At 38.4% G+C, this 68,400-nt stretch overlaps 9 protein-coding genes across 14 annotated transcripts in view; 4 read left to right on the forward strand and 5 right to left on the reverse strand.

Annotated features, from left to right (window-relative positions):
* The first annotated feature begins 2,604 nt into the window (after positions 1 to 2,604).
* LOC137953655 (pyruvate kinase isozyme A, chloroplastic-like) lies at positions 2,605 to 6,853 on the forward strand. The gene is made up of 7 exons (XM_068801111.1): positions 2,605 to 3,432; positions 3,893 to 3,980; positions 4,081 to 4,271; positions 4,510 to 4,628; positions 4,906 to 5,149; positions 5,578 to 5,812; positions 6,244 to 6,853. Exons 1-7 carry the CDS (start codon positions 2,911 to 2,913, stop codon positions 6,573 to 6,575), a joined length of 1,731 nt encoding a protein of 576 aa, XP_068657212.1. The 5' UTR covers positions 2,605 to 2,910; the 3' UTR covers positions 6,576 to 6,853.
* Positions 6,854 to 7,689: 836 nt separating this feature from the next.
* On the forward strand, positions 7,690 to 14,262 carry LOC137953953 (uncharacterized). The gene is made up of 4 exons (XM_068801522.1): positions 7,690 to 8,064; positions 12,745 to 12,977; positions 13,752 to 13,859; positions 13,981 to 14,262. The coding sequence occupies exons 1-4, from the start codon at positions 7,869 to 7,871 to the stop codon at positions 14,101 to 14,103; spliced, it is 660 nt and encodes a 219-aa protein (XP_068657623.1). The 5' UTR covers positions 7,690 to 7,868; the 3' UTR covers positions 14,104 to 14,262.
* A 1,046-nt stretch (positions 14,263 to 15,308) lies between these two features.
* LOC137953134 (RNA-binding KH domain-containing protein RCF3-like) lies at positions 15,309 to 29,266 on the forward strand. Of its 5 annotated transcripts, none has more exons than XR_011112344.1 (10): positions 15,309 to 15,610; positions 16,035 to 16,905; positions 17,030 to 17,494; positions 17,690 to 17,947; positions 18,078 to 18,404; positions 19,007 to 19,086; positions 19,358 to 19,469; positions 19,544 to 19,703; positions 23,249 to 23,364; positions 28,860 to 29,266. XR_011112344.1 is itself a non-coding variant. In XM_068800367.1 (9 exons), the coding sequence occupies exons 2-8, from the start codon at positions 16,078 to 16,080 to the stop codon at positions 19,685 to 19,687; spliced, it is 2,214 nt and encodes a 737-aa protein (XP_068656468.1). In that variant the 5' UTR covers positions 15,309 to 15,610; positions 16,035 to 16,077; the 3' UTR covers positions 19,688 to 19,703; positions 28,860 to 29,266. The 5 variants fall into 5 exon arrangements, 3 of the variants coding, with proteins under 3 accessions (XP_068656468.1, XP_068656469.1, XP_068656471.1); XR_011112343.1 differs by lacking the exon at positions 23,249 to 23,364 and adding an exon at positions 25,776 to 25,861; XM_068800367.1 differs by lacking the exon at positions 23,249 to 23,364.
* A 4,499-nt stretch (positions 29,267 to 33,765) lies between these two features.
* Positions 33,766 to 37,159, reverse strand: LOC137953666 (eukaryotic translation initiation factor 5-like). Its single transcript, XM_068801124.1, has 2 exons — positions 37,054 to 37,159; positions 33,766 to 35,658 (listed from the first exon to the last, which is right to left on the reverse strand). The coding sequence occupies exon 2, from the start codon at positions 35,300 to 35,302 to the stop codon at positions 33,974 to 33,976; it is 1,329 nt and encodes a 442-aa protein (XP_068657225.1). The 5' UTR covers positions 35,303 to 35,658; positions 37,054 to 37,159; the 3' UTR covers positions 33,766 to 33,973.
* A 7,488-nt stretch (positions 37,160 to 44,647) lies between these two features.
* Positions 44,648 to 47,433, reverse strand: LOC137952845 (amino acid permease 6). 2 transcript variants are annotated; one of them, XM_068799922.1, is made up of 8 exons: positions 47,284 to 47,433; positions 46,933 to 47,166; positions 46,348 to 46,441; positions 46,054 to 46,268; positions 45,809 to 45,951; positions 45,446 to 45,673; positions 44,947 to 45,375; positions 44,648 to 44,842 (listed from the first exon to the last, which is right to left on the reverse strand). In XM_068799922.1, exons 1-7 carry the CDS (start codon positions 47,366 to 47,368, stop codon positions 44,950 to 44,952), a joined length of 1,425 nt encoding a protein of 474 aa, XP_068656023.1. In that variant the 5' UTR covers positions 47,369 to 47,433; the 3' UTR covers positions 44,648 to 44,842; positions 44,947 to 44,949. The 2 variants fall into 2 exon arrangements, with proteins under 2 accessions (XP_068656023.1, XP_068656022.1); XM_068799921.1 differs by lacking the exon at positions 44,648 to 44,842 and having other exon boundaries at positions 44,943 to 45,375.
* Positions 47,434 to 51,259: 3,826 nt separating this feature from the next.
* LOC137953117 (xylulose kinase 2) lies at positions 51,260 to 55,903 on the forward strand. The gene is made up of 11 exons (XM_068800347.1): positions 51,260 to 51,598; positions 52,263 to 52,917; positions 52,990 to 53,078; positions 53,535 to 53,599; positions 54,241 to 54,296; positions 54,418 to 54,538; positions 54,673 to 54,747; positions 54,843 to 54,896; positions 54,982 to 55,076; positions 55,178 to 55,349; positions 55,437 to 55,903. The coding sequence occupies exons 1-11, from the start codon at positions 51,543 to 51,545 to the stop codon at positions 55,667 to 55,669; spliced, it is 1,671 nt and encodes a 556-aa protein (XP_068656448.1). The 5' UTR covers positions 51,260 to 51,542; the 3' UTR covers positions 55,670 to 55,903.
* Positions 55,904 to 56,370: 467 nt separating this feature from the next.
* LOC137952540 (tubulin alpha chain-like) lies at positions 56,371 to 59,069 on the reverse strand. Its single transcript, XM_068799623.1, has 3 exons — positions 58,871 to 59,069; positions 57,682 to 57,916; positions 56,371 to 57,592 (listed from the first exon to the last, which is right to left on the reverse strand). The coding sequence occupies exons 1-3, from the start codon at positions 58,961 to 58,963 to the stop codon at positions 56,565 to 56,567; spliced, it is 1,356 nt and encodes a 451-aa protein (XP_068655724.1). The 5' UTR covers positions 58,964 to 59,069; the 3' UTR covers positions 56,371 to 56,564.
* Positions 59,070 to 63,983: 4,914 nt separating this feature from the next.
* LOC137953283 (LRR receptor-like serine/threonine-protein kinase HSL2) lies at positions 63,984 to 67,712 on the reverse strand. The gene is made up of 2 exons (XM_068800607.1): positions 64,880 to 67,712; positions 63,984 to 64,666 (listed from the first exon to the last, which is right to left on the reverse strand). The coding sequence occupies exons 1-2, from the start codon at positions 67,677 to 67,679 to the stop codon at positions 64,293 to 64,295; spliced, it is 3,174 nt and encodes a 1,057-aa protein (XP_068656708.1). The 5' UTR covers positions 67,680 to 67,712; the 3' UTR covers positions 63,984 to 64,292.
* A 684-nt stretch (positions 67,713 to 68,396) lies between these two features.
* Positions 68,397 to 68,400, reverse strand: part of LOC137953286 (asparagine--tRNA ligase, cytoplasmic 3-like) — a 3,701-nt gene continuing 3,697 nt past the window's right edge. The window contains exon 6 of the mRNA XM_068800610.1: positions 68,397 to 68,400. This exon is cut by the window's right edge and continues 360 nt beyond it. The gene's annotated coding sequence lies outside the window, so the exon portion shown is untranslated.

Genomic DNA, 68,400 nt, shown 5'->3' on the forward strand with positions numbered 1-68,400 from the left:
GTAAAAGGGTTGGTGCCAACAAGACTCTGGAAATCTTCATTATTTGTTTTACGGCGTGGCAGTTTCCAGTGAAGAATGATGGAAGAAGTTGATGCTTAATAACTTGAACAGGGTCCTCTCCTAATTTGAAGCATATCATCATAGGTTTTAGTCATGAGAAATGAAAGGAAGAAAACAAAACTCTTATGCCAATTCAACGTCTGAACTAATCCTTGCCTTTGTGATACCAAGCATCCAATGCAAAAAAAACAACTATTTTCTTTTTGGACTCCTGCATCTGTTGTTGTACGAAGTAATCTTTTAAACATATTCTTCTTTGTCACCCACAAAACTTGTCCTTGTTAGTGCTTATCTAAAGACGGCCATAATCCAACTGAAGCATAGAACTATATAGAAGCTTACATGTCACTGAAAAAAAAAAAAACAACGAATTCTTTTGTGGAAAAATTAATTTCACCTATTGAAGGTAGGCTTGAAACAAAAATCTCGCAAGATCCAACAAAAATCAGTTGAAGATAAACATCATCAACAATATGAGAATCTCTTTGTTGGTTCAATTTGATTTAGATATGTGTGTATAAATATGTAATCTTTGTACATAATAAGATTATTGGAATATACAAAAATTTATAATGGTATCAGAGCTTACCTAGCGATCCTAAAATCGTCGTTCTAGAAAAATCTTTTGTCGTTCTCTTGTTGTTGCCTTCGGCCCTGGCGATGACACCGTTGAGGTTCAAAAGCGCTCGATAAATAGACGCACGAGGTTGCAACAATGAACTCAGCTTCAGTAGTGGACAAGGCAACTATAAGTTGTTTCTTCGAGGACCATATTAAATTCCCAAGATCAGTCATATTAAATTCAAGCATCATGTTTTTTTTTAAACCAGCAAACATAAATTCATCATTCCTAATAAATATAAGATCATCCACATAGAGACACACAATTAAGATCTTACCTTCATTTCCAATCTTGATGAATAAAGCATATTCACGGTGGCATTTCTCAAATCCTTATTTCATAAAATAGGACTCTATATGACTGTACCAAGTTCGTGGAGTTTGTTTAAGTCCATACAAAACTTTTTTCAGTATTAACATCTTCTGCTCATTGCCCTTCTATTCATAGCCAGGAGGTTGTTCGACAAATACTTTTTCACTTAGCTCACCATACAAGAAGGTTGATTTTACGTCTAATTGGTAGATTATCCATTCCTTTAGAGCTGCAAGATAAATCACCAGTCGAATTATATCTAACCGAGCTACAAGTGGAAAAACCTCAGTATAATTTATTTCATACTTTTAAGTATATCATTTTGCTACCAACTGGGCCTTGTACTTATCCACTTCTCCATTCTCATTGAGTTTTGCCTTATAAACCCATTTTACCCTAATCTTTTTTGCTTCAGCAGGTAAGTCTATCAACTCCCACATATCATTTCTCTCTATGACTTCTATTCCTGCATCCATTGTGTTTTTTCCACTTCATACTTTTCACAGCATCGCCAATTGAGACTGGATCATTGCCTGCAAACAAAGCTTGGTATGCAGTATTTTCTTCCTTAGAGAGTCCTTCTCCACTTTTGTAATCTTTCATCCAAGCTGGTGCCCTTTTGAGTCTTTCTTCATTGCCATTACTCCTATTTTTTTCATTTAACTCATCTGAATGATCACCCTCTATATCTTTTGTTGAATTGTCACGGTGATCAGCTTCAATGTTTCCTCTATTGTTATTTATTGTGAGAGATTCTTTGTCACTTCTCCCCAATCTAGATCAGCTATAATGGCTTCTTCATGACTCTTGCTCCAATCCCAATTGTTTTCTTCTTCAAACTTCACATCTATGTTTACTATTATCTTTTATGAACTGGAACATACGATCTGTATGCCTTCAATTCCTTACTAACTCCGAGTATAATACATCTTGCACTCTTGTCATCAAGTTTAGTCCTCTTATTATCAGGAACATGAACATGTGATCTGAAGCCAAACACCTTGAAATAATCAAGTGATGGTTTAGTTCCACTCCAAACTTGTTCTGGAGTTATGTTTTTAATTACCAAAATTGGACTTCTATTTAGAACATAGACAATCCAATTGATTGCTTCTGTTATAGAGTATAGCCACTGTCAGTTATCTACGTATGTTATTTTCTTTACAAATTTTTGTGAACTCATGTGATATAAATTCTCCTTCACGATCAGTGCGAAGACATATTATATATGAACTAGTTTATTTCTCAACATGACTCTTATAATTCTTGAAAGTAACTCATCTCAAAACCGACCCATTAGCGTAATGGGTCGGATTTGAATTTATGTACCTGACTCAATTAATAAATGACTCGAGTTTGGGTTTAGCACTAGCCAATGGTAATGGGTTTTTATATGTTTAGCCTGTTTAATAATCAGATTTAATTCGAATGAACCGTTTCAAACGGGTTTAGGTGTCACCACACGAATCCGACCCAAACCCGGTCCTCTGTCGCCTTCGCCTTTGAACAAGCAGTTGGCCGTTAATTCCAACGACTACCTTCTGTACATCTATTTCAAAAATATTTAAATTCCGCTTCCAGGCCCTCAACGCTCAAGGCCAAGGGTCGTTGGCATGTAGGTATCTTGGAAAGACCTTTAATTCTTTATTTTTTAGGGTTTCCTTGCCCTCCTTTCCGTACCTCCCGCGCGTTGTATGGGATCTCTGCCGTGTTCCTTGGTACCATCTCGTGATTGTCGAAGCCTTGCTCCGTAAAGCACCGCAAGAATGGCGGAGATCCCTACCTATAGGGTGCCAAAGTCAGTCGATTCGATCGAGACCTGACTATAAGCTCCAAATAGAACCTCTGCTCTTCACTTTCTGAAAAACTGTGGCAGTCCTGTTGCAACTCCTTTAGATCCGCTCATTCACGGGGAAATGGCTGCCACGGGAACCGGAATCTCGACTTTATTCAGGCCAAATCACACCAAAAACCGTTTTTTTCCATTGACGAACGGATCTTCCAGTGTTACGTTGTGTCGCAGTGTACTTTTTTGCCCAAATTGGAGAAGATCTAAATTTATTGTTAGGGCTGCAGTCAGTTTGGACGATGTCGCCACCTCTCAGCCTTCGCCCATTCCAAAGCCTCTTGAATTTGACGTGGTGTCCGAAGCGGAACTGAAGGAGAAGGGTTTCTTGGGTCTGAGAAAGACTAAGCTGGTGTGCACGGTGGGCCCAGCCTGTAGTTCTCTGGAAGAACTGGAGCGCCTCGCGAGAGCTGGGATGAATGTTGCTAGGCTCAACATGTGTCATAACACAAGGGAATGGCATCGAGATGTGATTAGGAATGTGAAGAAACTGAACGATGACAAGGGATTTTGTATTTCCTTGATGATGGATACTGAAGGAAGTCAGATGAATATGGTGGATATCGGGGGTGCTTCTTCTGTTAAAGCCGAGGTAGCTGTTCCTCTGCCTTGCTGTTTCTACCATTATGTGAATAATAATGCGAGAGTTTGTTAGTCTAGAAGTGATGGGATTTTGTACCTTCTATATTGACGCTCTCCATTTAAGAATTTTGCTGCAAACGATCCTCTGGCGCCAAAAGAGCTTGCCCTGCATCTAAGATCGTCCGGGTTGTCCATTTTGCTGACTTTCCAGTAACTGGGAGGATCATTTTATCTAATAATTTACCTATGCTTTAAGTTAGGCGCTTACAACTTCATACTGGTAAAAGGATATTCGGTTTTTCAGAATAGTGCAAATATTTGTTCCCGTATATCAGAGAAGAACTCCTCTTCATAATTGAAATTCAGCTTGATAATATATTTATGTTTGAATCTAAATAGAAGAACTTCTTGTTTCTACTTGTGCTGTCTTCATCGGAAATGCATCATATTTCTCTCTTATGATATTTCAGGATGGGTCGATTTGGTTGTTTACTACCCAAAAGTCTGACAGGCCTCGTCCATTTACAGTTCAAGCAAATTATGAAGGATTTTCAGAAGGTAAATAATCGACGGGAGTATAAAAATCTCTTTTTGAACGCATGGAAAATGAGAGAAATCCCCTCATGTCAATGCTTTTCATCTAATGTCTTATAAGCAGGAGTTGCAGTCGGCGATGAGCTTGTCATAGACGCTGGAATGGCAACTTTTGAAGTGGTTGAAAAGGCTGGCAGTGATTTAACCTGCAGGTGTACAGATCCTGGTCTGCTTCTCCCAAGAGCGAAATTGACCTTCTGGAGGGACGGGAAACTTGTTGGGAGGAATGTCGGTCTCCCAACTCTATCAACCAAGGTTTTGTTTATATGATTAATTTTTTTTGCATTTTTTTTATCTGTTTATTTCTTTATTTTTAACTGTGGCAGTGCATTCATGAGGCCGAGATAAATGTAAGGTCGATCAAGAATCTAGGACAGACTTTTATTTTACTGAAAGTGGGCGTTGTCTTTATGGATCTACTTAGGTCAACAATTTGTCCTGTATACTGTATTTGTTTTGAGCATTTTTAAATTTTATCTTGGTTGAGATGTAGGACTGGGCTGATATCGATCTTGGAATCTCTGAAGGAGTTGATTTTATAGCTGTGTCACTTGTAAAAGATGCCAATGATATTCAGCATTTAAAGCAGTATCTGTTAGCAAATTCGTTCAAGTAAGTGAAAAACATTGCCCAATGCCAAATTTTCCTTCTTCGATCTTCTGGGGTTTGTCCATCTAATCATTAGTAAAATGCCTGTACCAGGCTGTGTTAGTTCTTCTTTTCAAAAAAAGATCTGGGTGAATTCTATGCGACTATTTTCCCATTCCAAGAGCTAGTTGATAAGTTTTGAGAGTGCATTTATCATTTAAATACACTAGATTCCCTACTATTTCATACTAAATTCTTAGAACTTGAGACATTCAAATTAAAGGAGTTTCTCATCTCTCAGGTCCATCAGAGTTTTGGCAAAAATTGAGAGTTTGGAGTCCCTGCAGAATCTAAAAGACATCGTTGAGGCTTCTGATGGAATCATGGTCGCACGAGGTGATCTTGGAGTGGAAGTGCCTCTTGAACAGATACCAACTGTGCAAGAGGAAGTTACCCGCATCTGTAGGCAACTAAACAAGCCTGTCATTGTGGCCTCTCAGCTCCTTGAGTCGATGGTGGAGTATCCAACGCCTACTCGTGCTGAGGTATTTCATGAATTCATATGAATGAAGAACGAAGAAGATGGATCTTTAAAATAAAAAGGTCATCCTAGGTTGCGTGAGCTTCCCTAAAAGTTTGAGTGTCTACAGGAAATAACTACTGCCGTTCTGCCTTGAAAAATGTTTTTGGATGTGGACCTACACATAAACCTACTGGTTCAAAATGCATGCTGAAACCTTATTTTTCTATCTTGTTACTATTAGCTACCTGATATATTGTTCATGTTTCACAAGAACTATTTCATTTCTTCTTTCTTCTTTTTTTTGAATGTTAAAAAAAAAGTTAAACCCATACTCTGATAAAACTTGAACTCGAGACTTCACAATAGAAACCCCCAATGTGCCGATTGAGCGAAGTGTCAAATTCGTGACCACATTTTCATTTATATAGGAACTTGGTTTTGAAATGGTAGGTTGCAGATGTTTCTGAAGCTGTTCGACAATATGCTGATGCTCTGATGTTATCTGGTGAGTCTGCAATTGGTGCATATGGTGAAAAAGCTCTTTCTGTTTTGCGAGTGGCTGGTGAAAGAATGGAACTTTGGAGTCGTGAGGAAAACCAGCAAAGCCTTCTGTCTGAATGCCAACTTGGAGTCTCCTTATCTGACCGGATTGCAGAACAGATTTGCAACTCTGCTGTGGATATGGGTATGACTTTTTCCCCCCCTTATCAGTCAGCGGTTCCTCTTCAGTCACAGCAGAGAAGTAGAAAACTGAATGTTGCTAATGTCAGGTTAGAAGTAAAAAACTAAATGTCTAATCGCACTACTTTGTTTCTCCCTGAGGATTATGTAATGTGCTTCATTAATTAAGAATTGCCAAAGGTGTGAAACCACCTAACTGACTATACCTTCCTATGATCCAAGTCAGGCAGGCACTCACAGGCATTATTGAATCTGTTAGGGGTTTTCTGATCTCTACTTGGGCTCGTTTCCGTTCGAGGCTGCACTTTGTAATGAAAGTTAATACCTAGCTTGAGTAATTCTGGAAGAAAATAAAACATCGAAATTTCAGAATGCTAATATTACTACTCTCTCTCTCTCTCTCTTTTACTCTCTCTTACAGCTTTTCATGTGCAGCTAACAACCTTGGAGTGGACGCTATCTTTGTTTATACAAGAAATGGAGACATGGCTTCTCTTCTTTCACGTAATCGTCCAAATCCACCGATATTTGCATTTACTGACAAAAATAGCACAAGAAAGGGTTTGAATTTGCACTGGGGTGTGATTCCACTTGGAGTTGAAAAACTATCAGACAACATGGACGATAACATTAGGAGAAGTTTTGATCTCGTAAAGAGTAGAGGACTGGTGAAAGATGGCGATGTGGTTTTGGTGGTTTCAGATGTAGTACCCACGATGGCAAACCCTTCAACTTTTCAGACAATTCTAGTGAGAACCATCGGTTAGTCTAATTTAACTGTGAGGTGTGATAAAGGGAGGAACCTTTCATGATTCAGTTTTAGTGGCAGAGCCATGCTCAGAATTTGAGGAACTGCTTGAGTTACAGTATTTTCAATTTAACTGCTATCTGATATTGGTAGTGAAACGAAGTTCTCTGGATGGGGTAGTTTGATTCTGTGATCTGTTATTTATTTTTCTGCTTTTATAAAATTGCTTCTTGTTTTGTTCATTGCTTAACTACAGACTCTTGGCTACATTGAGAATAAAGCTGGCAATTTACATGATTACCTGTTTTACTCCCTTACCATTCAATAAATTGATATAGGAAGTGGTTTGGGAAGGGTGGAGCTATGCCCTCGTTTCTAAATGTTCTAGTGTTGCAGCCCCAAGGTTGTTGCAGTTAGTATATCTTAGAGAGAAGTTGGGCTATAAATGTCCATGTTTTTTTATATTATATTTGAATGTGAATTTAAATCCACCTTGAGTATAGGACTTATCTTATTTTATCATTTTTCATGAGAAAAATGAAGTAGATTGGGAGATGGAAGTGAAGAATTCTATGTGAAAAATGGAATATAAAATGGATTTTTAAAAAAATAAAAAAATAAAAAATAAAATTAAATTACCTAAGCATTTCAAAGTGTTGTTGAAGTAACTAGGTTTGAGCTTCTATAATTAGAGAAAATTGGCTAAATTCATGGAAAATTCAGTGTGAGAAAGATGATCATGCCATATTTATTTAGTTATTATAAGTTTAAATTAAATATATACTGAATATAAAAATTTAATAAGGATAATCATTTTTTGAGTGTAGAGGTTGGTCAAGAGATAAATCCAAAGAATTCCTTCAAATATGAAAATTGAATATCTAAAGAGGAATATAATAAAAATATATAAACAAATAATTTTAATTTTTTTTGATTGGCTTACAAAAAAAATTATATTTATTTATTTTTTTGAAAATTGTTGGAAATGCCATAACTAATCAATTATTGGTCGTTAAGAGGGTGTGAGTATAATTTCGTAAACTTTTAGGGGGTCAATGAAATTAACCCACAAGGAGAGAGAAAAACTGTCTTCAGCTCTTACTGGAGAGAGGGACGACGAAGGGGGTGAGAGAAAAAACTCTCCCTTGCACGCCAATTTGTGGCTACGATCGAACAAGCAACAGTAGGATACGAACAGAAGCAAGAAAAGGCTGTGACACTCGAATTATATCTGCTTCTCTTATATTTCCTTTAAAGCAATGAACTTCTCATTAGATTGACCCTCGGACTTCCTTTCTCTGGTTGAAAAGAAATGGCGTCTTTGCAGATTCCGAAATCCAGTCTCTTGCCGTTTCCAGGCGGCAACAAGAATCTTAGACGAAAATCGAGTTTCTTCTGCTCCGAGTTTAATCTCAAGAGGTTGCAAAGGCGCTGGGGCTCTGGATACTCGGTCAAGAGATGGCGTGGGGTTTGTTGTCGGAGTCAGGAGAACGAAAACGAATCAAATGGTACTTTGTACTTGGATTTTTTCCTCTCGTTTTCTATATCTGGTTAAATCGTAATAGCTTATCAGTTCCTGGCATTCCGTTATATTACAGGCTTTTTGCTTGTTTTGCTTTGAACTACACACTTGTCTTTACCGATTAATATGATTGACACGTAAAATATCACCAAGTTTATTGCGTCCACCAGTGTGAGATGGATCGATTTTCCAATTCACTGTTACTCCGCGCCACTGTTTCCACCAAACGTTTGTACTTCGTTGAACTGTTGCTGTGCTGGTATCTGTGTGTCAGCTAATTGCAAGTAAGAAATAAGGCCAATACTAAATATCAATCAAGAAACTATTTAGTACCCAAAACATAAACACAGCCATAAAGGTATAACCAATCAACCACATAGAAAACCCAGTAATGTGATGGGAAAAGCACGGGGCAAATCCAAGAACAATGCCTTATACCAATAAGGGAATAAGAAAGTGTTTGCTTTCGGGAATTCACATATAGCTTGAGGTTTAAAACTTCTTTGAGACAAAATTATGAACTTGAAGAAAACACAAGTTACCTCACACTTCTCAATGCAAAAATATCTTTTGTCCCAATAACCTCTTCCAATTGCTTGGGAAATACAAAATGGATAAGAAAGTGTTTATAACTAGTTCCATAATGCAAACATATTATGTAGTTTAGAGAATCTACCTTAAAAATGGTATTAGATTGTGCAAAACAATAAAAAAGGAAGCCTCCTTTTCTTCTTTCTTTCATTTTCTCCCTTTTCCTGTTCTTATTTCTTCCTTTACATTCTCTCTCATGTTGTGACCTCTCTCTTGCTAAAAAGAGTGGCCAGTTTTACCCTTCCTCACCTTTTATCTATTTCCAAGTTTGCCCCCCTCAAATTAAGGGTCATGGATTTTGGAGGTCCCACGTGGGGATGGAACCCACTGTAACTCAAACACTTCTACCATGTAAGTATATTTTTCCTTGAATTTGTTTATTCCATTTCCAGCATTTGGCTGTTGCCTATACCAGCATCTCTGAGTCAGTGCCATTGTGATGATGCATCTTCCCTATCTCTACTAATAGCTGTCAATCATAAAGATGTGCTATCAACAGTTTATCATTCATCTGAAAACTAATCCCATCTGAAGGATGACGGTTGAAAGTTGGGGCCAAGTGTTTTATTTTGCTTCATATACTAACAAGCTTTAGATGATCACGGGGTGCCTTGAAGATCATGCTACGGCTAGAGGGTGGAGTTGTTTAATCTGCAAAAAAATTCTATGCCCATTCAATTGAGGAACACAATCTATTATGTTTTTTTTGTGACTTTCCAAGTTAGATCTATCTTCTCTTATTTGTTGCCTTTTGATTCTATGCTAAATTTGGACTCAAATCACTTTTTTTCCATCCTCTTAGTGCCCCAAACTGTGCAAGAGTTGTATGAAACCCATTTAGCCTATGAACTGAACGTGTTAGTGTATGTGGAAAGTAGGAGTGGTCCTCACTTCATGCAGGAAAACATAATTTACTCAAGCCTAAAGTCAGAGAAAGCTGATTACCCTATGAGACTTTACCACAAGAGGTTGAAATTCACTTATAGTAGGAGGTCTTATGCTCCAGTCTCACCAGGGGATAAAGGGGACGAGTGCACGTGTATGGTGTACTTATAAGTTTGATTTTATAACATAATCATCAATTAAATATAAAATAAATATATAGGTATTAATAAATTAAAAAACATTAAAATACTGAAGTTATTGATTATATATATTATATATATTTAAGCAATTAATTAAAAATTATTTCGTGATTTAAATAATAAATAAAATTTATCAATAAATATTTTTAAGAGGCAGTAATAAAAATAATATTACATTTAATTCAACTTAATTTTTAAAAAATATGCAGGGAAAACCTCCTACCACAAGAAACAGGAGGGCTTTCTCCCTCTAGTCAGAGGGAGACGAGAGGGGAGGTTCTTTTCTTCATGTCACCACCTTCCCATTTTGGCAACAGGAAGGCAGCTAGAGAAGTAAGGCAGGGGGCAGGGGGCAGGGGCAGGTGTTTCCCCTGTCCCTAGCTCATTCTCATCCAAAAATGAAGAAGAATGAAGAAGGAAGAAAAAGGAAGAAGAAAGAATTAGGAAGAGGGTTGGAACAAATAAGAACCAATGATGGAATGTGGCAATTCACTTGCCATCATTTAATGAAGGAACTAAGTGATTCACTTTCACTTTCCTTGGGTGAAGTGAATTCTTTTCTGCCTCCCCCCCTTCCCAAATATTCCTCATGCACTAACATGTTTTTGATTTCTTACTCAAGAGAACTTGCATTCCCCTCCACTTTTGGTTGCTGATTTGTGGTAGTTGCATGGTGCAGTGATGATAAATAGTAAATTGTTTTTTTTAAATGATAAATAGTAAATTGTGGAAGAAGAGGATTTGGTGGTTATGATGTAATGAATAACCTTTTCTAGAATGATGTCTGCCTTTTCTGATGTTTCTAGTTTCTTGTTTCATAACTAGTGAGCTTCAATTCTTGAATTAATAAAATTAGACAAATTTTGCATTCAGCCCTGTCATGAAATCAAATCTAGAGGACAATTTGGACTAAACGTAGTCATTATAATCAATATTCCATCAAGTTCCGCTAAATAATTGATCAGTAGGAACCTAAGGCTGCTCCTCTGCAGTCTTTACCCTGTTTTATCCCCTTCGACGTTGGTCACCAATCTTTTCTCACAATTTGTCTACAGAGATTTTACATTATTTGATTTAATTATCCATAAAACAACAGGATTAACATAAAACTTTTCCAATCCATTCCCCTTGTAGGTAAAGTAATATATCAGTAGTGTTGTATGTTTTATCAACATAGGTGGAAAACTAAAGAAAAGATGGTAGGAAGAGGAAGAAATAAAAGAGTGGGAGTTTTTTGTTGTAAATTTTTTTGGAGAACATTATAAAGGGGGAGATTTAAAAAGTTCATATATATATGAACTATCTTGTAATAGGTCATACATTCTTACAAAATCGTAAGTTGAAAACCATTAGCTACAAGAATATTGAATGAACTTGAAAGAAATCACCAGTTGTTGCAACTATTATTAACATTAGGCAGTGAAGAATCAGAAGAACTTATAGGGTTGATACAGCAGGTTAAAAAGATTTACATGAAAGGACCAGGGGCAGACTTAGCAATATGGGGAGCTGAAAATGCTGAGCAATGCACCACAGCATCTTTTTAGCCTCGTATTCAATTAACATGCACTAAAAAAAGCTTGCGTGGTAGCAAGTGATGGAAATTTGTCTATCCAACGAAAGCCTAGTATTTCCTTTCGACAGCAGCTCAAGAGAAAATTCTGACATGTGATGAACTAGGCATGAAAGGGCAACCGATCATTAATTACTCAAATTATGTGGGCAGAAAATAAAAAATACTAATCATCTGTTCCTGCATTGTAAGTTCAAAACTTTGAAATTTGGGCTATTGTTCTCTACACTGGCATTTGCTTCCACAAGACATTTCACAATTCCTCATTCAAAACCATTCAAGCCTGTTCCTTAAAAAAGGCAAGGTCCTACCGAAAACTTCTATGGCCGCTGTCTTTTGGCACATCTGGAGAGATCTTAAGGCAAGGACTCTCTCGGGCACACAAAAATCAATTGAGGAATAATACAGTATAATTCATTGTATCCATGCATAGGAGCATGCTTTAGGCACCAGGTAGATCATTCTCCCTCTCTGATGGCAACTTGGTCTCCTGCTTCTGCTGATTGGCAAAATTTATTTAGATGGGAGCTCCGTAGGAAACTGGCAACCAAATAGATTACGAGAGTTGGTGGGACTATCAGATACAGTTCTAGCCAAACATTGCTAGCGTTCTCGGGGTCAACGGACAAATGGTCTCAGTGGAAGCAGAACTAAAAGCTCTATTCACAGGAATATAGCTTTTCTTGCAATATTTCACCAAATCAGCGATGGTTTGGAGGAACCTCAACTCTTTTGATCAGTTGATTCACAAAGCAAGCTTCTCCCCCATGGAGCAAATTTACAAGCAATCATTGACTTATGTATTTATATGCAGATTGCATGGCAGCACACTTCTTGTGCTGTTAGCTTAGGTGATAGACTGGCTAAGGAGGGGGCATATTGCCCCTCTTAACGATGGGGAGTTCCTTCCCCCTTTTTCTGAGGCTTGTGGCCCTGCATCTCTCTTCCCTTGTGTACTTGTTTCATTGTTTTTAATGAAATCCTTAAAATCAAGAGAAAAAAAAAACTCTATTCAGAGTTATACACAAAGCAAAATCTCAAATTTGTGGTTTTATTTTCAATGCATCCACTATTTTTCTTTCTCAATGAATCTGCCGGAAAACGGAAAGAGGAGAGCAGTTTCTTCTATGAATCTTCAAAAGCATTCATGTGCTACTCTGATCTTTGTCTCATGCGACTATGCTTCTCTCTCTCAAGCTTACGTCCTTGGAGTTGATGGTAGAAGATCATTTGAAACAAATTGGAGATTAGTTTTCTCTTGGACATCTGCTTAGGTCTTCTGGCTGACCGTTTATTTTAGTTGATTCTGTGGCATTCCATGGTCCATGCTTACTTTTCTGTGATTTTGTCCAGTTGAACCTGGTGGTCTAGTCTTGCAATGAAAGAATTCTTTAAACTTCTGGATTTGTATTTTCAGGTGAAGAACCACCTGAGTCATTGTTTATGAAGGAACTCAGGAGAAGAGGCATGACCCCTACACTTCTTGAAGACAGCAATAGAAGCCTCTATGGACTACCTGAGGATGAGCTAAAGGTGAAGGAGGATGACAGAAGCATCCCCAAGAGAAATGGTGTTATCTCAGCAGATTTTGAGAAGAGCCTATCCAACCAAAGGGAGCGTTCTGTAGCATTAAACAGTGAAGGCCTTGAGGTTTGATGCATCTTCCTTCAGCTTTTATCACTTGTCCCTATTTACTGTACCTACGAATACTGGGTCATGTACTTTGAAAGAGTGGTAGTTGCATATGTTAGGAATATTATTTGTCACCTGGATTTCATTTGTTCAAGTGGTAAAGTATTTTCTCTGCACCTCTCCTACAGAACTGGGTTGGTGCTTTGAAAAAGAGAAGAGGCTAACAACATATCACAAACAAATGAAACCATTTTCTTGTGTAAATCAATTGAAAATCGCTTGCTTCTAGTTTTGCTATACGAGACACAGTTATCGAGGAGAATCTTTATCCAATGGAGCTTGTGTCTCAACTGTTGAACGTAGTTTGTTGACAAGGAATCTACATCCATGCTAATACTACTTGGAGTAGGTTTAGAAGTCTGTCTAGTTATCAGCTGATTCATGTTGTGTAATGTGTGAAGGTTCTGTATGAAGTTATCTGATGCAATCTGCCTTCTTCACGTGGGCATGAGACTGATTGTTATATTGGAGTTAGAAAGGAAAATAAAAATTGAACACTATGCAATCTTACTGTGAGGTCTTGGGCTCAAGTCTCACCAGGGGTTAATGTGATATTCGTACGTATTCAACATTAAAAAAAAAAAACAAAGATTTGTTTTTTTGCTGTTACGTAGAGGCTTCTTTTTATATGGTTCAAATTTAGGCATGCTCTGTTTATATTTATTTTGCCTCAATATTGTAGGACCATTTTCATTCTATTTAATATATCGATCTGTTTATTATCAAATGCAGGGTTTGATTCCACGTGCAAAGCTTCTGCTAACAATTGGAGGGACCTTTTTTTTGGGGTTTTGGCCTCTGATTCTTGTCACAGTGGCATTCTTTGCAGCTCTATACTTGGTAAGTGTTGTTTATATATTTTTCCCTGTTATATGAAGCTTTTATCTGTATATCTTTGTCTATTACATATGAAGAAGTTTCAACTTCTGATCGTTCTACTGTGTTAATTAAATGTTTTCAGTATTTTGGTCCAAGTTTTATTCACGATGGAAGTAACATGCCTGTATCACCTCCAACGTATATTGACCGATACAAGCTACCAGAGGATGAGAGGTTGTCAGAGTCAGCTCCAATGATCAAATGAATTACCGAACAGTTCAAAGATCCCCCTTTTCCTTTTGTTTTGTTTTACAATTCTCATGTAATATTCTTTTGCCTTGTAAAAATCCTAGTATCCGTTCCTTCTTCGTGAATGGGTATAGTGGACTTTAGCTATATAATATGTAATTAAATGTCCTCTTCAAAGATGATATGGCTGTTTTTGCAGGATTAACCTCTGTTTTTATGAAGTGATCTCTTGCTCTTTGACATTATTACTTCTAATCTCTGACAATATGACTGCGGGAACGTGATCAGGCAGAAGGGTCCAGCCAGAAGGAACCAGCTTGTTCTTAATACATGTCTATCAAGTAGTGGAGGTATATCTATTAAAACTGGTTGGCCCAGTTGATTTTGTGCTTTCACTCTGTGACCATTCCCCGTGGGTGAGCCGAAACATGTTCTCAATAGGCTAACTTTTTTATTTTAGGGGGTGAATATGCTGCAGTTAGATAAAGTATTTTTACTAAGAAAAAGGATTCAATCAGTGGCCAAATCCAGTTGAACAGGTTGAGCATAAGACAAATAATAAGGCTTTATATTTTGCCCCCATCAAACGAGAGTCTACAGGTGGTTTGATCTGCCATTTTTGAAAGTGGTCGAAAAATCCATTTCTTGATTGTACTTGATTGATTACATGCTAAACTTGTGTCATCTAACTTTCGATCAATAGTTAGTAATTAGTAAATCATTCTTGAGCTTAAATTTTCAGATTTATTATTTGATTGAGTTGCTTCTTCTTCTAGAGTTTGAATGAAATAGTACTTTTATTTTTAATTTTAATTGTATATTCTTTAATGAATTTTCCTTAAACCTCAAAGATGATCAATCGTTTGACCCTTTCAGATCCAGTAACATCCAATGTTACTATTTGCTAATAGAATATACGTTATTGATAGAAAAATTTACTCTTTCTGTGTGGTCTACTAAGTTGATTATTATATATTAATACATTTTAGAGTTTTAGACGTACTGAGTTCTTCAACAAATTCTCCCAGTTTATTTTGTTATTTTGTTATTTTTATAGGTTTAAATGGACGTTGAGCACGAATTCATTTTAATGCTGCACATTGAGCTCGAGATTCAAGTCTGCAAAGTAAAGTAAAGCATATTCGAGTTTCGCTCGACTCTGAGCCTTATAATCAATGTTTGTAATATTTTTTGGTCACTGCTCTTCGCGGCGGGTCCTCTCTGAATTTTGATATTTAGATATCTTAAATTGGGGGAAAAAAGCTGCAAACTCGTGGCGTTGTGCATTACATGGGTTCTCGTACCCAAGGCGCTGGTCGGAAATAAGCAGAATCACTTTTGTACAAAAATGTAAAACGCAAGCCGGAACTAGAACTAATTTGTGTCTCCTTGCTCCCGTCTCCCGGCTCTGACAACGGCTTCGTGAATAACAAACAGAAATCGGAGGTGGCCCGGGATGCTGCTTCTTTCACCGCATAGGGGCTGACGACTTCGGAAAAACCCTAAACTCACCATCATTTACGGTATAGTCTACCTTTGTTTGTTTTGGGTTCTGAGATACGAACCCTGTTGTGTGCGAGATGTTCGATTCAATGGCTGTTCTTTCAATATAGTCGTATCTTTTTGTTTTAAACCTTGAAGTTAGTTTTAGTACCTGTGAAACTCTAGGGGTTTCGAGACTAATTAATGTTCTTTTGATGTTTTAGACCCATAAATCAGGCTTCTGTTTTCGTTAATTATTTTGGATTAATTTCGGAGAGATTTTCTCTACGCCTCGAAACTCTATCAGTAGCAACTGTGAACTCTATTAGCCCCAGGAATGCAAAGCAAAGTTACGTCCAACGGAAACGAGAAATACCATTTGGATTCGTGATTCAATTTGTAAATGCTCTCATGAGCTTCCACAGTTGCAACTTTTCTAGTTCATGCATTTTTTCTCTTTCGCAGAAACTGTGAGGCGCTAAAATTTGACTTTAATTGTCAATTAGACATGTCTTTTTCAATAACACCATCCAAGCGGCCTTATGAGCCAAACTCTATGGAGCCAAATGGAAGGAGAAAGTGGCCAAAATCTGCTGCTTTTCAAACTCAGCAGCAATCTATCATCCAAAATCCAGGTTCTACCGTCTTTCGTGTGCTCTGCCCTGCTTCCAAGTCCGGAGGTGTAATTGGCAAAGGTGGCAGCATTATAAGCAAAATTCGCCACGAAACTGGGGCAAAAATTAAAGTCGAGGAAACTGTCCTGGGATGTGATGAAAGAGTCATTGTGATAATGGGTCCTGAGAAAGAGGTGGATATTAGCGACGAGCAGTCCAAGAACGATGAAGATAATATAAATTCTAATGATGACAATGATGATGACAATGATGATGATAATGAGGATGATAATAAGGATGATGATAATGAGGACAAGGAAGAAGATAAGGAAGACAAGGAAGAAGAAGAAGGGGGAGGAGTAGAAGAAGAAGAAGAAGAAGAAGAAGAAGAAGAAGAAGAAGAAGATGAGGAGGAAGAAGAAGAAGATGCAGCAGCGAAAGATTTGACTTCTGTAAAGGAACCTCCTGCTGTACAGAGGGCTCTTTTACTTGTCTTTGAAAGAATATTCCAGGAGGAAGATGGGCTTGAAGGAGATGCTGAACGTGTGAAATCTTCTCCTGTTGTTGCTAGATTACTGGTACTTTCCAGTCAAGTTGGTTGCCTTCTTGGAAAGGGTGGAAGTGTAATTAAGCAAATGTCAGCTCAAAGTGGGGCCCAGATCAGAATCCTTCCCCGAGACAAACTTCCTCCATGTGCTTCTCCTTTGGATGAACTGGTCCAGGTAATGTTTTTTTAAACTTTATTTTCTACTTTAACTTGAAGCAAGAAAATACTCCCTGAAGTTAGTTTGTTGTTTTGTTCTAGTCTTTTGAAATTAAGGTATTTGTCTGTTCATTGTCATGTAGATCTCAGGTGGATGGGATGTTGTGAAGAAAGCCCTTCATTTGGTTTCCCAACAGATACTGGAAAACCCACCCCGTGATCGGGATTCTTTTCCCTCTACTGTTTTTTCTGGGCCACAGTCCCATCCTTTTCCTCCACCTCCTTACCTAGAATCATTCCCTCCCAATTATCATTTCCCTACCCATGAGATACCATATCCTGCAGGAGTGCATGATGCTTCCGACTTCCATCAAAATATTGGTCCACAAATTTCCAAGCTTCGTGATGGTGCTGCCACAGGACGAATGAAAATTCAACCAGAAATTCTGATGTTCAGGTTATTGTGTGTGAATGAGAAGGTTGGGTCTATAATTGGAAAAAGCGGGAGCATAATTAGAACTCTTCAACTTGAAACTGGTGCTGATATCAAAATTCTTGAAGTTGATGATAATTCGGAAGATCGGATTATCGTCGTGTCTTCTCTGGCGGTAATGCCTTCGTGCCATCTGAGAAGTTTTTTTTTTTGAGTTTTTGGGTATTCATCTTTTCATTCTATTTCCAGTTTGGTATATGTACAGTATTTGATCAATTATATTCTTACTCTTCAAAAAGAGAAAAAGTCAACTCATAATTCCTGACAAAAATGGAATGACTTCACTAATGGAACAAATAAACTAGTGCAGCATCCAGATGAGAGGATTCCGGCTGCACAGGATGCACTTCTTCGTGTACAAAGCAGGATTTTGCGGGCTTCATCTGATAGCAGTACAGATAAAGCAGTGGTATCAAGGATTCTTGTTTCCTCCAGTCAAATAGGCTGTCTCCTTGGAAAGGGCGGTGCAATTATTTCAGAAATGAGGAAACTAACAGGAGCTCACATTCGGATATTGGGGAAGGACCAGATCCCAAAATGTGCCTCTGAGAATGAAGAAGTAGTTCAGGTGACTGATATTCACCTCTTGATAAATTTGGTTGCCTAAGTTCCAAAAAAAAAAGAAAAAGTTGTCTTATGAGTTATTAATTGTACAAGGAAAGCTATATACTTGATTCTTTCTCTATCTTTCTCTGCAGATCATAGGACAATTTGAGGCTGTCCAAGAAGCTCTATTTCAAATAGCTGCAAGATTGCGGAATCACCTTTTCCGAGATAGGTTTGCTGCAATGGATTTTCCTCCAGGGCCTGGTTTTTCAGATCAAGTACCTCTTTTTCCACGAAGGAGAGATTCTTTGCCCCCTAGTGCCTATTCCAGTTTGGGATCATCTGTTCACAAGTTTGATGCCCTTGGTGCGTTTCCTCTTCATGATGATCGGATTGGATTCATGCGCAATATTCACAGACCTGGAATGGCTCCACATTTATCTGATAGAATGCACTCTTCAACCTCTTGGGCACTCCCGGTATGTAATAATTGCTCATGAACAAGTTAATTTTTATTGTATGAATTAGCAAATATCACTGGTGGTGGGCGCATGGTCTCATTAACCGATAGTAAATTCGGTCTTGAATGGTGCCCTGTCTGCTTTGGCACTGAGATCATGATTCAGTATTATCTCTAAATAAAAAAAACGAAAATGAGTTTCCTTTGTAATCTGTGCCATCCTCTTGGCTGTTCTTATACAAAGAGACCTGGGACTCTCAGGACATGTTTGGACCTGTTTTGTAATTTTATGATTTGAACTATTATGTCGTTTTATCTCTATGGTTTCATCATTTTCTAAAAAAAAAAACTATTATGTCGTTTATTTCAAAAGCAAAAAGCAGAAAACATGGGAACTCAAAAGTGGGTGAAGGAAATGAGGGATTGACTGTGTGACATAGATTTCCCATGTTGCTGTTCATTATTGCTTTTGTAATTTGAAATCCTTAGTGCTCTAATTTCTAATTTGTAGTTATAGTATATTTTGGACGCCTCTAGTTTGTATTTTCAGTGTTTCTGTGAGGGCATGAGTTTTTTAAATTGTCGGATTGGTTGATTGTCAGTTATATTGCTGGCCTGTAGGGCACTAGTGATGCTAGCAGTCCAGTTGGTATGTCTGACTATGCTGGAGTGCCTCAAAGAAGAGTTGGTTCATTTGGAAGGTTTGTCTAGTTTCTCATCCATTTCTTTCCATTTTGTTTCTTGCTCATCTTTTTGGTGCAATAGTTTCTTTGTCATCCATTGTTAGTAATATTTATTCATGTAGTATATTTTTTCCTTACAAGCTATCTGTCTATCTGGCAACACATACACTGATCTGTTGTTGCTGATGGATAGGCTTAGACTTCTTAACCATTCATATTAATTGATCAATGATGTCAGGCTAATTGCATGTTTTTGTGGTCGTTCAATATTTATCTTGTTCTCATTCAGTGGAAGCCAACCAAATTTTATCACAAGCACAACTGTAGAAGTAGTTGTTCCTCGTGAAGTTGTTCCTTCTATATATGGTGAAGACGGAGGCTGTTTAAAGCAAATTAGACAGGTTAGCAACTATTCAATGATTTTTTTTGTCCTTCTGTATTAAATGCTTGGCAATTGACTTGGCTAATGTCATAGATTTCTGGAGCAAAAATAACTATCACGGAACCAAGGCCTGGAGCAACGGAGACTGCAATCATCATATCAGGAGCACCTGATCAGACTCATGCTGCCCAAAGTCTTCTTCAAGCTTTTGTAATGAGTGAAACTGGCGCTGCTTGATTTTTGAGAGCAGCAGGTATTTCATCTTACTACCATTGAATTAGACATAGCAATTTTATTTGTTAGCCAAACTCGTTACTGGTACTTTTTCTTCGGTGTGTCAAGGCATGGCTGATTGAAGTACTAATAATTTCAAGTGCCTAACAAAATAAAATGGTCTACTAATGAGTCCCATAGACCTTCAATTTTTTCTGCAGTTAGCAACCTATATGGCGCGGTTCTCCACCATCTGTCTAGGCTCTTGTTTGAACAGATATAATACTAGTGTTTTGGCATATTATGATTTTGCTCTTGAAGACTACTTGCTTTTCAGAAGCATAAGGAGCTGGAAGTATCAAGCAATTAAATTTTGCAGTTTAGAGGGTGTCATCTTCAAACTTTAGTGGATCATTAATAGGCTATTACCAACCAATTGAGATCCAACTTCAGTTGTAAGATTCTTTTGACAGATTAGAATGTACTCTTTTACTGGTGAATGGGAAGGTACAGCAAAGGGAACTTATGTAAGGCAAAAATGATAGAACTTAATGTCTGTTAACTGATATTTGGAAAACTACTCTGCCATCTGATAAGTCTCTACAGAAGTTTATGTTGTACACTTGGCAGCAGTGAAAATTGCCACCGGAGAAAATAGTAAAATGGACTTCTTATTGATAGCCACAGCACAAGTCGCAAAGTGGATATAACAACAATATATATATATATATATATATATATATATATATATGCCTTCCCACTTTCACAGTAAAAAAGTACTGGGCCGCTGAAGGTCTTGTCAGTTTCCTCAGATGGTTGGGACAAATCAATTTGTAAATTTTTCAGTGAAGCTCTATTAATGTCTGCTGGCTTCACTTACAGCTATCTATGCATTTATAAATAATGGTCCTATAGTAATGGCTTAATTCCAACTACTGAAAGGAACACCTTCCATTGTCATCTTGATTTATTCTATTTTTCGTTTATGGCATGTTAAATGGTGTACTTACACCTGAACTGCATTAAAACTGCAAGGTGCCCTTTAATTGGTGTGTGTACTAGACACTGAAAAATGTGGAAGAATTTTTCTTGTACTTTCTTCATTGTTGAAATAATTGACCTTACATAGGAGCAAATTTCTTTTTCATGGCATATGTGAGCACAAACGGAGCATTATAAAGTGAGGATGGTGGTATTGTTTCTTTGGATGACTGTCATTGCCCTTGGGTAGGGACCATTCTTAAGGATGTTTCTTAATTTTCATGATAAGATTAAAAGTTTTTTCAGGATTAAAGGTCTCAGGCAGTTGTTGCATTACGGTAATTCTTGCTCAGTACAATTTTTATATTACAAGAATGTCTGCTCAGGCAATTGTTATATTACAGTAATTCTTGCTCCCCTTTTCTCTAGGCATGTAGCAGAAAAACCTCTATAGGTTAAGTTTGCATTTTTCAACCTGTAGATAAAATTGATATTCCTTTTTTTTTTTTTTTTTTTGTGAAAATGGCGAGACCTTTTATTGCTTGAAAACTAGATTACACAAGGGCTTGCCTGCCTTAGTTAGTTGATCAGAGAGGGGGTTGGTTGACTGGGAACATACTTTCACTCTACTTGCCAAGAAGAGGACAGATGCAATACGTCACCAAATATATTGTCCAATCTCCGAGAAGGGGAAAGACCCTTACTCATCCCACTCTGTCGCAATAGCTGAGCCTCAATTTATAGTTGAGGGGAGCACATTTGAGCAAGCAGCCGGAACCTGCTAGAAGGGCTCCTGCTTCTGCTTCATTAGAGTTGTAAGTACTCACCGTGCCAGGGAATAGGAGTGAAACTCAATGGCGGTCATGAACAGCCCCACCAATCCCTGTTGTGCCAGTATTGCCAAATGAAGAACCATCATAATTGAGGTTTAACCACCCATCTGGGGGAGGCTGCTGAGAAAACATCAATGGGGGCTTGAAACATTTTGTAGTGCTGATCTGCTGCCAAATCTCGTAATAACTGTGCTAGGGAAAGGAGACATTTACTGCAGTGATCATGCTTAGAGGAGTGTGCTATGTATAGTGTGATCTTTTACTGCCCAAGGGAAATTTGAGTGTGGTTGAATGTTCTCTTGTTTCTTTCCAGCCAAGTTCCAAGGACCACTGCTATGGTTGCTTTCCACAGGTATTTACCATACTTGGAAGCAGCCATGAATGACTTAGGGATATGAACTGAGAGCATGTGGAGATGACTTGGCAGGATATGGAGATGTTGATTTTTCTGAAGATTGGCCCCAAACAGCATTGCTGAAAGGACAATGGAGATGTATGTGATTGCATGTCTCTTCAACTTGTCCACAAAACTTGCAGAGATTGTTAACGATTGGCTGACCTCCTTTTATTTATTTAAATTCGCAACAGGTGAGAAATCTACCATGTGCTGCAGTATACAAACTGGAGAACTTTTTGTGGGTTGAGGAATTTCCAAGCATTTCTGGCTTCTAGTGCTGCATCAGGAGAATGCAACAGTCAGGTGTATATGAAGCTACAAAGAACACACCTGAAGGGCAAGGGCCCTAGATTGGCAAGTCCTTGCCATTGTTCTTGATGTAGGCTTTATCCAGCACCAGCAATAGAGTAGATGCCTCTGGTAGTTCTCCCTCAGTGAGAGTTATTCACAGATTTAAGGTCCCTCTCCTCCCCTGAACTTTTTCTGATCTTGAAGCTTGGATAGAGATGTCTGGCCTTTGTGCCAGCCTAAAGAGAGCCAGGAATGCTTGACATAATGGTCTGTCCCCTGTCCATAGGTCTAGCCAAAACCTTACTTGAGGAGTACTGCTTGAAATCTGACTTTCTTTAGGAATATGTGCTTCTCTTTTAAGATGGCTTTCCAAATGCTGGATGCTCTATGGGCCGAGGTGTCTTTAGAAAACCAACCTAGCTGGACTATACCATACTTCCATGCCATCATCTTTCTCCAAAATGCCCCTTGTTCAGTGGCAAACCTCCGTAGCCACTTAGCTAAAAGTGCTGAGCTCATCACTTTTCAGCCTCTTTGTACTGTCCTCCATCTTCTTTTTTGACAAACTTGTTCCCATTTTACCGGTGGGTATCTGAATTAATTTGAAATCCCACACCATAGGACCTTCCTTTGCAATGCCTCAAGTTTGTCTGATATACTACTCACTGCACTTGGAATGGTTGAGAATAAATAAGTTGGAAAATAATCAGAGTGGGTTTGATGAGCAGCGTTCGGTCCTCCAGGTGATTTCAAAATTGTTTGTGTTCTGTCAGAACAGTATGGAATTCTCAGAACATATAGGAACTTGGGTTGGGCTTCTCTACTCTAAGGAGTCGGATACCTTTTCTCAAGCTTTCTTTTTTTCCCTGCATGTTAAAAACCTGTCTCCCAAAAAAAAAACAAAAAAAAGGAGGGGGGAGGCTTCCGTTTATCTCTAATTAAAAATTTAAGCTTGAATTTATCAAGAGATACATCTTCTCCCACTCAATTTATCACTTACTATGTCTAAGTTGGGTTCCTTATTAAACAACCTTTTCTATTCTAATTTGATTTTCTTTTTGCCATTTTTCTAATACCTTGTAGATCAGCAAATTTAATAGTTCGAGACTCTTCTTCCCCTACTTTGATGTGACCCTCCTGAGGCTGGGTTGTACTGCGACAACTGGGACTCTCATCTTTAACCTTCTTCTAGCTTAGTGGTAAGATAACAGAACATATTTATTCTCTTCACAAAGTCTTGACTTTTTTCTTCAAATCAAGATAGCTGCTATTTATGGTTTTGGACGAAGTTGTGAAAGGTTAGTCTTGCTGTATCTCATCATGGGTTTCTTTCAGAGTGTTTCTCAATGCCTTGATTCCAAGAGTATCAGACCTCAAAAGGTCTGTTATTGCATCCTAGTAGCCGAAAGACCTCTATAGGATAAATTTGACCTACTAACTAATGATAAAACATATGCAAAAAAAAAAAAAAAATCCGATTGATAAAGCATAAAATCAGCAAGTTTGCACTTCCATTAATCTGGAATACAGAAGGAACTGCACATAATTCTAGCAGAAGTTCTGAATAAGCTAAAGACAGCTAAAAAAAGAATAGGATTGGGGCAAGAAAGTAACTTTCTTTTGAAAATATCAAATGAGAATTGAAAAGTTCGATTTGCTGATTTCAAAACCAGATAATTTTCAAATATTAAAAGTAGCTTCCCATGGTTGCCCTCTGGGATCACGTACTCCATCCATTTATAGATCCGTTCTTAACATGCAAGTAATTAATTTGAAACTCAAGTACCTTTCTATGCAAAAATCAAACCTAACCACTTCAACATCTCCTCTTCTGTTGCATCACTTTGTTTGAGGAGTTCATCAAGTAGCTGGTGAAGTTAATTTATTCGATTCTGAAGCACTCTGGAAGTTAAATTGAGATGCAAGGGACTGAAGTACAGGGATAATTCTGCTGAATGTGCAGTCATTTCATCCCTAAAGTTAGTCAGTTGTAGGATTTATTGTTTTTTTTTCAAAATTTGTATGTGAGAAATATTTGTGGGATTAGAACTCAAGAACTCATAAGAAGATCTAGTATAATGTAGTGTAATATTTAAATAAAATCTCTAGCATTTGGTTTATTTTAAGGTTTCTTCACCATACTGGCTGCATTACTTGTAACGGAACAGCAAATGAGTCAGTCAGGAGAGTTTACTGGACAAAATCTGGTTGTCTGTAACTCTCCCTCCCTGTGTGACTTGTAAGCAAAAGGTTCAGGTTAGGAGGGTTTACTTGACGAAATCTGGTTCTCTGTAACTGCCCCTCCCTCTTTGACTTGTAATTTAATGTTTGTATATAGTTTCTTTGATCAATTTTTTTTTTTTTTTTTGAAATGTGGTGTATAAACTATTAAAAGATAAGAGTAAAGTACAAACAAACCTAGTTAGGTGGGACATATGTATACCATTGGATTCAGGTCATATGTAAAACCCTTTTGTCTCTATATTCTCTTTTGAATAATATGAGGCATGTGGCTCTTTAATGCTGCTCACTCTTTTTTGTTGTTAAATAAAAAATATTATTTATATTTGAACATGCGGTTGTTTTTTGTTTGCTCAAGGGACCTGCTTTTTCTATGGGGGGTTAAAGTGAAGGTACATATTTTTCTTGATCAGAAGGCTTCCTACTTCTTTCCTTTGAAGCTTGCACAAGTTCATATTGATTTTTCAAGTTAAAAATATATAGGGTGTGATTTTACATTAAATGAATGAAATAGGCCCAGTGGTTAGGTTTTTAACTTATATGGAAAGACTCGCTTTTTAGACTAAATGAAGTCTAAACAAGCTTTCGAGATCCTTACCTTTTAACGTAATTTAATCCATATGTGCTAGTAATTAGTGCTTTACTTCACTGGTTGAACCACAAATAGTCATCAAGAGGGTGGTCTGTGCTAACTGGAAGGTGATTGAATCCACCACCTTTTAGTTATTGCAGTATGTAAGAGTGGCGGTGCCAAAATGGTCCCTGTGGAGGTCTGGAGTATTTTGAAGTCATTGAACCATGTCAGTCCAGTATGTATTTTCTTATTGGGCTTTCCATGGGGATGGGGTCTGAATGGTAGTATATATACAAGAGCATGCCATCTCGATTGAATGAAGCCAATCAGTTTCCTTATATCTAGCTCACAACAATTTGTGAGAATATATCTGGTTCATCTTGGATGTCATCATCGTATGTACTTGTCCTTTATTGGTATACCTGCTGTTTTCCCGAAGTTGTGAACTGGTTTTATTTCTATGATTTATAAGGCCCTGGTTATACAGTCTGAATTGCAGGTTTCGTCTAATAAAATGTCAGCTAGTGCATAAAGTGCTTTTCACTGCTTGCTCTGCTTGTTACTTCTCTGCTACAATTGTTCTTTAGTCTCTGCCCAAGTATGTGTAAAGCATTTTGATGCCCTACCAAGTAGTATTTGTTGAACTCTTGTTTAACCTCAGTAGGATTTGGTTTCACTGTTGTGGGAGAGGTGCTTTTGTTGTCCCAGATGCATAGATGAATTCTTGGTTAAAGTTGAATCGTCAACCTCCGCTGTGTTTCTATTATCTATGTTGAACCTAAATTTGCTGCTTAGGTAGATGAACCCAAAGATAGTGCTCAAATGGATACAAATTATGGATCATTACTGCCAGCTGCATAGCATCAATTGCTTTGGTATTGGTACGTCTTTTTTTTTTTTTTTTTACTTGCTCTATTCAAGACTTTTCATGCCATTCTCTGTTTCCTTCTGTTGGAAAACAAATTCGTTTCTCTAAGTTGAGTTTCTGGAAAAGAGAAAAACTTCATTGACTTGTTATAATCTTAGTAAATGAACCCTTATTTATAATAGAGGAAAACAGTAGAGTCCGATTACAATTAAACTACCCTTGTCCCAATTATACCCAAACTCTAATACTTAAAGATAAGTCCTAGCATAATTAAATAACTCAACATAAATAGAAGACTAACATAACTAAAACACCTTTAAACTTAGTCTCCTTTGTGGGACTTCCTTCAATGAGATTCCTGTAAAACTTCACTATATTAATTCTGGCTCTATGAGATTTCTTATTGTGAGAATCATGTAAGAGGCTTCCATATTTTCTCTTCAACACTCTCCCTCAAGTTAGAGTTTATAGTTTCAACTTGCAATGAAAAAGATTTTTGGTCTTCAATTTTTTTTGCTGCAAAAAAATCTTCATAGTTGCAAAATTTTTATCTTTTGTGCTCCCCCTTTTTTGAATATTTTGGTCACATAAAAATTACCACAACATATGGAATAAAATACCTCTTTCTTGTACTTCTCCCCTTCAAGCTGGAAGGTATCAGTGTAATCCGAGTTTGAAACAAAAACATAATTGCATTTATTATCTCAAGGTGTCCTGAGGACAAGAACTCAATCGGACACAAGACTCTCAAAAAGTAAAATGGGTGACGTATGTATAAAAAAGTTTGAAACCAACCTCATAGGATTTCAAACAAAAGTAGTGATAATAATCACTAAAAAGGATATCGCCTATCACTCAAAGGACGATGATAAAAACCGACTTAAGGGTACTCATTAAAAAGTCTCAATGGACTTAAAACACCCATATGTATATAAAAAGATAAACCAACCGAAACAACACACAAGAGGTTGGCCCAAAGGGGTATCTGAGAGTAAAAAAAAGGATGTTAGGAGAAAGGTAACTGATAAAAAGGGGTAAGTGAGATACTTTCCTGATATTGTTAATCAATAATAGCAACTCAAAAAAGTGAAGCAAAAAATTCGGCTTAAATTCGGATTTTCGAATGCAAAGGATATCGGCATGACCTTTGATCTTCCAATGCGAATATATCCTTAAACATAGATCATATTGACATGAAAATTTCTCCTTATGAAATTAGACTTAAATACCTTTCATCCAAGTATAACTTCTCTTCATAAAATATATTTCTTTTGAGATAAATAATTTGATAGACTTCGGTCTCTATAATCTGGACGAACTAAGTACTCTTTCTCCTTTTGCCAACATGACCATTGACTCTTCCAATATCTCCATATAAAGAAATCAGATCGAGAATTGGTTGAATAGGTAAGAAAATAGACTTACAGATATTTCTTTTGATATATAATTCTCCGTATAAAGTCTTGTTCTTGATAGCATAAAATGACTCGAAAGTTGAAGTTTTCTACTGTTGTTCGAACCTCTCTTGCAGTTTGACCTTTGCTACTTCAAATATCGGTTTTTCTTTGTAGAAAACTTCGATTGCCAAAATTCGTTTTGCCTTGGAAAGTAGACTCGGATATCTTTCCTTTGATATATAATTTGTAATATGAAAACCTTAGTAGCTCAGTATATAGGTGAAAACGCAAAGCAAACAACGGGTATAGGGATTGAAAAGAGAGAAAAAAAGATAACTACGAACCTAAACTGCTAGAGATAATATATAAAAAAAGGATCACATTATCTTTGTGGGTTGACCGAAACTCACAAAACCTGATTTGATACCATGTTGAATTTTTGGAAAAGAGAAACTTCATTGACTTGTTGTAATCTGAGTACATGAGCCTCTATTTATATTAGAGGAAAATAGTAGAGTCCAATTACAATTAAACTACCTTTGTCCCAGTTACACCCAAACTCTAATACTTAAAGATAAGTCCTAGCATAATTAAATAATTCAACATAAATAGAAGACTAACATAACTAAAACGCCTTTAAACTGAGACTTCTCTATGAGACTTCCTTCAATGAGACTCCTATAAAACTCTTTAATTTTGTTTCAGTGAGACTTCTTACTGTGAGAGTCATGTAAGAGGCTTCTATATCTTTTCTTCAACACTCTAAATATGTTATCTTGTGGTGATAAATCACCCTTTTTCTCCTCTTACCATTTGTTCCCAACTGGAAGGCAAGTTTTCGCCTTGTCTTGTTTTTCATGCCTGGAGAACATTAAACAACCTAAGTGCTAGGATTAATTATTATCAACCCATTTCTTGAATAATAATCTGTATGGTCATGCTATCATCAGCTATCATCAGAAACAAAAGATCTCGTCGTGCCACTGGATCTTCTTCATGAGATTCAGAACCTTGTTTCTAACACTGCCGTTTCCTGGTCCCATGTTCCTAGATTTGCTAATAGGCTTGTTGACTCATTAACTAATGAGGGGGTGTTCCTCTGATCCTTTATAACAAGGGAACGCCTGTGATATATTTGCTGACATTCAGCTTCGTAAAAAATTGTGCTCTTGTTAAAAAAAAAAAAAATCAGCTATCATCAATAACATCACTCATGCCTTTTATCTTTTGTTAAACTCCATACCTAAGTCAAGGAAGCACGTGCCCTCACAGGGTGCCAATAGTGTTGTGGACTCTCTCATGAGAGGGAATGATTTTTCTATTATCAACTGGCAATCAGCAACTCCTTTCCTAGTGATTGACTCTTTTTTTTTTTTTTTAAATTAATGTACTCTTTATTATTTTTTGTTTTAATTTCCTTTGCAATTATGCTTATGTACCCTTAGCTCTTTTTTAGCCTCTTTAGTGACTCCTGATTTCTCAATAATAATAATAATAGTAAAACTAAGTTACTGTTCTTCCTAGATAGAGTTTTCTCTGTTTATTGGATGTTGGAGGAATGCCTTGTATGATCATATGACATTTATATGGTGCTTTAAATTTTCTCTTTGCTAGATCTATTCACATATGATTGTGCGCGGTTGACGAGCTGGAAGTTACAATGTGGTGATCCTATGATCTGCAGAACAACCGTCCTAGTTTTGCAGATGCATGAAGTGTAAAAGGTTGTTCTGTTTAGAAGACTAAGACAAACTTATATCAGGAAGACTGCGAGGGTAAAGTTAGTTTGACAGATGGATTTGAGGCTTTGGTTGGGAGTACTTCCTTTCTGGCAAAACTGAAACAGAGGAGCATGCGAATCAATGGTGATGATTGGTAGTGAATATCATTTCAAATGTTTCTACATGGCTGAATGCGAGTACAGTTCATAGTAATGTTGGTTAAGGAATTTCCAGCTTTGAAACGATGAGCTTTATGTGTTGGTTTATGAGAGAAGGAACGATTATCATGTGTTAACATTACTTTGGTGCGACTGTGGTCTCTTTTACGAATGAGCGTGATGGGAAGAACTGCGAAGCGTAAATTGATGGACTAACACAGATAAAAGGTATTTGATATCCGTTTTGACTTGCCGTTACTGTATAGTGGACTCAAAACATTCTTCTTGCTGCTCCTGTATTTCATTTACACAAGCCAACGATCTCCTCTGGAAGTTCAAGTTTCAGTATCAATTAAAACTAAGTTACACGAAATCACTTTAGTTTAAGCTTAGATATGAGTTTGATCCAATAATCCATTGTCTCATGAAAAAAGGTTGAATTACTCCAATAGAAAACTAAAATATTAAGTATTAAGCTGGTCCTGAATCACTTACCCCTCTCTTTCATGTGCTGTCTCTTGTTATTTATTGTTAGAAGATGGGTCCAAATTTACACAATCAAGTAACGTCTACATTTTCAAGTGTGTTAGAAGATAGGCTCAAAAGCATCTGAATTAGTGAATTTTCATTGGTTTATGAGTAATATGATCCATATGCAAGGGAATTGTATAAAGTGAGTCCACTATTTCAAAAGAGTCTGTGTTTCAACAAATCTCAATCTGCAGTAAATAGAGATGAATCCGCAACAAATTGTGAAAAAAAGGAAAAAATTAAAAATACGAACTCTGAAAGTTACAAAATCCCTAGGCCAACTTCCATTCAGAGTTAAACCAGTTCTGGTTAAACAAAAGCTGATTTCACGTTTGTAAAGTTAAGTCGACGTCAATGCCATCTAACTGAAAAACAGGCCAAGATTGTAACATCTGCAAATAAGACCGCTACCATCTACTGAGCTCATGAGGGAAATCTTTCACAGCAACTAGAGGGGGACCCGAACTGGGCTGACTTATATCATCTGCTGGTGAGTTAGTATTCTCTTCCGTTTCCTCTTCTTCATCTTTCTCCGAGCCCACCACTTCGTCATGCTCTTCTGATGCACTCTCGTTTACAAAACTCCAGCCTGGGTAGATTTTACTCCCTTGTCTTCTCACGTTTCTTGAACAATCAACTTGTAAAACATTGGAGTGCCACCTGTTACTTGAACCATTGAAGGAGGAACCTGAGGCCTCTGCGCCCCTTAAATCTTGAGATGATATGGAGAAGCTGGAGAAGGCTGTCTTCCGGTTTTGATTCTCATCCTTGTGGGTGGCTCCTTCCAAATCTGAACTGGAACCAAGACATCCCCTTCCTATCGCTACTACAGGAGTCTGTTGCTGCTGATTTTGAAATGTAGGTAACTTTTGACTCTGTGTATCCTGTGATACTGTAAACTTACAGCCATTGACATCTAAGGTGAACCCATTTGTAGAACTATTTACATTTTCATCTTTGGTTCCATTTCCTTCCTTGCCTAGGATCTCCTTTTCAGAGCTCAAAATCCCTTTCTTTTGAGATGATAGAGGCTTCCTTCCACGGGGCCTAGGCCGTGAATCCTCCGCAGAAGGTAAGGAATTTACTGAAGCAATGGGTCTCTTTGGCCTCCCTCTTTTCGGTGGCTGGACAACACCAGCCCCGCCGGGCCACTCCGGTGTTGAATCTCTTTGAGCCTTCACACATGTGACCTCTGCCTCAAGCTTGGCTAATCTTCCCCGATATGTAGCCATTTCTGCTTCCATGCGAGACACAGCGTTCCTAAGATAAACATTCTCGGCTGACTACAAGAGATCAATCCAATTCTCAAGAAGAGAACGAAAAAATAGTTTCTGGTATGAAGAAAGGAATTCCAATTAGATTACCTGAGCTTCCCACATTTGCTGGTGCTTTTGGGAGAGCTTCAGTGAAGGACGAATGATGCCTAATGGCCGTCCAGATGCCGGATCAGATGTAGGTGGGTTTGAGGTAATATAAACACACCCTCCAGGTAATGCCGGGTAATGGAGAGCGAATGGCGCTTGTGGTTGTTGGGACTGTCCCCAGAAAGGTGATGGGCACCAAACACCTGCTAATCAACAAACAAATAATCCTTAGCTTAAGAAACCCCAATCTGATGCTACTAAACGCAGACAATTAAGTATAGCTGAGAAAAGAACTCTGGGATATGATTTTGCCTGGAAAGCCAATTGGATATGGGAGGCCACCCTGGTAGCAAAATGAGGGAACTGGTTCGTTGCCAGAGGAACCTCCGTTAATCACCACAGATGCTTGCCACCCAGAATCAGTGGATCCTACAGGAGTGAAGGCCTGAAAACCCGCAGGCGTGTGGATTGTGGGTCGCTGGTGCTGCCAAGGGGAGCCAGTTGGTGGAATAGGTTGCAATTGTCCATGGGGGAGATGATGGTTCACTGGGTTCTGCAAATGTGGTGGTGGGTTTAAAACTGTTGTTTGCCTCTGGTTTACATTGGTTGGAGAAGGAGTCTCTGCATTGAGAGTCTTGTTTACAGATTGCTCCAAAGTGGGTTGAGGTACGTATGGCCATTGCAGCACTAGTGGGTATTGTTGGCAGGATGCATTGTCAGGTGGAGGGCTTATGCTTATGGAGTTATTTTTAATGGGGTTGCAGCCTGTTTGTGTCTCGTCTCCGTTGCTCTGATTAAGACAAAAATCACCATTATTAAATTTGAGAAAGGTAAAAAATAACAAATTCAGATGATCAGTCATTTCTACTTGAATCCTATAGCATTAATGAACTACAAGGCTGCGATTTTATGGAATAAAAATCATCAAATCCATATGGATGGAGGAGAAAAAGAAAAAAATCACGAGGCGTAGTAGGTGACATATTATGAACTGCTTTTGTGGCTTTGTAGCATTGTAGGAAAATCGGAAAGAAACGAAGCAGAGAAACAGCAATCACTCGTTCATTCGTTTCTCTCACAAGCAAAAAGGGAAAGCGTGCATGCTTGAGTTGAAAGAATATCTAATACAGACTGTAACATAAAAGAATCTTCTATGCTTCCAGTAGAAAAACTGAGGAAACATACACTGAAAAAAAAAAAACCCATTAAGGAGAAGCCACGGATCATTTCATAAAAACCTAAAGAATGAAAACGCCTACCCTGTTGGGACGAAGTAATACCCAAAGAGTATAAAAACAAAAAGCGATGGTTTGTTTCAGGAAAAAAGACGAACTAAAACAGAAGAACAAAGTTTAGGAAGATCAAGGACTTGCATAAACGAAAAAAAGAAAAAGGAAAAAGACGAACCCGCTTCTGGTGAGCTCACAGACATGAAGAACTTACTCAGAAGCAAATAAAAAAGAACTCACCACATACTCAGTCGACTCAGGTTCTTGATTCTTGAAAGTAAGTTTTTCATCCTTCTTCTTTTCCATAACTTTCAAAAGATTCGTTATGCCTTCTGTTGCTCTCCTACTGCCCTCTTTTTATTGGCAGAGCCTGCAATACGAAGACAAAAATGCGATTCTGAGATGGTTCAGAAGGAAAAAGAGAAAGTTGGTCTGAAGCTCCATTAAAGGCTGTGAGAAAGAGGGTGCTTATGTGGAGATCATCCAGTTCAGAGAATGTGAGGAATATAGAACGACTAAGCTTGTCTCCTCTGCTCAGAAAAGAAAACCATCGGGAAGTGCAATGCATTCGATAGTAACATTAAACATTTGTTTACTGGTCTTGCCTGGGAAGAATTAAAATCTCACTGGTTTCGGGAGCAAAGAAATTGAAGGCAAACAAAAAGTATTTGTGCGGCAGTGTCTATTAAATATGACCACATTATCAATAACTTAGTATGTATTAATGGAGTAAAAAAAGTTCATAACTTAATTATTCTATCGTAAATTTTAAATAAAAAATATCAAAACCTACAATTTTTAATGAAAAGTTCCACATCCTTCAGTATACACAGAGGGTCTGTTTAGAATCACTAGAAAAAAAAAAATTATTTTCTGAAAGAGAAACTAATTATAATATTTTCAATCTTAAAATGATAGAATTCCAAGAGAAAAAAAAAATTTAATCATCAAAATTTTATATCAGGTACATCAGATTACGAGTTCGAACCACGCTAATTAAATCATTTTAGTAAAAAGGGTTCAATAACAAACGTGAAAATGCAACAAGCTTCACTCGCACTGAAAATAATTATAGTAGAGAAAGGTTTTGATGCTCCCAACAGAGCTGCAGAAGAATGGATTAAACAAGTGAGTAGAGAGAATTGAGGAATTAAAAAGAATCAAGTTGGATAAAGAAGCAAAGGGTTGAGGAATTTGAATAGAGTGGAAAGGTGGAGATTGGCGGGGAAGTAAGGGAGGCAGGTGCATAGGAAGGGACGCTGTTGCCTTGAAGACCGCCATTGCCATTCAAAATTGATCCTCCAAATCCGCACTGCTTCTCCCACTAAGAGAAAACTAAAATCTAATCTCAAATGGAGATCACTCAGCTGTTAGCATTACCTTCAAATCAACCATTTGATTCTCAACCATCCAATCAACAGTTATCTCAACCATACTTGTCTATTAATTAAAAACACAGCGTCAAAACACACAAATTTCCACGAGGACACGAAAGAGTAAATAAGAACTACATATGATAGCTCAAAGCAACTTAATAAAACGAAGAATTTATTGCCTCGTCCAGATACTGGCATCCATTCAAGACACTTAAGAAGAAAACATGCAATCAACGGTAAATATCACAATCACATTAGATTTTACTTCCCACAAGGAAGAAATTACGAAAAAACGACTACTCATCTACCATAGTATTCTAAGCGAGAGGAGGAACAGAGGGTCAGCAAATCACTCTTCTTCACTTTCGGACTCTGCACTCTGAAGCCATTCCACGAGAGGTTTCACATTCTTCCAAAGCTGAGAATTCTTATCGTTCCCTGCAACTCCATCTCGATACCATTTCATGATGTACTCTTCCTCCAACACATCTGCATCATAAAGGGCTTTCAGAACAAGACCACTCTCTTTAACAGCATCCCCGCTTGCTTTCTTGCAAAAGGATTCGATTGCTTGGAGCACAGCCATCTGGGATCCATCTTCCTGCATCGCAGCTACAAGATAATCCTTCTTCCTGGCGACATCCTTAGCAAAGCCTTTCTCAACACCGTCAAATAAGGCTTCAAACAAAGCATTGAGAAGCTGCTGGCGAGACCCAGGATGGGACTCCAAATGCGAGCGAAGCTGCACTGGGGTGGACCCCTTCTTCAGATTCTCTTTGATCTGCAAAGTTAAAATTTCATGGGAGGTGCTTTGAGCTTCACCATTTTCAACCTTCGATGTCTTTTTAGGGGGTTTCGACTTCTTCTCCTCTTCCGGTTCATCAGTGGAGAGTATGACCATCTCTGCTGTCACAGCATTAAGTTGCTCCTGGATACGCTTTTGAGCGGCCTCCTTGGAGGCATCAGTTTGCCACTGGACATCATCATCATTATCAACTTCTTCATTCTCATCCCCAACACTACCCGTGGGAGATGAATGATCCTCATCAGAGCCTTGAGAGGATTTTTTCTTTGCAACCTTTGAATCTTTTCCCTCCTTGGAAGAAGCAGCAGTACTCTTCTTCTTTTCTTCTTTCTTCAATTTCTTCTGTTCCTCATCTGCTGCAGCTCCCTCTTTAAGTCGTTCCTTCTCAGCTCTCCTCAGAGCCTTCTTATTTTTCCCTCCTTTCTTCTGTTCTGGAGGATTTTTAATTATGAAGTTGATGAGTTTATCTTTCATGTCAACATCAGAAACGTAACCACAAGCAGCACATTTAAGGGTTATCATCTGTGTCTTAGTGATAAGAATTTCAGTCTCTGGGTTGCCACATCCATAACACTGGACATACTTCTTTATAAAATTCTCAAGAAGTGCAGCTAGCTTTGCTGTGTCATGAGCCCCATTCACAAGTGAGGTACCAGTCTTCTCATCAAATTTGGACTGGGCCCCCAGTTCACAGCCGAAGTACTTTGTAGTGTATGATGCAGGCCTAGCTAAAGCCTTTGCAATGTCTACCATATTGACAATATTAGTCTTGATGCCATTCCCACGACCTTCAATTTTTGTCATCATCCTAGGCATCTTATACCGATAAAAAGCATCATCTTTGTTTGCAGAGCCTATGTTCTGTAAAGCCATCTTCTTCTAGACTCGATATCTCAACAATGAGAACACAATCAAACAAGGCAGTAACTGCTGGCTATGGATAAAGAAGAGACTATAGAACCTGAAAAAAGGGTTTGCTGATTTCTCAATACCGGATAAGGTTGCATCCAATCACAACCTTGACCTTCTATGAAATCCTGAAATGGCTGAAGATGCATGCAATCAGCTCTCTCAGAAGAATGCCAATACTTTTTTCTAGTGGGCCAGTACTCTCCAAGCAACCCGATAGATCCCAAATAGAGAGAGACCCACTCAGACATAAAAACTTTACACTTGACACCCTCCACTTTGGGAATTCACCGAATTCCAGCCAAAACCTGCTAAATTTCCTGTGGACAGCATCAATGAAAAGGTTAATTAAACAGAGGTAGGAAATTGAAACATTTAACTAATTTATGAAAAAAGCGCTTTCCAACCACTGGTACAGAAACAGTAATTCACAAACGAATATGGAAGTGTATAGTATCAGAATCTTGTAATGCCAGAGTAAGCTTGTTACAATGGGATGAATACAGCACCAGAAGTTTGTCCAAATGAAATAAACTATGTGTAATTCCCAAAATGAAACTTGTTAAAATGGAAGGTACTTTTACACATTATTCATTACTTTGAAGAAAGATACTTAAAAAGGCCGAACACCAACGGTTAAGGGAAATAACAGAAACATAGCATGCAAATATGTAATTAAAGACGGCCAAAAAGAACCTGTGCTGGGATGTGTCAAGGAAGCAAGGGTTATCGATTATTAATGAACTTTTCTTCTCTAACAGGCTACTAGATATTAGGATAGAATAAATACCTTCACAGGAACTACAGAATAACTAAAGACTAATGTAATCAAGTCACTGTAATAATAACCTCATATCATGTAAACAACTACCACAACCAATTCAAGCCAGATAATCTACTAACATTATTATAAATAAGAAGAAATTCCAGACCAATAGTCCACAAGCTTCACTCAATGAGATGATAATGCCTTTCAATCAATCGATTCAAGGGAAAGAATTTGAATATTAAAAACCCAGACACGTGGATGTTCGGAAGTAAGGGTGACAATTTTATAAAACACAAATACTTCTGCAAGTGATAAACTTATGCTATCAATTTTTTTTTAAATGATTGTCTATAATGTAGAAATAAAAGTAGGGTTGAAATTTTTCCTGAAGCGAACGGCACTGGAGCACCTCAGCATGAGCAAATAATAGTGGCTTCAGCAATCCCAGCACGAGCAGCGTCTCCGCTGGAACGGGAGGACGGATTATCTCCTGATATGGGAGATGTGATAGGTATCTAGAAATTCCCTCAGTTTTAGCTTTTCCTCTTTGTCCATTTTCACTTTTCCACAGTTTGACTTAACCACACACAATCAACTTCATAACACCACAAGATTTTGGAAATTTAAAGAACGAGAAAAACCGATCATAAAAAAAAAAAACGAAACTACAAATCAATAGCCGAGACAATAAAGGAAACCACCAGAAGCTCGCTCACTAGATTCATTTATCAGCTCCCACCAAATATACAATGAATAATAGAACAAAATCTAAAAACAAAGGCATAATCGGATCTACCACTGCCTTAACTATATAGAACATCGACACATAAATACCGCTCAAATAGAAAAGCAAAAAAAAAAGAAAAAAAGAATGAAAATAAAATAACCAACTCAGACCCATTGATCCAAAGCTAAAATAAACAAAAAGGCAATCGATATCACTTACCTTTCCCGACGATATTACAGTATAACTCCGATGAACAAGAGGCGAAGCAGCGACCAAAGGCTCGCCAGAGAAGGTGGTTTATATAGATGAGGGAGGAAAAGAAATCCAAAGACACTACGAAGGGTTAGGGCAAAAGTCCTACGAAAATACCCTTCCAGGTTTGGAATTTCACCTGAGCAGGACTCCTTAAGATACACGTGGGTTATCTCTGATACCTCCGGACGTGTCTTCCAAACGTCAACCGGTTGGCCACCACAGATTCGACCTTTGCTGCGAGTATCTCGGTGCAATCTCCAGCTAACGTAGAGTTTGTAATTACTAGTTATTGACCAACTGGTTGTGGTTTAATCAGACTTTGTTACCCACCGTCGACAATGATTTTTTTTTTTATATATTTTAAATTCATTATTCTGCACTCAACGAGTGGCACATACACAAGCTTGTCGCACCTCTGAATTCTTCCTAAAACCGTAATCAAGAAGCCTCTTCTTAATATGTTCAACGAAGATCAGAGAATTTATCTGGTCTTAACTGATTATTCATTGTGATTATTGATAGAAAGAAACACAGAGTAAAACTAATTAGTGTACATAAATGATAAAAGAAAATCAAGCTAGGAAGAAGTATGCACACCTTGGAATGATGATCGCTTCTCTTCAAAAGTTTACGGCTCAAATCTCTCGGCCTTCCATCTTATCCAAGACATTGATTAGATCGACCATTTCATAACTAGTGTTATGATTGTGAAAACCTGCAAGCAGTCCTACTTCAAGTAAGAGTGAACAACCACCATAGTTGGAGCTATTCCCAGTCACAACCGACCTGCATACTATATTGCTAAGCATCGCCATCAAGAGCGAAGTTGAGAGAATGAGTTCAAGGGGAACATATATTTCTTTCTAATATCTACAATTATCCAAAATCAACTATTAGAGTTGATCAATTCGAATAAAGGTTATCCTTGGTTCTCAAGGATTATGGGAGGTCGTTGAGAAAGATTTTGTTGAATTAAGGACCCTTTTACTGATATCTCAAGCAAGGTGAGAGAGAGAAAAAGAAAAGGAAAGGGAGAGAGCTCTCGGGTAGAGAAGAGAAAAGAGAAAAAAAAAAAAGAGTTTAGGCAAGAGAATAACTCTTCATGAGAAAGAAGTGGAGAACTACTTCACTTTGATGATCTATTTCCAAGTACAAACCCCTCTATTTATAGTAGAGGAAAATAATAGAGTCTAAGTACAATTAGATTAACTTCTCCTAATTACATTCAAACTATAACTTTTAAAGATAAGTCTATCATAATAAAATAACTCAACATAATTAAAAGACTAACCTAATTCAAACTAAACCTCTTCTATGAGGACATAACCATAGGATAAAAATGTCAGCTCGTGGTCATCTTTGTGGGTCCCACTTGATCTTCAAATCTTCCAACTCATTCCAGCTCGTGTTTGTTATCTTCCAACTCATGCCAACTCATGTGATGACTCCTCTTGGCATCTCACGTCTTCATGATGGGTCCCACCAACTCGTGTAACCATGGTGAGTCCCACATTATAACACTCGCCCTCAAGCTGGGGTGAGAAAACATCGTAAATGCCCAACTTATTGCAGATGGTGGACAAGATCTTATGAGTGATTAGTTTGGTGAGAATGTCAGCAACTTGGCTCTGTGAAGATATATGTTTGAGAGATAATATGCCGGTTTGAAAAAAATTTCGTATGAAGTGGTAGCCTACTTCAATGTGTTTTATTGTCTCATGGAAGACCGAATTTGATGTGATATGTATTGTTGCCTGATTATCACAATATAGATTCATAGAAGCTTCTTTATAAAGGCCCAGTTCAGTGAGAAGGGATCTGATCCATAGGTGTTTCTGCTAGTCTACACCCCATCATTCTTATCTCCTCGAGTAGATCAAGGACATACTTTCTTTGAGATAGTACAATCCCATGTTTGGACTGTAATACTTCAATACCCATAAAATATTTAAGTAGTTCAAAATATTTTATCTTGAATTCTGCACATATTTTTTCCTTAGTTTCCTGGATGCCCTCGGGATCACTACCTCTTAAAATAATATCAATAACATATATTGCCAAAATTACCTTGCCTTTAGGTGTGTTTTTAATAAATACGGAGTGATCTACCGAACATCTATGAAATCTAGCCCGTATGAGGTCTAAGCTAAAAAATTTCAAACCATAAAGGGATTTCTTCAATCGACATACCAACTCCCCCTCTACCACATAACCAGGTGGTTGATGCATATAAATTTCTTCCTTGATATCCCCATTAAGAAAAATATTTTTCACATCAAGAATTTGGTACTGAAGATAGACCCAAAAGAGCATTGTTAGAATAGAGTGAAGAGTCTTAAAAAAAAGTGACATCCCTGGACACAAGTAAATGTTGGAGAGTGGGATTGTAGCAAACATAACTCTTTTGTGTGCGAGAGTATTCTAAAAAGATACACTTGATAGATTTGGGATCAAGTTTACTGTGTTGTGGGGCGGTAATATGAACAAAACATTGACAGTTGAAGACTTTCAAGGGAGAAGTAAAAAAATATCATCATGTGGCAACAATAACGAGTATGAGGATTTATTACCTAGAATGGAAGAGGGTAACCTATTTATAAGAAAACATGCAGTAAGAATGGCATGCGACCAATAAAAGTATGGAATTTGCATGGTATATAGTAAACTGCAAGTTACCTCAAGAAGATGACGGTTCTTCCATTTTGCTATACCATTTTGTTGAGGGGTGTAGGCACACTATGTTTGAGGGATAAAGTCATTCTATTGACAAAAGGAGTCAAGGTCTCTGGAAGTATATTCTTTGGCATTATCAGATCGAAGTACTTTTATTTTCTGACCAAACTGAGTGAGTACCATAGCATGAAAGGATTTAAATATGGATGATATTTCAGAACGTTCTTTAAAGAGAAATAACCAAGTGGTACGAGTAAATCATCAATAAATGTAATAAAGTACTTGAATCAAGAAATATCTGAGACACTCAATGGTCCACATGCATCTATATGAATCAATGAAAAAGGAGTAATACTTTTAAATTCTGGACATGGTGAGTATGTAGTCATCTGGTGTTTGCTCAATTGACAGACTTCACAATTTAACTCTAACCTTTCTTTAAGAGTAGGAAAAAGACGATGAAGAGATTGTGAAGATGGATGTCCCAACCGGTTGTGCCATAGACTTGTCTCAGTTTCACTGGTTGAAACAATATTTATTTTAGGCACGTCCAGGTCATAGAGCCCCCCTTGTTCACGACCTCCACCAATCACCTGCTTCGTTATAAAATCCTGAAACACACAAGAAGTGGGTGAGAAGGTTATGGAGCAATTAAAATATAATGTGAGCTGACTAACAGATAAAAGATTCAAGGGAAAAGTAGGAAAAAAAAGAATACTTGTGAGTGGAAGTGATGGTGTAATAGAAGTGGATCCTTTCCCTAGAACTTTAGTTTGAGAGCCGCCAACTATGGTAACAAATTTATGTGAGAGACATGGAAAAACTAATTGTAGTAAATTTTTGTTACCTGTGAGATGCTTGGAGGCCCTTGAGTCAATTATCCAGGATTAAGAGAAGGCAGATAGCATACCTAAAGCGGTGGTGGCAGCAACAATTGAGGAGGAACTTGGAGTAGAACCCATCAGTGTTTTCATTTTCTGGAATAAATCATACTCATCATTAGTAAGGGTTTTCTTTTCTGTTGATGTAGTTGCATGATCCTCCTTTGTATCACTTACTAAGGCTTGATTAGCTTTCGTCCACTCCGGTTTGCCATGGACTTTATTACATGTCTCTATAGTGTGGCCATATCTGCCACAATAGGTACATTCCTTGTAATAACACGTACCTATAGTGTGGCCATATCTCCCACTTAGTGCATTCATTGCCATCTGTTCTAACTGAACCATTCCTTCCACCTCTTCCTCGTCCTCCTCTATAATTTCTGCCACGACCTCGATCGTGATCAGATGATGTTCCCCTATTCTCGAAGTACATAGCGGATGATACTTCAGTAGTAGAAGAAGAAACATCTAGAATACGAAGTAATGTGACACATACATCATCAAAAGTGGGAATAGCAAAAACACTAAGAAGTTGACTTTTAGCAACTTCAAGATACGATTTAATGTTTGCAAGGCATATGGTAGTGACTAAGGCTTCTTTCTGTTTGTCTTGGACAAAGACATCCGTGGAGGTAGGCTGAGCTATTTTCCATTCTTAAAGAAGGTATCTAAAGCAATCCAAATATTCATGGATATTTTTTCCTTGTTTCGTGTTAAACATTCTTTGGATAATATCATATGGCCTGTGTAAGTTGTTGAAGCTAGAATATAGCTTAGCACATGTCTCCCAAATTTGTTAGCAGTATCAAGATGAATAACATTGTTGGAGACATGTTCTTCCATGTTGTTGAAAAGCCAACTAATAACCAAAGTATCATTTTTTAACCACTTGTTATAAAAAATATTTTCTTCATCAATAGGTGGTCCACGGTTGGTGAGGTGACCAGAACCGATGTGGACCAGCTCATGGAATTTGATACCCCTCGTAAGGGTATAGTAGTAATTTTGAGTATATCACTCTTGTGACTTATGTTTTCTTCAGCCATAATAGGCAATTCAATTTTTTTAAAAAAATCTCCAATCAAATACTAATAAAAATACCAAGTAGAATTCTTCAACCAACTCGGTTAATGAAGAGGTTTAGCATAGAAGCTAAGTAATCATATTTCTAAAATTCAATAAATAACCACTCATAATAGGCTCAATACCAATCTTATTTATCAGGGAATCTTGTTCCCACAGAATTATAACTTTTTATGCATAAATCTCAACATAAACTGGCCTGGGTCAAAAAATTTCCAAACTGATAAAACTGCCTTGGTAACTTTTTCTAATTCGAGATGCATATATTTCCATAATCTCATAAGATGAAGACAACCATAAAAACATATATAAACCATCTTCTAATATCCGAAAACTAAGAGCATGAATCAATAATATAAAAAACAAAGAAACTTATCTCATGAGCTTCAATCTTGCTTCATAAAGAGCCTTCTATGAGCAGCTTTGATCATACCTTCTTAGAACATTTCTATGACGTGGGGATCCTAAATTTAATGTTTTGATACCATGTTAAATTTAGGATCCCTTTACTGATATCTCGAGCAAGGTGAGAGAGGGAAAGAGAAAAGGAAAGGGCGAGAGAGCTCTCGGGTAGAGAAGAGAAAAGAGAAAAAAGGAAAAAAAGAGTTTAGGCAAGAGAAGAACTCTTCATGATAACGAAGTGGAGAACTACTTCATTTTGATGATTTATTTCATAGTTTAAGCACCTCTATTTATAGTAGAGGAAAGTGGTAGAGTCCAAACACAATTAAACTACCTGTTCCTAATTACATTCAAACAATAACTCTTAAAGATAAGTCCATCATAATAAAATAACTCAAAAACTAACATAACTCAAACTAAACCTCTTCTATGAAGACATGACCATAGGATAAAGATGTCAGCACATGGTCATCTTTGTGGGCCCACTTGATTTTCCAGCTAATGTGATAAGGATACCAGTTTGTGGTATCTTTGTGGGTTTCATTTGATCTTCAAATCTTCCAACTCATGCCAACTCGTGTGATGACTCCTCTTGGCATCTCATGTCCTCATGGTGGGTCCCACCAACTCGTGCAACCATGGTGGGTCCCACATTGTAACAGATTTTAAAGAACCAGGAAAATGAAGCATTTTTGCCAACAAATGAAAAAGAAAGCTTTGGAGAAAAAGAGGAAGAAGGATCAATATGCAATTAATGTAATTCATCACGGGTTGGATGATGACATTGTTCATGAAGGTTACCAACGACACTAAATCCAAACAAACATAAGATACTCTTAAAAAATCTGTCATAAGAGTCGACAAAGTTAAGACGTCCTCAAACTCTAAGGGCTGAGTTTGAATCACTTTTGATGAAGGAGCATGATTCTATCTTAGATTTCTTCACAAAGTCTTGACGGTGGTGAATCAAATGAAGAGATTATGAGAAAAGATTGAAGATGTTCGGGTTATAGAGAAATTTTTTTACTCCCTCAACTCAAAATTCAATCATGTGGTGGTAGTCGTTGAAGAGTCTAAAGACTTGGAGAACATATCCATTGATGAATTAAATAGGTCATTACACGCCCATGAGGAGAGAATGAATCAAAGCAAACAAGAGCAACTTAAGTAAACCTTGCAAGCGAAGTTCTCTCTCAAATCCAAAGGCAAAAGCACTTTGAGAGGTAGAAGAAGTCAAGGACATGGTAGAGGTCGTGGACATGGCCAAAGAAGAGGTAATGATGAGCAAAACCTTATTTTTTTAGAATATAAACCAGACTTTTCAAAGAGGTCGTGAAAGAGGAAGAGGAAAAGGAAACAATGGAAGCAATTATTGGAGAAATAATGAGGTAAGAATTGACAAATCTAAAATTGAATGCTATTTTTATGGGAAATAGTACAATTTCTTGTTTTTCCAAGAAGCAGCCCATAGTCTCGCTTTCAACATGTGAATTTGAGTATGTTGGTGTAACTTCTTCTGCCTATCATGTAATTTGGTTAAGAAAGCTATTAAAGGAACTCCATTTGGAACAAAGTGAAGCAACCAAGATTATGATAGACAATAAATCAGCACTTGCTCTGGCAAATAATCCAATGTTTCATGACCAATTCAAGTATATTGATACAAGATATCACTTCATTCAGGAGTGTATTGAAAAAATAGAAGTTGAGATGGAATATGTAAAGTCACTTAATCAAGGTATTGACATTTTCACAAACCCTCTCAAATATGAAAGTTTTCATAAGCTGAGAATGTTGATAGGTATTGCAAAAATATCAAGTTTAAGAGGGGGTGTTGGATATTAAACTTGACTAAAATCAAATAATCAGTTAGAAGGGTTATTCTCTTCCAAATGGTACAATTAATATGTCATTGGAAAATTATGTCTGTCTAGGTTCTAATGAATCAAACCATTCATGAATTAAAGTTTTCCAGAAGAAGTTATTGCCAATTTACTATAGCTTGTTTAACAAAACAAAAAATGCATGCATTTATTGATTAGCATCTTTTGGTGTGATAAGACGCAACTATTGATTAGTGTTTACTGGTGTGAAAATATGCATCTATTGATTAGTATCTTTTGGTGTATAAGATGCATCTAGAGAATGTATTTGCTTGCAAATCATTAAATGTAGAAGTATCTTTTGAGTGGTACAAATACCCATGTACTTAAGCTTTGAAGAAACAACCAATTGAATTAAGAATTCCTTTTATCCTTTGTCTTTCTTCTTCCTTTATTTTTCATTGAGTTGTTTGCCCACTATAGCTTCCAACAAAGAACAAATCTATGAACTACATGACCTCGGTTTATGGAAATGCACACTCAAAAAATATTTGAACCCTTTGGCAATCAATATCACTTTGTTTGGGGCCAGAAATACTTAAAAAGAGTGGTGATCTCATAGATATTTTATCCTTTTTTATCAAACACGATAAAATCTTCATAAAAAAAATTATTTTATTCTGTTGTTGAATACATAAATGGGACTCTTACAGACTTTAAAGATTTATAGACGCTGGATCAAAGCTTAAAAGATTGTTCTGCAATAGTTCTAACTCGATTTGTTCGAGCAGATAGTATTGTTCATTCTAGCTCTTCTGCCACCGATGGCACCATTTCCACCGGACTAATGTTATTCGATTAAAACAAACTTCAGGCTGTCTTTTTTTCCTGTTTTCATCAGAAAGAAAATCTTCTTAATATACATTACATAGCTCCAAGTCGGAAAGAAAAAGCCATTGACAGAAGTGAGAACTTTATTTTCCGACAATTACCCGCTAATTCTCAGACTTGAAAGGTTTGTAGGTAGAGACATCTTTTATTAGGCCCTGAACCGAGGCCACCGCCGCACATATGGAGACGATCAAGCACACCCCACTCAGAATCTTCAACCAAATCCAGGTCGCCGAATATCTGGGGATCTTCTGCTGCGCCAAGTACATCTCCACCGGAAAATAGACCGTCAACGGCCAAAACGTAAATGCTCCGAGCAGGCCGACGAAGTCGTTAAAAAAGGGGAAGATCATCGCCACCACTGCCATCACAATCACGTACGTCGTCCTCCATACCAGACGGAAGAAGTTGACGGCGTAGCTGCCGTTGAAGGGAAGCCGGACGGCGTGCTCGTTCGTCACGAACCCCTTGTTAGGCCAGCGGCCCCGCGCCCATTTCTCCACGAACTGGTAGAGGGGTTGACTGAAGACCTGCAATTGACATGGACGGGTGTGGTTAGAGACTCAGACGAGAGACCGTGTAATGCGGGGGCGGACGGACCTGATAGGCGCCGATTAGATGAATGGCGATGCAGATATTGGCGACGTCGACGAGCCAGAAGGGCTCGAAGAAGCCGAAGCCGGTTAAGAAGTTGCCAGGAGCTCTGTTGCCGAACGCCGCGTAGCCCAGGATCCCGCAGAGCAAGTAGAAGAAGGTGGTCGTGAAGACACCAATTAAGGTGGCCCTCTTCATTATCTGGTTCTCCGGTGGACTAGATTTTAAGGTGTCCTGCACTTAAATTACACGGATGACCTCAGAGAGACAACTTCTACTGCGTAATTTAATAATTTTCAGGCCAAAAAAATAAAAAAATAATATTAATAAAAATCATGAAAAAGAGGTTGCCGCCGCGTTGCCCCTTGCCTGGATTTCGACAAGGACGGTAGAGAAAGCGTAGGCGAAGGATATGTCTCCAAGCGCTTGGAAGGTGCTCCACACCTTCTCACTCCCTGATACATCGACTCCGATTGTCACACCAGTTAAGGTGGTCCTCCCTGCATCGCCCTCTGCAATTCCAGGTACCCCATCACTTTGATTTTTTGTTCTATTTCTACGGCGGAAGAGATAAGTAACTGAAGAAGACGATGATGAGCAAGTGAAGCGGGGACCTGCAATTTTGGCAACGGACAGTCCGAGGCCAATGGAAGAATATGCGAAAGACATGATCGCTGCTATTATGGACAGAAACCAGAGCTTGTGGAAGTTCGGGATTTGCGACAGGAGGATCTGAAAGCTTGCGAAGATGAGCATGAAGGGAGTGTCGGAAGTGGAGCATTTGGCGTGCCGGCCGTGCTTGTGGAAACAGTTGGATTTGTGAACCGCCCTGAACAACGGAAAAACCAGTACAGAATTCGACAAAGATTCTTTATTGTTCATCTTAAAAGAGAGAAGTGCTTTCTTACACCATGCTGATGGATGCTGTTATCGTGTAGCCGATTGAAATGCCTATGAGATTTCCGTACTGTGCTATTCCACACAGTTTCACTTTGACGCCTCCTGCAAAAGATACAGAGGCCGTAAACAATAACATGAGTGAGAGTCAAAGAAAGCAGACATTAACGTTATATTAGTCAAGTCATGGGGAACTAGTTGAAAGATTTCAATAACGAGAACGATCAGAAAAAAAAAAAAAAAAGTCTGCATCAATGATGTGTCATCAGCAGACGAGAAAACATCTTCCCCTCTTAAATTCGGTCTCATCTCCAATTCCTCTAGCCCGTTATTCTCCGCGTGTCCGCAGGTCCTTCCAGCACAGGGAAAACAGAAAGCGGAATAAAAGTTTTCGCCGTTTGGGTTCATGGTGGTTGTGTACTACCTAAAGAACTTTCTCTCTCTCCACCCATGGTCCCTGGAGATAAAGAAATGGATAAAGGGAGAAAATAGAACATCCCGTAGAATATGTTGGGTTTGTTTGAAAAACCCCTCTTCTGTGTAGAGGCTATTTGACATTTGAGTTTCTTCTGAGATTCTATCTTGGTTGTGTTTACCTAGGTTAGCTCTCACGACATCCATGTAAGTATAGTTCCTCTTGCCAGTGACAGGGTCAGGAGATCTATAACAATCTGCAAGAAGAGTGGACATAAACCAAGTGATTAAGGAGAAAGCCGAGAGAACAAGAGGGCCAGCCACCCATCCCAGTTGAGCATTCGCCCACGCGAGAGAAAGCACCCCAGATCCAATGACGGCCGTTATAATATGAGCACTTGCAGTCCAGACGGTCCCTGAAAACCCAGCACAAAAACGAGTAAGCCGCCATTCGTTTTCCGATATCCACCCCCATAAAACTTAAAAACTTAGAAGAAGAACAAGCAAACGTGGGAGAAGAGCCTAGATGATACCTGTTCTTTTAACCTTCCCGTCATCGTCGAACTCGTTCCGATCGGAACCGGGTGCTGTAGTCTCCTTAGCCGTCTCTATGGTCATGGCGGCCCTCCAATCCGCTCTACGGTACAGAGGAGGGAAGGGAAGAGAAGAGAAGAGAAGAGAAGAGGAGGAAGAAGGAAAAAGTAGAAGGAAAAATGGAGATTCTGTGGGGTCTTAAAAGGATAGGAACGCTGAAGGCGCTGTAGACTCAGTTAATGCAACACTGGCTCATGCTAACAAACAAAAACCGCTGCTTAGTCACAATAAATGATAGGTTACAGGGTGGGCCCAGAACTCTTCATGGGCCCCACACTGCATTGTGAATTGGGCCTTCCTTAGATGTCACATCTTGTCTTCTCTTCCAAGTAAAGAGAGGAGAAGATATTATTAAGCTGCGGTAATTAGGGTTAAAAAGTAAGTTAACCCTTAATCATCACCCCATTGTTCTTGTGAATATATTTTCTTTTTTCTGGAAAATATTTTCTTCCCCACTTTCCGATTAGACTAAAACTCAAGAAAATATTTTTCTCCCAACTTTTTTTTCCGATATTTTTGTCGTTTTTTTACAAAAAAACAAGAAAAAAAAACTCAATAAACCTTTTTTCGTCGAGCTCTTCCCTTATTTGCAGGGTTTTGTCTTAATATCGATATTAGTAAGGTATTTGATACACTCTTGTGAGACTTCCTTACCAAATTCTAACAAGAAAGAGGTCTCCTCCGCCCGCACTCAATTAACTTAATTATGGCCTTCGTTACCTCCCCGACAATTTAAACACTCCCATGTGGTACTCTTCTTGTTCATTCTTTATGTACCCACTTACCTTTTTAGCTTATGCCAATGGCTGCCCATTCATTCCCTAAGCAACTAAATTAATGATCAAATTATCCTTTTTATTAACTATTTTTTAAAATAATAATTATCAAATTCATTCATTCATTCGTCCAGTTTTCATCAATTCTGTGTTTTTCCTTCGTTACAATTAGCACAGTAGTAGTGGTTGTGTGAGTGAAACACCCCAACATCGATTTCCTTTCCTGGCATCCGACAAAACAGTCCTAATTTGCCGTTAAAGCAATCTCCGTTATCTGCCGGGTTTTTTTTTGTGTTTGTACAGTCTGAGGTTGACGATTGATTTGACGTTGTGATTACTACGGTCGGCGAACCAGAATTTTACATTTAAATATGGAGCTTTCGTGTTTTTTCGATTGGAAATGCTTCTAGCTTCGGGTTAAAGAGATAAATGACCCCATTAATTACCTCTTCTGTAATTCGAGTTTTATCCACACTTTCCTCTTCCACAATCCGCATACTCAGAGCAGCCTTCGTTTTCTAAAAAAGACCCGGCTTAATTCCATTTTGTGTAAAAACTGATAAAGCTTTGTGGAGGAGGATAACGATGGACCGCGTGAAGAAGAAAAAGAAGTGAAAGAGTGACTGGTGGCAGGGTAGGACAAGCTGGATTTAATGCTCCAGTGGTGGTTGTCACAGTCTGCAGAATCAAATAATCTGCGAAGAAGGCCTACAGTAGTGTTCATAAAAGATACAGCCATGAATTTTGAATAGGGGTCTGCAGTGGAATCCGATTCGTGAGCGAGGCTGTCGTTTCCTTTTGCGAAGCTTTTTTGAAATGCGTGAGTTTGGGGAAAGCGGAAGATTGGTCGTCTTCCATCGCCTGCTCGAGTTTGAGGATTGATGATGGCGATCTAGAAATATGACAAAAATCTGTATTTGCACCAGTTGATTGAAGCCATTGGCGAAGCGGGCTCGATGCTCTGGGACGTCTCTCGATGCCTTGTAATTCCCCTTCTTCTCCTCCGGTGATTCACGTGTTGACCCTTGAATTGAAACTCTGGAACGTCCCTCCACTCTGAAGGCTACTGTTTGTTTGTTCGTCACGGTCTCTCTGTTTTCAAGAATTTTTTTTTGTTTTTCAAATCTCGAGTTTATGGAATCTTTTTACTTTCCTTTTTGTTTTATTTTTCTATGTTTTAGTTGAAGCTAAAAGAAGAAAACTTCATTGACTTACGGGGGTTAGTCTCCCAAATGGATTTTTGAAGTTCAAGCTCATGTCTAACACAAAGATCATGTTAGTTATGTATATAAAGATCATCTTCGTACTTGGTTTTAGTGTTGACGACTTCATATGTACTGAAAAATAGTTTTTGGTGTTAGTGCCCCAACATGAGAAAAATATAAAAAACAAGAGAATCCCTAAACCCTTACAATACACTTAATTATAACATAATCCTTAAACCCCAAATTAGGTAAAATAACTATTATTACTACACGAATAAGTTATTTAATGTATAATTAAATATATTAATATATGTATTAATTGAATTAGATATTTTATTATACATTAATATGGTAATTACATGAGCCAATGAAATATGCACATGATTAATTACAAATAATAAATAAATAACGTTATAAATAACAAAAACGAAAGTAATACGTTAAGTTATTAATTTATTAATAACATATGATATACTTTAATCTAAAAATAAATAATTTAAGAAATTTTTTTTATCTAATCATACACTATATATTTGTACATAATATATTTTATGTATTATTAATTAATAATATATTATCACAAAATTTAAAACCATTGGTTTAATTAACTATAGCAATCAGATAATTATGCCAAAATAATTTATCAAATATTTATTTTAACAATATTTTAATTATGACTATTAAATCAATATTTTAATATAGTAATTATAAAAAACATAAATAAAAATAATTATTTTATAAATAAATTTTATAAATTAATGATTTTTATGACGATAGTTTAATTTTTCCTAACTTATGAAAAATTAAACCATCGTCGTCTTCCTCAGCGGCGACAAGCCAGTGGGCAACGGCGACGACGGCGGTCAACGCCGACAGAGGCGGCACTCCGACGGTACGCCGAGAGGGAAAAGAGAGGGAAAAGAGAGGGAGGCCGAGAAGCTTTGCAATAGATGTTCAACTTCCGTTGTAGAGCCTCTTAGTTTCCCGTACTCTACAACGGAGGTCGAGAGGGAGAGGCCGTAGAGAGGGAGACCAGAGAGGGACGGTGGAGACAAGAAAGGGAGCAGAGAGCTCAGGGTTTAGGGAGACGACAGAGGAGCTGCCGGAACAAGAGAGGGGTGCGGGAACGAAATGGCAGAAATGAGTGAGAGGGTGTGTAGCAGAGAGAGCCCCACACTCATTTCATGTACATGATTATCAAAATTGGGCAGAAAGTACTTTCCGCCGTTTACTTTTGGGACATGATCTCTTGAGTCATGGATGATCATGTACATGACATGAAGTTTGGCGCTCTCTAACAACTTAAGGACATGAACTGAATAATGCGCATGAAGATCATGTCCTGAGTCATATTGACTAACCCCCCTATTTTAATTTGAATACATGAGTTCCGATTTATAATATAGAAAAGTAGGAGATTTTCCCCTATATTACTTCTGGTTTAATGAGATTTTCCCCTATGAGAGTCATGTAAAAGTCTTCCATATTTCTCTTCAACACTCTGCCTTGGTTAGATATATTATGGCAAAAACAAATTCATGATCAGCTCATCTTTTGGTTCTTGCCATGATCTAAGTCCGGTGTGGCACCCATTTTGATCCTCTTTCTTTTTAATTCTGTATTTTTAATTGAAATATATAAAATCTCTATTTAATAAATAAAATCATAATTAATGGATATATAATTGGGATAATTAATTGGTTAGGTAAGAAATTTTGTTCTATTTAATAAATAATAAATAATAAATATGTATAAATGGATAAAATCGATTCCTCTAATGGCGGAGAGTCAGGCAGCAGGAGGAGGGGGTGGCCTCATGTGCTGACATGGAGCCACTTATGCTGCCACGTCATAGCTTTACACATTCCAAAGATTATTGATGGTCGTTGGCTGTTCGCATCTATGCGCACGTCAGCAGCAACACCACTGTTTTCCCTCTTCGACCTGATCAACTTCAGGGGGGAAGATAAATGGAAATACAAGTTTGAATTCGGTTGGATTTTTTAAAGGAAAGAAATATGCGGGATTCCTTCTCATCCGTGTCGCCTAAATGTGTGCTGTAGGTTCTGCACATCCCAATTAATTCCAATTGTGAACGGTCGAGAAATTGATAAACGACTGGTTTCTTTGATTTGGCGACAACCCTTTTTGTCTCCTTTCCAGTTTTCCCCTTTGCTCGTTAAGAGAATTCGAAGTTTGCTTCCCCTGGTTGGAGAGATGGAGTACTCTCTTCCGGAGGATTCGCTTTTCCTCGGCTTCGATAGTTCTACACAGTAAGTTGTTCGCATTTTCTCTATTGAATTTCGCAGCGTTGTGTAATATGCATTTTTTCTTTTTTCTCCCGGAAGTTTGGGTCGTTGAATTATTAGGTTTTTCAAAAATTTTAGCCATTAGAGAAATGCTTCCTTTTGGTGAGGTTTCGCTCACTTGGTGCTGTTGTCAAAATCTTTTTGTTTTTCCTGTTCTTATTTAATAGTTTGACTGCAGTTTTCGGCTTTGTGTTTTATCCGTATCTCATCCAATTCTGATGCTCAGCTGATATTGCGATAGTTTACTGGGATTTTGAGCATAGACTGTAATTCTGAGGTCTTCCGGGAAAGTGGTCCCGGTTCCGCATGCCACTATATACTCGATCAATATCTTCACTTCGTTGCAATTGCTGATTCTGTGTACAAAGAAATAAAAACTGCTTTTTATTGTTCTATGCTTCCATTGCAGGTTTAATTAGCTTCCGATCTACTTGAGTAATAGTTTTTTTTTTTTTATATAAAAAATGGGTTTCTATGTTCCTGAATGATTTAAGGTAATAGGAAAAAATCTGGCGTGAATAGTATCTGAATTTGGGTGGATGATTTGCTTATTATTATTTTCTCTTGCTGAATTTGCCAGCTTGGAATAAATTAGGGCCATAATATTATATTTTCCATTCCGTTGTAGGTCTTTAAAAGCCACTGTGTTGGACTCACACCTCAATATAGTTGCTTCGGAGGTTATTGTTTTTGATAAGGATTTACCACATTACAAGACAAAGGATGGAGTCTACCGTGACCCATCAGAAAGTGGGAGAATTGTCTCACCAACTTTAATGTGGGTTGAGGCTTTGGATCTCATACTTGAAGGATTTGTCAAATCAAAGCTGGACTTCGGAAAAATAGTAGCTGTCTCTGGCAGCGGCCAGCAGCATGGAAGTGTTTATTGGAAAAAAGGAAGTTCAACTACATTGAGTTCTTTAAACCCAGAAAAGCCTCTTTTAACCCAGTTGAGTGATGCTTTTTCCACCAACGAGTCACCTATATGGATGGACAGTAGTACCACCTCACAGTGCCGAGAGATGGAGAGAACTGTTGGGGGTGCATTAGCATTGTCTCAACTTACTGGGTCTCGTGCATATGAAAGATTCACAGGTCCACAAATCAGGAAGATATTTGAGAAGCAGCCAGATGTATATAATGCAACAGAAAGAATTTCTCTTGTTAGTTCCTTCATGGCATCTCTTCTTATTGGAGGTTATGCTAGTATTGATGAAACTGATGGAGCTGGAATGAACCTGATGGATCTCAGACAACGAATCTGGTCTCAGAAGGTTTTGAAGGTCTGTAAATTTCAGTGGGATTACTTATTTGTTAAATTTCTCTTGAATGATTTGATAACAGTTATTTTTTAGGCAACTGCACCGGGATTAGAAGAAAAACTTGGAAAGCTTGCACCAGCACATGCAGTCGCGGGTACCATAGCTTCCTATTTTGTGGACAGGTTGGTTCTATGTCTCCATTCACCTAGCAGTTTGCTTTGAAAAACTCTGCCCATCCTTCTACTGATGTCACTGTGTGGGATCACTGCTACCTATAAGACATGAATAGTCCAGAGAATAAGTCACTGATCTGCAAACTGTGATTCAACTATGTTTTCATCAGTGCACTGGAGCTAGGTCGGACCAAAACAAAGGGGTAAAAGTACAAGCTACAAAAATAAATAAACATAAGAAGCATGTGTGTTAACCTAATATAATATTGAAGTTTATTAATTGAACCTCATAACTTGATATTGGGTTCAGGTCTCACAGGCATCAGGGAGTCTTCTCTGTGTTTGTATGTGTATGTGTGTGTGTGTGTGTGTGGGCGGGTGGGGGCTGGCTATGTTGGTGTTTCCTTGTCTGGGTGAATTAATGTATTTGTGTGTTAAAACTAAGTTGCTTTGAATCGCTTTCAGGTTCCAATTCAACAAGAGTTGTCTTATTATTCAATGGTCTGGTGACAACCCTAACAGTTTGGCAGGTGCATCACTTGCCTCCCTTTTTTTTAATGTTAATTGTGGAGAGAGATTATTTTCAAGGTGCCTTAGGTTACCTGATTTTTTTTTTGTAAAATATTTTACAAGCATGTTTTTTTAATATATTTTCACATCTTTTTAGAAATCTGAAATTTAAATCTTCTTTTTGTCTTCAACTAGATATTAAATGAATGTAAATGTAGCTAAGCCATTTGAAAAAAAAAGAAAAAACTAGCTAAATTATTTTTAAATTTTTTGAATGATAATTATTTTAGAAAAAAAGATGTCGCAAAGGATAATTATTTTAAGTCTGTTAGCAAAATTTTAAAAATCCTAGAAAATTGTATTATTCCTTCCAAAAGTTTGAAACTTTGGCAGGCATTACCCATATGATGAATCCCATGAGTACTTTTTAAAATTAGAGGTATGAGGGGAGGAGTTTAATTTGGTATGGGGTGTAGAATGTGTGTTATCAAACATTCAGGAAGAAAAACGAATTTTGGTTGCTTTTTGACAATGAGTGGTTTAGGAACAAATAGCTTCTGAGATTCACGTTTCCTCATTATCTGGCATTTCTCTACATATTTCTTATGTAGTTCCCACTATTTTTGTCGACTGACCCTTCTATTCATTATTCTCTTCTCAGGTTTGACTCTAAATACTCCTGGAGATCTCGCTATTAGTCTCGGGACAAGTGACACTGTAATTACAAGATACTATTGGTTATTTTGAATAGACCTGTCATTCTTGCATTGCTTATGTTGTTTGACAAAATGCCCATTTTTATTAGTTTTTATCTTTGTCATGTCTATAAATGTGTTAGATCTTTGGGATTACTACTGAGCCACAGCCTGCTCTTGAAGGACATGTTTTTCCAAATCCTGTTGATCCCAGTTGCTACATGGTGATGTTGTGCTACAAAAATGGGTCTCTAACTCGAGAAGGTAACCTCTACTCTCTGGTCATGAGTGTGTATGGACCATTTATGGCAGTTGTCCCTGAGCACAACTTATGAAATCTAAAGGGTGGAGGTGTAAGTGCCTATGAGTTGTAATGTTTGGTTACTATTTGGTGTTAGATGTACGAAATCGGTGTGCAGAGAAATCTTGGGATGTTTTCAACAACTTCTTAGAGGATACGCGACCTCTAAATGGTTTGTGTTTCTTCTCCTTACTAATTCCATGGTTATCTTTTTCATAATGTGCTGTGTTATGTTATCTAGTATGCTAATCAAATGGGGTATCACAGGTGGGAAATTAGGATTCTACTACATGGACCATGAAATCTTGCCTCCCCTTCCTGGTGACTGACAAACTCCAGTTTTAAGTAACTTCAAATGCTGCTGCTTATTACTTCCCAACTGATTTAAAGTTGTATGCTGATGCAGTTGGTTTTCATCGTTATGTCCTTGAAAACTTCTCTGAAAGTTCTTTTGACAGCATAAAAGCAAGTGAAGTCCAGGAGTTTGATGCTCCTTCCGAGGTTGTGGAAGTTTTAGTTTATTTATCTCATTATGCATTTCTAAATTTGGCATAATTGTACTATGGTATAATATTCAAGGCTCAATTTGACTATGGCTATAGGTGCGTGCTATAATCGAGGGTCAATTTCTGTCAATGCGAGCACATACTGAGAGGTTTGGAATGCCTTCTCTAAAGCGGATTATAGCTACTGGAGGAGCATCAGCCAACAAAACTATTCTGAAGGCAATGGCCTCCATTTTTGGTTGTGAAATCTATACAGTCCAGAGACCCGGTAACCTATTGTTTTTTGTCAATTTTGAATCCACGGTCACTATTGTTTCTTTTCCTTGACATCTTGTAATGATGTGCGTTGTTACAGATTCAGCTTCACTGGGTGCAGCCCTGAGGGCAGCGCATGGGTGGGTATGCAACAAAAAAGGAAGCTTTGTGCCCATCTCGTGCATGTACGAGGGCAAGTTGGAGAAAACATCTCTTGAGTGCAAGCTTGCAATGCCTGCAGGAGACGAACAACTTTTCTTGAAATACACTTCGTTGATGAAGAAGAGGATGGAAATCGAGGACCGACTTGTAGAGAAGCTCGGTCGCAAATGAAACTGCATCGAAGGACCAAGAAAGTGGCATACAGATCTAGTTCAATAAAGTTGGTGGAATTTAAACTACAGTTTAATTAATGGATTTTAGAGTTTCTTATTTGCCCTAGTGTAGAGACTGTGAGACTGAGTAAAAGAAGTTTAAGAGCTTTTGTAAAAGATTTTAGAGTTCAACTGGTGATTAAACTCAGCTGATTTGGGTTCAATTTGATTAGTTACCTTGATGGTTTTATAATATCACACTAGTAGTAGATAATTTTTAAACTTTAGTTTTTCTATTTCAGCCTTAGATGATTCCATCAATGAAAGAATTATATGAAACGTCTTGGGTGATTCATGAGAAACATTTGCCCTCAGTCGCTTGCAACACTGATTGAAGTGAAAGAGGAGGCTGAGGGCATTTCAGACTAAGGTGATTGCATAGTTGCCAAATATGAATGTCTTCAAGAAAAAAACCTTTCCCTTGAACAAGAACCAGAAGTTGGATCGGATCGGGAGCGATGCCCACCCCTATAACAGTATATCTTGCACCGCATCTTGAGTCCCCAAATATGAACAAACCATAGGACCTTGATTTATAGAGGGCACGCCAGACTCTAGGGTACAACTACCTCCGTGTAGCTTTAGCGTTTGGGAAAGAAAACTCATTACTATTCAAAACACTACTCTCACGGGGTACGAAATGAATAAACGACAGTAGTATGCCACAAGTGGCTTGAAATTTTAACTTGGTGCATCATAAACACCATAATCAAAGTCATAGCAGTACTATAAAAACATGTTCCCGGTACAGACGCATCACATAAAAAAAAACAGGAAGGACCTCTCGATAACAAACGACACACCAAACAACACACTTATATGGTAAAAAAATAAACAGGAGGAGAATTTCACCCTCAATACTCATCTGCTTCATCACCATCTTCGCCCTCACCCGATTCAGCTCCAACCTCCTCGTAGTCTTTCTCCAAAGCAGCAAGATCTTCACGTGCCTCAGAGAACTCTCCTTCCTCCATACCCTCACCCACATACCAGTGCACAAAAGCTCGCTTTGCATACATCAGATCAAACTTGTGATCAATGCGAGAGAACACCTCTGCCACACTGGTAGAGTTGGATATCATGCACACAGCCCTCTGCACCTTCGCCAAGTCTCCTCCAGGAACAACAGTTGGAGGCTGATAGTTGATACCACACTTGAATCCAGTGGGGCACCAGTCCACAAATTGGATGGTTCTCTTAGTTTTAATGGTGGCAACTGCAGCATTAACATCCTTAGGCACAACATCACCTCGGTACATAAGACAGCAGGCCATGTACTTGCCATGACGGGGGTCACATTTGGCCATCATGGAAGATGGCTCGAAGGCAGAATTGGTAATCTCAGCAACAGAGAGCTGCTCATGGTACGCCTTCTCAGCAGAGATAACAGGGGCATAAGAAGACAACATAAAGTGGATTCTCGGGTATGGAACCAGATTGGTCTGGAACTCTGTGACATCAACATTCAGAGCCCCATCAAACCTCAGAGAGGCCGTAAGGGAAGAGATGACCTGAGAAACAAGGCGGTTGAGGTTCGTGTAGGTTGGCCTTTCGATGTCAAGGGACCTACGGCAGATATCGTAGATGGCTTCATTGTCGAGGAGAACAGCCACATCGGTATGTTCAAGGAGGGAGTGAGTGGAGAGGACACTGTTATAAGGTTCAACCACGGAGGTGGAAACCTGAGGAGAAGGGTATACAGTGAATCCCAATTTTGACTTCTTACCATAGTCAACAGATAGACGCTCAAGAAGGAGCGAACCAAGACCAGAACCAGTGCCCCCACCAACAGCATTGAATACAAGGAAGCCCTGGAGCCCAGTGCAGTTGTCAGCGAGCTTTCTAATACGATCCAAACAGAGATCGACGATCTCTTTCCCAACTGAGGGCAATTGAATACGGTCAGTCCTGATTTTCAAGAGCGAACAGCAAATTGAAAAACAAGAACGCAGTAATAGATACGAAAATTACTTGTGTAATGGCCACGGGCAAAGTTGTTGGCAGCATCTTCTTTGCCGCTAATTAGCTGTTCAGGATGGAAGAGCTGGCGATATGCCCCGGTGCGGACTTCATCAATAACTGTAGGTTCAAGATCCACGAAGACTGCACGAGGCACATGCTTGCCAGCGCCAGTCTCACTGAAGAAGGTATTGAAGGCATCGTCTCCTCCACTGACGGTTTTGCCACCGGGCATTTGGCCATCGGGCTGCAAAAGATTACAAACGAGAATTAAGCTCACATATTGAGAATAACGGAGAAATTGGAAAAAGAAAATTCTCTGGTAGATAGAATCGAACAAGATTGGATAACGAAAGACAAGAAAGGAAGACTTGCAATGATATTTTCCGTTTATAAAACACAAGAATCACAAGATTTCGCATAGAATGCAGCAGAAAAATTCCAAACTAGTACAATAGCGAAGACAAGGGCGAATATCCCGCTTATATAAATAGCACAGTCGAATGCTGTGACGGAGCGAATATGCAAACATCAGACATCACTAAAAAGACTGTTGCGATCGACAAGAATTAAAAAAAAAAAAAAAGATTGCGTACGAATACGTATGTTCAGGTCAGAGAGAATAATAAATCCAGTACACAGGAACAGCAATTTGAAAAAAAACAATCCCCGATCGAAAGGCCAAAGGCTCAGATCCAGATCTGAAGCATTATCCTGCGAGATCTACAGCGACGAAATCAATGAACAGAAGGACCGAACAAAGAGCATTACAATGACTTGAAAAAACTCGAGCAGTAGAGCTTGAAATAATACAAAAAACTTTCCTCCATTGAAAAGGCAAAAGCTTAGATGCCGATCAAAAGCATTACGCTGAGAAATCTACAGCCAAGTAATCAATCAGCAGAAGGACAGAACATAGAGCATTCAAATGATCTGGAAACTCGAGCATAAAGCTTTAAATTATACAAGAAATTTTCTCAGTCGAAAAGGCAAAGGCTTGGATCTAGTTGTAAAGCACTCTGCTGCCAAATCTACAGCCAAGCAATCCATGAACAGACGGACCGAACATAGAGCATTCCAATAATTAGGCAAACTCGAGCAGTAAAGCTTGAAAAAATACAAGAAGGAAACTAATCATCCATCGAACAGTTTCTATTCCTTTGACGATCTATGAAACATGAAGAATTTTAAAAGATCCGACCTGGATGCCGTGCTCGAGGCAGTAAAGTTCCCAGCAGGCATTGCCGACCTGAATTCCGGCCTGTCCAATGTGGATCGAAATGCACTCTCTCATTTTCGCTAAAGTAAAACTAAGGAACAAGATCGAAAAGGCTCAGGCAAGAGAGCCGGCAAAGAGGGCGTTTATGATGACGCCTTCCGGTTATGCGTTTTCGCATTTGGATCTGAATTTATAGCGGGAAGAAGGGGAAAGAAGGAGAAGCAGTTAAAATTAGAAATTAAAAAAAATCCAGTTGTTAAACCGCGGTTAGCTAACTCGGGTTAGGATGGCTGACAGGACAGGACGATTCGCGGCACTGTCTCGCGACAGAGCCGAACCAGCCGGCCAACAACCCGTGGTTGAACTTTTCTATTATGGTCCGCCCCTCCACAGAAACTCAGTAACCCCCACCATTATCCGCGATCTGGACGGCAGTAATTTGACCACACCTCTTTAAATTTTTAAGGTCATGCGACGCGAGCCACCATAACTACCGTCGTTCAAAAACTTTTGAAAACCACCGATGAGTGCTCGGTAACCGATCATCTTCACCGCACCAAACCTTCGTGAATAAGCATTGTCTTCAAAATAAATAATAATAATAATAATAATAATAATAATAATAATAAATAAATAAATAAATAAATAAATAAATAAATAAATAATGACAATAAAAACACTTGAGTACAAATCAATCATAAATTTAAATTGTTTATTTTATTATCTATATATATATATATATATAACTTCTTTCTAAATCTTCTTATGCATCTCCTTCTCCGTCAGGTTAATGCAAAGGACCATTCCCTTCTCTAGGGTAGGTATGGTATCAAACCAGCTAGTTTGTGAGTGGATCGAGTTTGGTTCAGATTCGTTTTATCTGGATCTAGAACCGGCTAAATTTTATTTAAGTTAACGAGTCGAGCTCGATCGAACCATGGTTCGGTTCGAAAACTCATGAACCGGTTGTTAACTTAACGAGCGGCCCAAGATTTGGGGAGTCAAGAGGTGGGACTTTGGGAAATCGAGAGCTCTGAGCAGGAGCGACTAGTGAGAGGTCGATTGATTTCAACTTCGTTTCTTCCGCTTTCGTTCTCTCTGTAGGAATCAGGGAACAAAGATCGCCCTTCGTCACTCGTCAAGTGAGCAAAAATGAGGGGATTTCTTCTTCTTATTCCTCATTCACCCTCTTTGATTTCTTACTCTCAATCTTAGTCTCGGTCTCTGATTTTTTCCTCTTCGATTTCTTCCTCTCTAATCTTCTTCTTCTTCGTTTTCTTCCTCCAAACTTCTTCCTCATCGATGGAAGTGATGGAAAGAGGTAAATTATTTTATTCTTAATCTTCTGGTTTTTTTTTTTCATCACTGACCTAACATTGATTTTTTTTTTTTTATCTTCTGTATTCCATTTTTTATCTTCCATCAGACGAATGCTTCATGCTGATGCTGTTTTAGGAGATCTTTCCTACTTATTTTTCAAAGGTAATCTCATTCTCCCCTACTGTTGATTTTTATAGTTTTAGCTCTTACTGTTTTGTTGTGTTTTACGTTTTAATTATTTTGTATTAATGTTTTAACTCACCACCTTTGCGTGTTTCCTTCACCTTTTCAAGGGGGGGTTTCTTGTGTTTTCCAAGAGCAAACCACATCGTTGAGAGTCTCGGGCACAATAGAAGCGGTGGAGATAGTGCTTTGTATCTGTTTTGATAAGGAGGTACATACAAGTTCCTATTTGAGCAGTTTTGGTAATCTTGCTTTGTTTTTTTCCTGTCAATGTCACTAAAGTGTTTCCCCTAGAACTGTTAATCTTCGTAGGCATTGTTCTCCTTATTGCTGATAAATAACTTAGATTATGTGTAGGATCTTAAACATGTGGATTTTCTCCCAAAAAGAAAAAAAAACATGTCGATATGTTTTATACCAGCTGATGGATACCAATATATCTCACTATATTTAACATTTTCAGGTAGCCGTTGTTTATACTCTTAACTATATTATGAAGTAGCCTAGATTGAGCAGTATTGTTTATGTATTTCAAAGAGACTTCCATTATAGCATTAAATCTGAAGTTTGTTCTCGGACTTTGCATTTTCTTTTTACTTAAAGGATCATAGTCTAATGTTCTAGGAACCTTTAACATTCATGAAAATAGATCCTGATGACAGTTATTTCAATAAACCAACTTAAAATAATCATCATGAATGTTAGAGTTGATCTTTGGTCTATCACCTTCATATGGAACTCATCTTTGTACATAATGGGTAGCTTATTGTACCCTGTTATAGTACGAGTTGGTGGATGAGATGCTCTCCTGAGACATTCTTTTGCAGTTAGTACATTATATTCTTGTTTTTAATTGGTAATTTTTTTAGAAGTAAAAATGTCAATACCTCTTCCTCAATTGATATCAATAATTAACACTAGTTCTAGTATGCTAGTATGGTTATAGGTCGTGACTCAACTCCACCAGAGTCATATCTCTCTAGAACTATTAATGTAACATAAGTGAGCCTAAATAAAGGTACCCTAAATGAAGATGAAAGTGACTCTATCCGTAGTTCAAAAAGACAAAAAAAAGTCTTATGTGTGGTTGGAATTCAAAGAAGTCTCACTTAATGGTACAAAAAAGGCTCTGTTCATTGTAAAACCAATTTGAGTGTTATTGGTAGTGGAGTGACCACACATATGAGTTGATATTTGAAACGTTGTTCTGGTAGAAAAGTGACAATGAGAAAACAAAAAACCATAAACTTTCAACCAGTGGAATCTAATGTTGATCAAAGTTCGTCTGGACTTCCTTTTATAGATTTTGGAGGTAAATATGATAAAGCTAAAATGAAAGTACTCATTGCTAATCGGAGCATCCATTCATGATAGTAGAAGAGGAAGGATTTAATTTTGTAACGAATATGGCAAATGTAAATTATGAGAAAATATCTTGTAAGATGATTAAGGAGTGTATAGAGGTGTACGAGGCAGAGAAAAAGAAATTAATTTTTTTATTAAAAGAGATTAACAAGATTAGTCTTACCACGAATCTTTGGAAGTCCCAGAATCAAAAGAACAAATACATGGTTATTAATGGGTATTTTATTGATAGTAATTGGAAGCTACAAAAATAAGTCTTGAATTTTGTGCACCTTCTTCTTCCTACTCGTGGTGTTGACATAACAAATGTTATTTACAAGTGTTTGATAAATTGGGAAATAAAAAATAAAGTATTTAGTATCTCAGTTGATAATGCTGCATATAATGATGTTTATCTGAGAGTTTTGAAAGAAGATTTTGCAAGTAAAAAGAAATTGGTTTGTGGTGGGAAGTTATTTCATGTGTGTTGTTGTGCTCCTATTCTGAACTTATTAGTCCAAGATGATCTTGTTTAGATTGAGGATATCATCGATAATGTGGGTGAGAGTGTCAAATTCATAAATCTGTATGAGGCTAGACTTCACACTTTTTTTTTGAAAATTGTACAACAACTAGAATTAGGTGAAAAGAGGTTGGCTATTGATTGTCCAACTCGTTGGAACTCTATTTATGACATGTTGTCTTCTGCATTAAAATTCAAAGATGCATTCCCTAGATTTCAAGTTAGATAACCAACTTATGATTGTTTGCCAAGTCTCAATGTGTGTCCTTATATAATGTGGATATTAGAAATGAAGGGATTGTTTGCTCTATAGGTATTTCCACAAGTCGTAGGTCATATTATTTATCAAGTTCAGGCTTGTCAAAGTTAATGACTTATGTGAAACAAGTGAAAGTAGTTAATTCACCAAGGTTATAATTGGAAAATTATCTTGAAGAAGGTGTGTATATTTGTGAGGAACTTCACAATATGATTTTGATGTTTTAGAACGGTGGAAAGTGAATCATATGAAAATTTGGGTATTATCTAAAATGGTAGCAAGCATCCTTATAATTTCCATATTCACAGTAACTTGAAAGTTTGCCTTTAGTGCTGGTGATAGAGTAATAAACTCATATCGTTCTTCCTTGGCACCAAATACAGTTCAAACTTTGATTTTTGAAAAATCAAAAGGTGAATTTCTTTTGAATAATTATTTATTATGATATTTTTGAGTATATTTTTTAGTTTTTTATTTTTTTATTATTTTTAGTTTTTTTATGATTACAGCGTGAGTAGAAAGTTGTGGAGATAATGCTACCAGTTACATGTTTTTTCATGTTTTTCTCATCAATATAATTTTAATATTTTTAATTACATTAAGTAAGTAGTAGTGAAAGAGTATTGTTATATCCGACAATAATCAGTTTTATTTTTTTGTTTTTGTCATAAGTGGAGATTTTGCTCATGCGGGGATTTAGTATATTGTTTTCTAGCATGAAGAGAAAAAGCTATAGTTTATAAATTTATACTGGATTTATAGTTTTTATTTGGGTGATTGTAAATTGTCACTGATATTTCATTTAATTTTTTTGTGTGTATAGAGTTTATTCATAATATTATGCAATATTTTATGGAGTGCATAGACAATTTTATGCAGGTATTATGTACATAAGTTATGCCCAATTTTAAGTAGAGGTCATGCCTAATTTTATGTAATATATATGCCCAATTTTATGTAAAATATATACATAATTTTATATACAATTTATTTGACATGTATTTTTTGAAAAGTTTTAAATGTATGTTGGAGCTCAAACTCAGTTAAAATTAATGGGTTCGAGTTCAATAACAATTTTAGGCTCGTTCGAAATATTTAAATCAAACTCTACTCGAACATAAACAGGTTCGGGCTCGACTTGGGCTGGATGCCACCCCTACTCCCGGGTATTGCAATGACAGTTGCAGCGCATATGGGCTGCGTGTTGAGCCCGGTGCTCAAGGAGTCCAAAGCCTATCCAGCACCAGCAGAAGGAGGCCAATGCTGTAGCTGATTGCCTAGCCAAATCAGCAACCAACAGAGCTTGCAGGGGAGACCAGAAGAATGGGATCCTAACTTTCACTATAAACATTTATAAGCAGGAGAATTATAAAGACTGGCTCAAATTCTGTTCCCTGTTCATCGCTTCCATATATCTGTTTTGACTCTTACTTGTATGTATGTTGCTGATGCTTTCATAATCTCATCTTTGTGAATAAAAAGAAAATATGAGTTCTGTAATGTATCCCACAATCCAAGACTTTAACATTACATGTGACAAAACCTATCTAGCGCGATTGCCAAACTTTCAACGACTCCGTAACCCATCGTCTGTAGGATGTATAATGAAAATCATCTTTTGGGTCTCCTGACATCAAAATTCCTAATGAATTCCACATAACACAAGAAAGCTTTGTTTTCAGTAAAGCATACAGTGAAACATTCTGTTTGCGGCATAACATCATTCAGATTCCATCGCCATCCTGAACCAACCAAAACGACCAAGTCTTGTGCTGTCACTGCTCACCTCGACCAATTAATGACGGGAACCCAATCTCTCTCCTGTCATTCAGTAATTCGACAACCTTCCTCATAGACGGTCTGTTCATGGGAAACGCAGCAGTGCACAGAAGAGCCACATTCAGCACTTTCACCATTTCTTCGTACTCACTACCAATTGTTGTAATTCTGGGGTCGAACAGATACCGGAAACCGGCATCCTCTGCACGCTTCTCTTGAGATGAGATCTCGTCGTTTACCCATTTTACCAGATCCTTTGCATCCCCAAACGAAGGGTCGATGGGTTTCTTGCCAGTTAACAATTCCAGCAGCACAACTCCGAAGCTGTATACGTCGCTCTTCTCGTTCACTTTCAGTGTGTAAGCATACTCTGAATCTCAAAATAAGAGTGTGTTAGATTCAAACCATTAATGAGCAGACAGTAATTTGAATAAGAAACAAAAGGGGGTAAGGATGCAACAGCTACGAGGTCTCAGGCAGGAATCTCAACCCGAGGGGTGCCGACATACAGTACACCAGTTGTAAATTGTAATAGAATGAAAAGAGTAACTAGAGAACGACGAGAAACAAGAAAAATATTCACCTGGCGCGATGTAGCCGTAGGAGCCGGCAACGCAGGTCATGACGCGCTCTCCGCCGCTCGATTCCATTGCCCGAGCGAGCCCGAAATCCGCTACCCGAGCTCCAAACTCCTCGTCCAACAGAATGTTGCCGGACTTCACATCCCGGTGCACGATAGCCGGCACGCTGTCGTGATGCAGGTAGACTAGGCCCTGCGCAGCGCCGACAGCTATCTTACGTCGTGTATTCCAGTCCAGGAAGGCACCTCCCTTTTCGTGCAGAGCCGCCTTTAAGCTGCCGTTAGGCATGTATTCGTAAACCAGAACTTTACAGTCTTCGCTGGTGTAGCAGCACAGCAATTTTACGATATTGCCATGGCGGACGTTTCCCAATATCTCCACCTCCGCAGCAAATGCTCCGTCGTTCTCGCCGGAGAATCGGATTTTCTTCACCGCCACGATCTGCCCAGTTTTCAGTTTCGCCCTGTACACCTTGCCCGAGCTACCCGTCCCGATCAGGTTCTCGTCTGTCAGGCATTTGAAGATCTCGTCTTCGTCGGAGAAGTTGCCGCTCCGGTGAAACGACGTTATTTTCCATGGTGGGTTGGGTTTCGTGGATGCCTTTTTGTAGCGTTGGAAAACCGCTAAGGAAACAAGAGCGAGACCGACCAAAGTTGCTGAGAGAGAAATTGCAGTTTTCGCATGGTTGGTTAGGTATTTTCTCGGTCTCACACACGGTGGGAAGGGATTCAGATTTGGACTGCAGAGGTTGGGGTTTCCTAGAAGGCCTTGGAGGAAAATGCTGTTGTCTAAGCCACTGGGGATTTTGCCGGCTAGATTGTTAACGGAGAGATTGAAACTGTTCAGCTTCAAATTAACCAATGATACCGGAATCTCGCCGGTTAATGAGTTTTCTGAGAGATCCAGATAGGTTAAAACTGGTAAGAAACCAAGTTGTTCAGGGATTTGTCCTGTAAACCTGTTTTTGGCGAGATTAAGCTCTGTTAAAAATCTCCAGGAACTTACATCAGCTGGAATTTCGCCGGAGAGACGGTTCTGTTGCAACTCTAGCTTTTCCAGTTTCGTCAATTGTGTGACGCACGGAGGGATTCGGCCCGCGAATTGGTTGTTGCTAGCTTGAATCGCAGAAAGGTTTGATAATTGGCAGATTTCGGCTGGAATCCCGCCAGAGAAGTTGTTGTTGGAGATAAGCAACCGAGCCAAATACGGGGCTGAGCTAATTGATGAAGAAATGGAACCTTCGAATCTGTTGTCTTGCAGTTCCAAGTAGAATAGTCTAGGAAGTCCCCAGAACCGTTCAGGCACCCTTCCGGTGAATTTGTTGTTGAAAATTCTCACATAACCGAGACTCTCGCAGTCCCCGTAACTGTCTGGAAGTTCACCAGAGAATTGGTTGTTGAAAGTAATGAGCCTCCGAAGCTTTTTGCGATCGCATAGATGAGGCGGCAGTTGCCCCTGAAATTCATTACCTGACACGTCAATACTGTCTAAATCTGAGTTGCGACCAAGATCCGCCGGCAAAATCCCGGAAAATTTGTTGTTAAAGAGCTTCAGCTCGGAAAGCTTTGGATTTGTCGCAAGGACCGCCGGAATTTCCCCTTCAAGATAGTTATCATTGAGAGCGAGAGACATTAGATGCAATCCTGCTAACTTTTCAGGCACTTTCCCTCTAAGCGTGTTCTCTGAAGCATCAAACCAGGACAGAGACGTCAGATTCCCAAGACTCTCTGGCAACTCACCAGAAAGCCTATTCCTGTATAGCTCAATATGCTGAATGCTACGTAAATTCCCCATTGTTGCGGGAATCGATCCGGAAAGACGATTATCAGTAAGATCAAGGAGTTGCAGTGCAACTAGATTTCCTATGGAGTGGGGAATTTCTCCGACGAGGTTCGAAAACGCAAGCCACAAATTCTCAAGCTTAGTCATGTTACCAATCTCAGGAGGCAAGGGCCCAGGCTGAAACGAATTATAGCCCATTTGTATGTGTGTCAGCTCAGTCAGGTTTGCTAAAAAGGTCGGAATGGTGCCGTTCAAGAGGTTGCCGGAAAGGTTGAGCACCTGGAGTTTCGGTAGTCCGCCAACACTTGCGGGGATTGCACCGGTGAAGTTGTTCTGGGACAAATCCAACCACCTCAAGTTGGGAAACTCGGGGTAGAATTCCGGCATCGATCCCACGAACATATTGCCAAAGAGATTAAGAGAATAGAGAGCAGCACACTGTGAAAACGAACCAGAGGAGATAGTACCGGTCAGGAAGTTGTCAGCGAGGGAGAGGTTCCGCAGCGTCGGAATTCGGCAAAATCCTTCCGGGAACTCACCGTAGATTTCAAGACCGGAAAGGTCGATAGAATCAACGGCGTTTGTGTGAGAATCACAGGTAATGCCTGTCCAACTACAGGGAGAAACATCCCCAGAAATCCAATCTCCGAGGTGGTGTTGGGGGTCTTTGAGACGAGCTGTTTTCGTCAGTAACAAAATCTCGACATCCTTCGTCTGAGTAGCGACCAAAAAAAGACGTAAGAGAAGGATAAAAATCACCAGCAGGGAGGGAAGTCGCCGGCAAATCATTGTTTCCGGCCGTGGTAGGTAGGTGGCGGGACTCGTAACGTTCAAAGGGTTCACTAAAGCATCAGCATTTTCCAGTTCCCAGTCCCATCCGCATCGAGATCGAGAGAGAGAGAGAGTATAGAGGGAAGAAACAAAAGAAAGAAAGGAAAAGGAAAATGAGGGGGGCAAGTTTGGAAAATTGGGAAAGTAACGGGCGCGGGTGGCATGGAAAATGGGGTGGGAGTGACACATTCGAGGCAGCCATTAGCGGTGAAAGTGCTGGGTTGTTGGGTCACATGAAGAGTTCGGGCGGCAGGCTGCCGATTCCCGTAAAATTTCGAAAATTGCCACTGCCTCCCTACCTACCTATATGAAATGACGAATGAGACCTTATGTTATTAGAAAATATCTGTACCTTTTCTTTGCAGAAGAGGGGTTGATATGGAAATAAGGAAAAAAAAAAAAAACAAGAAGAAGAGAGACGCATGAGAATCATGTGAGTTAGGTCGGGCCGGCGAATGTTTGAAAAATGTTCCCCGCGTGATCCGTTTATGAGATTCCGCCACACCCTATTTATTACATGTCTTTTTCCCAAGCAGAGAGACCTGAAATTTCTGGGAATTAAAGAGGGTATTTTCGACAATTGGTTCAGAGAATGAATGAAGCAGTGCCGGTGCAGCATATGCCCCTCATTGATTGCCGTAAATAGGCTGGTGTTGGAAGGGTAATATAGGTAAGAAGAAGCGTAGTGAGAGATTTTGGACACAGATCGAAGCAGAAACATAATGCGGATGCTGCTTCGAACTCCGGAAGTCAAAAAGAGTGGTGGTGGAGAAAAGGATTCTCCACGCTTCTAGTCCGGTCTGTCGGGTCCGGATCTTGGAATTCCGAATCTGATCCGATTTCAGATTTGGATAATATTCGATTCTGAATTTTAATAATAAAAAATAAATAAATAATTCAAAAGAAGACA

The sequence above is a fragment of the Aristolochia californica genome, unplaced genomic scaffold (genome assembly GCF_029961685.1).
Source record: "Aristolochia californica isolate CCGP_79_NKW_82.1479 unplaced genomic scaffold, dmAriCali1.0.hap1 SCAF_16, whole genome shotgun sequence".
Lineage (NCBI taxonomy): Eukaryota > Viridiplantae > Streptophyta > Magnoliopsida > Piperales > Aristolochiaceae > Aristolochia > Aristolochia californica.

Bases quoted from the DNA above. Each gene is read 5' to 3' on its own strand.
- LOC137953655 (XM_068801111.1), top strand. From the start codon at position 2,911: ATGGCTGCCACGGGAACCGGAATCTCGACTTTATTCAGGCCAAATCAC. The intron at 3,433-3,892 runs GTAGCTGTTCCT...ATGATATTTCAG, and splicing joins CTTCTTCTGTTAAAGCCGAG to GATGGGTCGATTTGGTTGTT. The intron at 3,981-4,080 runs GTAAATAATCGA...TCTTATAAGCAG, and splicing joins TTATGAAGGATTTTCAGAAG to GAGTTGCAGTCGGCGATGAG.
- LOC137953953 (XM_068801522.1), top strand. From the start codon at position 7,869: ATGGCGTCTTTGCAGATTCCGAAATCCAGTCTCTTGCCGTTTCCAGGC. The intron at 8,065-12,744 runs GTACTTTGTACT...TTGTATTTTCAG, and splicing joins GAACGAAAACGAATCAAATG to GTGAAGAACCACCTGAGTCA. The intron at 13,860-13,980 runs GTAAGTGTTGTT...AAATGTTTTCAG, and splicing joins TCTTTGCAGCTCTATACTTG to TATTTTGGTCCAAGTTTTAT.
- LOC137953134 (XM_068800367.1), top strand. From the start codon at position 16,078: ATGTCTTTTTCAATAACACCATCCAAGCGGCCTTATGAGCCAAACTCT. The intron at 16,906-17,029 runs GTAATGTTTTTT...ATTGTCATGTAG, and splicing joins CTTTGGATGAACTGGTCCAG to ATCTCAGGTGGATGGGATGT. The intron at 17,495-17,689 runs GTAATGCCTTCG...AAACTAGTGCAG, and splicing joins TCGTCGTGTCTTCTCTGGCG to CATCCAGATGAGAGGATTCC.
- LOC137953666 (XM_068801124.1), bottom strand. From the start codon at position 35,302: ATGGCTTTACAGAACATAGGCTCTGCAAACAAAGATGATGCTTTTTAT.
- LOC137952845 (XM_068799922.1), bottom strand. From the start codon at position 47,368: ATGACCATAGAGACGGCTAAGGAGACTACAGCACCCGGTTCCGATCGG. The intron at 46,269-46,347 runs GTAAGAAAGCAC...TCCGTTGTTCAG, and splicing joins ACAGCATCCATCAGCATGGT to GGCGGTTCACAAATCCAACT. The intron at 45,674-45,808 runs GCAAGGGGCAAC...ATTTAAGTGCAG, and splicing joins CCGTCCTTGTCGAAATCCAG to GACACCTTAAAATCTAGTCC.
- LOC137953117 (XM_068800347.1), top strand. From the start codon at position 51,543: ATGGAGTACTCTCTTCCGGAGGATTCGCTTTTCCTCGGCTTCGATAGT. The intron at 53,600-54,240 runs GTGCATCACTTG...TTCTCTTCTCAG, and splicing joins CAACCCTAACAGTTTGGCAG to GTTTGACTCTAAATACTCCT. The intron at 54,539-54,672 runs GTAACCTCTACT...ATTTGGTGTTAG, and splicing joins TGGGTCTCTAACTCGAGAAG to ATGTACGAAATCGGTGTGCA.
- LOC137952540 (XM_068799623.1), bottom strand. From the start codon at position 58,963: ATGAGAGAGTGCATTTCGATCCACATTGGACAGGCCGGAATTCAGGTC. The intron at 57,917-58,870 runs GTCGGATCTTTT...AATCTTTTGCAG, and splicing joins GCCTCGAGCACGGCATCCAG to CCCGATGGCCAAATGCCCGG. The intron at 57,593-57,681 runs GTAATTTTCGTA...AATTGCCCTCAG, and splicing joins TGCCCGTGGCCATTACACAA to TTGGGAAAGAGATCGTCGAT.
- LOC137953283 (XM_068800607.1), bottom strand. From the start codon at position 67,679: ATGTGTCACTCCCACCCCATTTTCCATGCCACCCGCGCCCGTTACTTT. The intron at 64,667-64,879 runs GTGAATATTTTT...TTTGAGATTCAG, and splicing joins CTACGGCTACATCGCGCCAG to AGTATGCTTACACACTGAAA.